General features: G+C 44.0%; 5 protein-coding genes across 6 annotated transcripts in view; 4 read left to right on the plus strand and 1 right to left on the minus strand.

Annotated features, from left to right (window-relative positions):
• LOC125507298 (histidine-containing phosphotransfer protein 2-like) overlaps positions 1-1,187 on the plus strand; it is a 2,381-nt gene extending 1,194 nt beyond the window's left edge. The window contains exon 4 of the mRNA XM_048671923.1: positions 1,174-1,187. Coding sequence (XP_048527880.1) covers positions 1,174-1,187 — 14 coding nt within the window. The remainder of the gene's footprint in view (positions 1-1,173) is intronic.
• A 3,818-nt stretch (positions 1,188-5,005) lies between these two features.
• On the minus strand, positions 5,006-6,267 carry LOC125556576 (probable ubiquitin carboxyl-terminal hydrolase creB). Its single transcript, XM_048719281.1, has 3 exons — positions 5,691-6,267; positions 5,512-5,589; positions 5,006-5,288 (listed from the first exon to the last, which is right to left on the minus strand). Exons 1-3 carry the CDS (start codon positions 6,102-6,104, stop codon positions 5,157-5,159), a joined length of 624 nt encoding a protein of 207 aa, XP_048575238.1. The 5' UTR covers positions 6,105-6,267; the 3' UTR covers positions 5,006-5,156.
• Positions 6,268-26,771: 20,504 nt separating this feature from the next.
• On the plus strand, positions 26,772-30,055 carry LOC125510365 (SRSF protein kinase 1-like). Its single transcript, XM_048675512.1, has 4 exons — positions 26,772-27,192; positions 27,635-28,423; positions 29,358-29,405; positions 29,486-30,055. Exons 1-4 carry the CDS (start codon positions 26,983-26,985, stop codon positions 29,714-29,716), a joined length of 1,278 nt encoding a protein of 425 aa, XP_048531469.1. The 5' UTR covers positions 26,772-26,982; the 3' UTR covers positions 29,717-30,055.
• A 3,821-nt stretch (positions 30,056-33,876) lies between these two features.
• Positions 33,877-43,397, plus strand: LOC125510366 (DNA mismatch repair protein MLH3-like). Of its 2 annotated transcripts, XM_048675514.1 has the most exons (25): positions 33,877-34,194; positions 34,633-34,767; positions 34,989-35,040; positions 35,124-35,171; positions 36,096-36,253; positions 36,351-36,408; positions 36,600-36,657; positions 36,764-36,856; positions 36,940-37,105; positions 37,192-37,207; positions 37,305-37,528; positions 38,092-38,170; positions 38,279-38,320; positions 38,418-39,866; positions 39,946-40,039; positions 40,121-40,223; positions 40,327-40,527; positions 40,862-40,906; positions 40,982-41,035; positions 41,165-41,271; positions 41,526-41,574; positions 42,174-42,233; positions 42,575-42,647; positions 42,764-42,849; positions 42,988-43,397. In XM_048675514.1, exons 2-25 carry the CDS (start codon positions 34,642-34,644, stop codon positions 43,183-43,185), a joined length of 3,639 nt encoding a protein of 1,212 aa, XP_048531471.1. In that variant the 5' UTR covers positions 33,877-34,194; positions 34,633-34,641; the 3' UTR covers positions 43,186-43,397. The 2 variants fall into 2 exon arrangements, 1 of the variants encoding a protein (XP_048531471.1); XR_007284565.1 differs by lacking the exons at positions 42,174-42,233; positions 42,575-42,647; positions 42,764-42,849; positions 42,988-43,397 and having other exon boundaries at positions 40,982-41,003.
• A 1,498-nt stretch (positions 43,398-44,895) lies between these two features.
• LOC125510367 (Fanconi anemia group J protein homolog) lies at positions 44,896-54,592 on the plus strand. Its single transcript, XM_048675515.1, has 28 exons — positions 44,896-45,345; positions 45,451-45,514; positions 45,680-45,755; positions 46,006-46,070; positions 46,154-46,198; positions 46,295-46,395; positions 46,504-46,645; positions 46,825-46,886; positions 46,988-47,067; positions 47,182-47,252; positions 48,269-48,356; positions 48,525-48,597; positions 48,670-48,762; positions 48,954-49,062; positions 49,451-49,544; positions 50,242-50,325; positions 50,426-50,582; positions 50,673-50,860; positions 51,001-51,045; positions 51,206-51,234; positions 51,314-51,435; positions 51,519-51,566; positions 51,716-51,840; positions 51,913-52,451; positions 52,539-53,475; positions 53,555-53,608; positions 53,709-53,855; positions 54,115-54,592. The coding sequence occupies exons 1-28, from the start codon at positions 44,973-44,975 to the stop codon at positions 54,178-54,180; spliced, it is 4,077 nt and encodes a 1,358-aa protein (XP_048531472.1). The 5' UTR covers positions 44,896-44,972; the 3' UTR covers positions 54,181-54,592.
• The last annotated feature ends 16,314 nt before the right edge of the window (positions 54,593-70,906 follow it).

The following is a 70,906-nucleotide window of genomic DNA, read 5'->3' on the forward strand; positions in this document are numbered from 1 at the left end:
TTTTCGAAATGTTTGGCTATGTTTTCTTCCTTGGGTGTAGCGTGGTCAAATGATATTCGAGGTCGGTCGTGCACTATTACGGCAGCACGTTCCTAGCAATCGGTGAAGCCGTCGGGATCTCTGTCTGCAACCTCGCTAGTGCTACTCCGAGTGTGTGGGCGCTGTGGAGATGCTTCAGTCCGCCAGAATGGAGCTACCCCTGCAGCTACTTGCAAGTGGACGGCAAGCTTCACCTCGTTGGCACTGTGCTTGAGAATAACACCCGCCACACACCTGGGTCTACATGTGCGATGTCTTCGCCAAGAAACGGATGTGGTCTAGAGTGATGGATGTTGGCCATCGGACATTGTTCAAATATCTTCATGTCAGGCAATGGTGGAGTAAGCATTGCAGGGCTCATGATGAATTCTGTATACTTCTCCGAACATCTGGATGGCCGTCAAGAGGATCCAGATCATAAGTTGGAGATATTCGACATAGGCACGCCGGAGTTGTTATCTTATAAGAAAAAGGTCCAGGGTTTTTCGAGGCTCTTTGTTGGATTCAGCCAAAACCAAATCTATGGATGCTTGGCACGTACATCTCTGTCTTGTTAATTATTTGATGTTGTTTTTTGTCATATTTCCATCGGTGGGGCTATTATATTCTAGAAATCAGACCGTCTGTCTCACTATTCCATGTCAGTTTTCATTGAAACTAGCTAGGATATTCCGCTAATCATGATGCATGCGCTTGGTTCATTATTGTCAAGGGGGGCGAAAATATATTAGATGTCATACTTTGTGGATAGATCTTAGTCAATCAATGGTCAAAGTGGTGAAAGAATTAAGATGCCATATATATGGTCGTTATGATTTTGCAACCTCTAGATAGGGTTTATAGATTATGAAAACCCCAAGCATGTGATGTTCATGATAACGGGTAACGACAAAAGGGGAAATATGTCATACTCAGAGGATATGATGGCCGTCAGGAGGATCCAGACCATAAGTTGGAGATATTCGACATAGCCAATGGCATGTCGGAGTTGTTCTCTTCTAAGAAAAAGGCCCAGGGTTCTTCGGGTTCCTGGATTCAGCCCAAACCAAATCTATGGTGACAAGGTACGTACATATCTGTCCTGTTATTATTTGATGTTGTTTTTTGTTGTATCTTGATCTGTGGCGCTATTAGATTCTAGAAATTAGATTGTCTATCTCACTATTCCATGCCAGTTTTCGTTGTAACTAGGCTTTACATATTCTGCAAAATATTGATGTACGTGTTCGCCACAAATATTATATGTCATATTTTGTGGATCGGGCAATAGTCGATCAATGGTCAAAGTGAGGACAAAATTAAGACCCTGCAACCTCTAGATAAGGTTTATAGCTTATGAAAGAAAACCAGCGTATATCATTTTCATGATGACGGGTAGCGTCAAAAAGGGTCGAAATTTCATACTCGGTGGTTATGTCGTTTCCGATTTTCAACGGCAGTGGTAGTTAGCCCACTTAATTTTAGAACTAATGGTATTTGTCTAGTTACCAAATCCATGGTTTCCTAGGTCTAGCGGGTTTTCATGCTCTGCTAGAAATTTCAACCCTCCTGGTTGGCAAGAACGACAATCATGTATGGCAAGTTGGGAAACACATTTGGAAAACCCATCATTATTTCGTTTTGAAATTTAGATTGTGAATCATATGTGAACACTTACTCCACTCATGTTGTGTTTGTGTCATCTTGATTTTAAATGGCATAGGAATCACAAATATCAAGTTTGTGATCATACATGGGTAACAACAATAGGTTAGATTTGTGTCAACTATTGCATAGACCGTTATATGCTTTGCAACGATACTTACTTACATCATTTTATTTCTCTGGTTCTAGCTATATCTAGGGTTTGCCTGGTCTGCTAGGTATCTCAATTATTTTAGGTTCATCGTTATAAGTGACATCTGAAAAGTTATGTATGTGATGTCTGTGGGAAAGCCATTATTTTATTTCAAACAAGGATGGTAGGACCTTTCATCATACCCTTGAGGATGTAGCGTATCTACAATATAGATAACAAAATGACAAAAGAAAAGACTGAAGCATGAAACTGAGCACTTTAAAGTGGGCGGTTGAGAAAGTGGCAGCATTGCGCCTCAGCTCACAGGGTTTCAAATATTTGGATTCACTCTGCGTGCATAACTAATTACTTTGTCTGTGCTGCAGCGCGGCAAACATGCTAGTGCAGGTGGCGCATGATTTCTTCAACGGGATGAAAGGTTGGACACCGTCTGTTCCTAGGTTGGCCTGATGCTACTGCTGGTGAGAAGATGCTGAGAGGTGGATGAGTTGGAGTTCTTTACTTTGATTTGGTGAGGTTTCAGTTAGTGTTTCGTTTTGTTTCAAGCAGTTCTGGTTTTAAAGAAAGGAAGAACAACAATTGGGAGTGTTCTGTGTGTTAATATTTTACCTTCATCAGGGTTGCTCTGTGTTTTAGCAATTGTTGCCTTTTAGTACATTTTTTGTTCTGATCCTTCATGGTCTTGAAATTATTTTGGATATTGTTGTGTAAATTTTTCTACGGTCAGATCTATTGTCATTGTCCTTGTATTTTGCAGCGGCATTGTTCGTTGTGCATGCAGTTCACCTGCCAACATAGTTTGACTCTTCAACAGGGCATTTTCCATTTTTAGTTTTTTTTTATCATCCATGGCAGTTGCATATGTGTCCTACACTCCACACCCAGCGTACTAATTTGCATTCCTTACAGGATGCAACAAGTGTATTTTTACTGTTATGAGGACCATGGAATTTTCCCTGTTTGTTTATATGGTTTTCCCGTCTAGTGGCCAATTTAGCTGGTAGTAGGATGCACCCTTGGTCATATTCAATTGTCACATGAACCACATGTGTTGTGTGCTTGCCTCACTGAACTCTCTTAACTTGAGAATTTGTGTTCTATTTCCTCTCTTCTCTCAACTAGTGCGCATCTATATGATGAACAATGAACATGTGTATTAATTCTAGCTATTCCTTTTCACTTTTAAAACTTCAACATGTGTATTCTTCTTCTCAATGATCATTAAACAAGTTGACAGAAGATGCATTCGGAAATATTTCTGCAAACTTGATCAATGTTCAAAACATACATGAAAGATTGTAACATCAGTATAGTTCATTCTTGTACCTAGTAAAATTTAGCAAATCTTATCACAGAGTGAAAACAATGTCAAAATTAAAGTTCATGAACATTTTTTTTCAATTTCATGAATAGTTTTTCAATTCACAAACATTTTTTTAATCTGCGAACATTTCTGAATTTCATGAACTTTTTCTAAATATGCAAACACCTTCTCAAATTAGTGAACACTTTCCGAATCTATGAAAATTTACGAATCCGGAGATCTTTTGAATCCATGAACATTTTTTGAGTGAATGATCATATTTTGAATTTGTGAACAATTTCTGAATCTGCGAACTTATTTTGAGTGTTGCAACAATTTTTGAATCAGCAAACAGTTTTTATTTCATGAATATTTATTGAATTCATAACCATTTTAAGTTTCAGGATTTTTTTGAATTAACAAAATATTTTTCAAATCCATGAACATTTTTTAATGTTACGAACATTTTTTTAAATGTCGCAAACTTTTTTTGAGTCCATGAAAATTTATTTGCATCTGACAACAGTCTTCAAATCCGTGAGTAATTTTGGATTCCACAAACAAATATTAATATCATGAACATTTTTTAATGCGTGAATAATTGTTCAATATGTGTATTAAAAAAGTTTAGTGTATATTAAAAAATCAGTTTGTATTCAAAAATATGTTTATCATGTATTAATAAATGTTCTGTGGGTATATGTAAAAAAGTTTATCTTATATAAAAAAAGTTCACCGTATATTAAAAAAATTATGTAATGTATATTAGAAAAATCTTTAGTGTGTATTCCGAACATATTCATCATATAATAAAGAAAAGGAAAAGGAAACAAAATAAAGGAAAGAAAAGAAAAGCCCACAGTGCTAGCTGGTGAATGTGCACTTGCTTGTTGGCGCCTAGTCGATGGAGCAGACCCATGTAAGAGGGCATCTGAGTGCTGTCTATTTTAGTGCTCGCTATAAGCGACACACAACACTGCCCACACTTTGACGCTTAATGTGTGTGTGTGTGTGGGTGGGGGGGGATTAATTAAGAGGTACCCCTTGGAGGGCTCCATAGATGTCATTTTCTTTGTTTACTAGCGTGCAACTGATGTGTCTAGCATCCGCCACACCTCGCACGCATGGCACACCGGGGTTTATTTAGGATTTTTTTTTTGGCTTTCTGATTTTGCTTGGTTTTTAGGGAAGCGGTGCTTTCCCCGAGAAGCACACATACTTGTGCTTTTCTGGTTTTGGTTTTTTTTTTGCTTGTAGTTTTTCTCTTGCTTTTTTTTGTTTTTGTTTTTTTCATCCCTTTAGTCATAACTTTATCAAAATGTATTAACATGTGATCCAGTTTTAAAGATTTCAATGCGAGAAATTCAATGGTTCAAGAGATAAAAAGTTTTGAGAACATGAATTTAAGAAGAAGAAAAACTTTCAGATTACGACAAGTGGACACGTCAACACCAGAAGGTGGGAGTGACCTTTACAAAGAGTGTCTCTTAATTAATAACTTTGCTTAAGGTGTCACATAGGAGAAAGTCTCCATTCTCGGTTGCGATTTAACCACAAGAAGTACCTCTTAATTAGTGATTTCGCTTAATGCGTCATATAGGGGGAAATCCCCGGCGATTTGGGCACTAGGCCTATCATCAGCGGGCTGCGCTGTGCGGGCGTGCAAGTTAGCTAGTTGGGCCTAGAAGCAACAAGCAAGGCCCAAGAATTATCAATTTGCCCGGGCAAATCACGGCAAGCTCGCCGGCGAGTGAGCCCGCCGGGTCGCCAGGTACTGGCCCCGCCTTCCTGCTTCTCAGGAAATTCGTATACTCCAGACACACAATCATTCTTCCCAGCAGAAGAGGAAATCAAGCGTAGACGAGTGACAGTGATTCATCCAAGTTGTCTATGCTGAACATTCACAGGCATCACGTATCATGTATGGACGCACGCAAGCAGACACTACCAAACAAGCCATTTGATTTCATTGGGAGGCCTTGTGCAGAAACAGTTTGGAACAGGCAAAGAAAGGGATCAAGCGCTGCTGCTTTCCGTCGCTGCTGCGGCGGCGGTCGTTTCCCTTGCCGGCGTCGCCAGCAGTTCCTGATCGGAGAGGCATGGTCCAGATTCTTCCTCTAGTAATGTTGAAGCCACTGTGACCGGACCCTGAACCATGTGAATGGAGTTTCGAATCAAAAGAAAAAAGCATTTCGTCCAGGCAAATAATAATAAAGTACAGGATCCTGATTTCTCAACGAACTTGAGCATGTGAGATTCAGTTCAGGCACATTTTGTTTCTCGACGAATTTAAGCATGTACTCCGTATTAGATTCAGACACATTTTGCCGATCGGTGATGTGAAAATAGAAACGAGGAGCAGAGCATTTACCGGAGGATCTGAAGACGCGGTCCCCTGTTTCCTCTTCCTCTCCTCCCTGGATCTCAGCGATTCCACCGGAACGTACACCTGCCACCGCCCGTCATGATCAGCAGCATCCCCACAGAGCTTGAGAAACGAGCGCCTTCAGGAACATCTACCAAGCGGAATCGAAAGAGACGGGACCGTACCTCGGGCATCCCGATGAGGCGCATCAGCTCCGCGACGACCCGGCGCTGCTCGTCCGCGCGGCGCTCCCACTCCCGCATCTCCCGCCGCAGCGCCTCGTCGGCCTCCGCCAGCGCCCTCTCCGTGACCTGCCGCGCGGCCCGCAGGCGGCCCCGCCGCTCCCGCGCCTTCTCCAGCTCCTCCGCCAGCGACACCTCCTTCTCCCTCACCACCGCCGCCGCCGCCCTCCTCTCGGCCTCGTCCCGGCTCGCATACGACCTCACCGACGGTGGCGACGCAGCAGCCGCCCGCGCCTTCGCCTTCGCCTTCGATTTGGCGGCACCGCCGCCGCCCAAGGACGGGGAGGCGGCCGCGTTGCCGTCCCGCGGCTGCAGCGGGACCCGCCGCGCGCCCCCGGACCTGGCCTCCGACGCCATCGGAGTGGAGGAGGATCCCCGCTCGCGTCGTGAATGGATGATTGCTTGATTGATTGCCGTGAGGAGGCGTTGATTTGGGGATTTCGCGAGCGGTTTGGGGGGTTCGAATTTGAAGGGTTGGGAGAGTGGGTTCAGAGTAACAACGGCTAGTAACTCTGGATGGACGGGTTTGCCCGTGGGGAACGTGGGGGCGCAGGCAAGACGGCCGAGGGCAGTCTCGGCCTTGCCTGGTCGTCATTTGGATGGCTTTCGGCGCTGAGACGGACACACGCATGATGACGATGCTCTTTTGCGGGGTTCTCGGGGAACGCTTGCCGGATGACGTGCTGCTGGCGCTCGGTATCTTTTCCTTTTACGAATGGAAGGAAGATCTATATTTTCAGAGATTTCAATACGGACTACTCCCTCCATTCCGAATTACTTGTCTTGGATTTGTTTAGATACGGATGTATCTAGACTTATTTTAGTGCTAGATATATCTGTATCTAGACAAATCTAAGACAAATAATTCGGAACGGAGGGACTACATACAAAGCAAACTGAATGAATTTGCATCTGAATGTAGCCTGTATTAAAATCTTTAAAATTGCTTATATTTAGAAACGGGGGGAGTGGTATGAAAATAACAGTTTACAAAGTCGGTGAGCAGATGGCAGGACCTAGCCAGAACCTGTGAAGATATCGTCCAAGAGAAAAGTGTCGGTTCCGGCGTAATTGCACCCTGGACCCCACGTTGTACGTAGTGCCACACGTCAGAGCAACAAGTCGCCATAATGCCTCGCCGATCTACGTCTCTGACTGCTACATCTAGTCGGGAACCCCACAGGCAACCTAGAAAGTGCCTCAAGGAAGAAACGGCATCATTGCTTCGTTGCATCTGATCCTCAACCCTACGATCTTCCCTAGTGTTCAAGGAGGAAAACCTTGAAGGAGGTGACACCACCCTATTTTTGGCCAAACAATTGCAATTTCTTCATGCACGCTACAACTAAACATTTTGACTTTGCCCTCTATCCACCTGTCTTGTTGACTCTCCTCGTCGACAACCAACGTCTCACCCTCCTCGTTCTTATACAAGGAATGGCGGAAATACAAATAAGATGCAACGGCCTTACACCTCACCTAGGATCAATGTATTGCCTTCTTCTACATGATAGAGCAGAATGCTATGTGCTCTCTTCCTTTCCACACATCTCACTAATAACTCTCATGCTGAAATTCTTACCCGACAAATTACGCAAAATGATTGCAGCTAAAACCTATTGCTTAAATCATTTTGGACCCCCCCCCCCTCGTTCTTATACAAGGAATGGCGGAAATACAAATAAGATGCAACGGCCTTACACCTCACCTAGGATCAACGTATTGCCTTCTTCTACATGATAGAGCAGAATGCTATGTGCTCTCTTCCTTTCCGCACATCTCACTAATAACTCTCATGCTGAAATTCTTACCCAACAAATTACGCAAAATGATTGCAGCTAAAACCTATTGCTTAAATCATTTTGGACCCCCCCCCCCTCGTTCTTATACAAGGAATGGCGGAAATACAAATAAGATGCAACGGCCTTACACCTCACCTAGGATCAATGTATTGCCTTCTTCTACATGATAGAGCAGAATGCTATGTGCTCTCTTCCTTTCCGCACATCTCACTAATAACTCTCATGCTGAAATTCTTACCCGACAAATTACGCAAAATGATTGCAGCTAAAACCTATTGCTTAAATCATTTTGGAACCCCCCCCCCCTTCCCACCTCCAAAAATGGATGGTAGCATGTTGATTGAGCATATAGATGATTAAAAGGAAATCCATTCCCATGTATAAATACGATGAGTCCCGTGCTTTTCTCTCACATTTCACGTTGACCAATTTACACCTCAAGCCAAGCCAAAGCAAGCTCACTGTTTCAGCACCATCGACACACAGATACTTGGTAAGTGATGAACACTATAGTAATATAGCAATAGTATGTATATGTAGTTTCGCCATGGAGACACCAAGTGTGTTAGTCAGACGCACCTCCTCGGTTACTAGTAGGATAAAAATCAAAATCAAAATAAAAAACTAAAGTGAACATGTAGAAAGATAGTAGAAAGAAGTTTAAAAACATAACAAAATAAAAATAAAAAGTAAAGTGAACATGTAGAAAGATAGTAGAAAGAAAGAAATTTAGAAACATAACAAAATGAAAATAAAAAGTAAAGTGAACATGTAGAAAGATAGTAGAAAGAAAGAAATTTAAAAACATAACAAAAAGAAAAGAAAGAGACTACTGGGCCGGGCCAAATGGCGATCCCCTTCACATAGACGACGCGTCACGCTCCCGGACTTGTAGAGCCCATGGCCTGTCAGGCCAGTGCGCGCACACGTGCCCACGACCGCCACCTGGCAGCCCCCCGCAAAAAAAAAAAGAAGACCACCACCTGGCAGCCCGAGGCTGCGCCGGCCCACCCAGGCGCACTACTACACTGCACCAACTGCAACCCACTTGTCTCAGAAAAAGATTCTCAAAAAAAAAAACTGCAACCCACTAGCAACTGACACATTCCACTCAGCACTATAGGGGATTTCTCAAAAAAAAAAACTCAGCACTGTAGGGAAAAAGAGACAAAGTCCACTCTAATCGAACAAAATGTAAGGAATACTGACACAAGACACATTCTGGCGTGGGAGAGAAAAAGAAAAACAAGTGCAGAGCGAAGGAGGGAGATTTCCAGCGGGAGCTTAGCTACCACGGAGGGAGGTAGGTATAGTATACGTTTAGAACTCGAGTGTATAGATGTTGTACGCAACGGTGCCTACGGCAGCACAGGAAGAAGAGAACGCGTACGTCTTGGAACTAAAAAAATGTTTTGGTTCGAAGAAGCGTTCTTCTCCGGTGACGGATCTGATCGTGGCTTTTGCCCCGTGGGTTCACACCTACGATTAAACCGGCCCGCCGATGAGAGTCGCTAGGCTCTACGGTCTTTTTTTACATGGTATATACAATCACACATACACATACACATACTCCCTCTGTTTTAATTTAGTACTCTGCATGGGTCCGAATAACTGCCACACGTATGGCATGGACGGGAACCCGCCCGCACGACCACGTCCACGCGCACAAAAGTACGGCCCGCACGTCTGGTGTGTGGCAACCTCGCCCGCACTGCCCCGTCCGGGCCAGACGACCCGCTGCCCGCACGACCCAGTCGTTCCCGGCCTCCGATCCATCCCCTCTCTCGTCTGCCGCCATCGTCCCCCACCTCTCGAACCCCGACCTCCATCGCCGGCCATCTCTGGTTGCCATGGCAACCAGGGCAGATCCGTAGGGCGCTCCCACCGCAAACCACACCCCAACCCTCCCCACCCCCAGCCCCCCACTCCAACCCAGCCCTCCAGAGACGATCATCTAAAACCAGGTGAAATCTCCCGATCTCATCCTTCTCATCCTTAAGGCTGAAAATCTCCCAATCTTGTACTGGGTCCATGCTATAGGGGTAGAACACTGCATGATTCAGTGTATATTCGCAATTGCCAGGCAGAATACACCAGATCTGCCATGTACTACGTTTGAGATTAACTTAAGTTCATAGTTTAATTGACGCAAGTAGTTGGGTATGAAATGGATGAGTAGGAATCCCTAAAAAAGGGCAGGAAGGACAATTTTTGGAATGAAGGGGTGGGAAAAATTATTGCCACTTGTGTATAACGACAGTTGCCACCTTTCGTTGTCAGTAGCTGCCACCTATTTTGACCTGTTGCTTGCCATCCCTATCTTCTATGTGCAAGTAGCAGAAGAATACAATTCTTGTGGATTGTTGATGCCTTCTTATTCATCCAGTGATTGAGAACACATCGGAAAGAAGCGAGACACGGAAAGAATGAATCACGGAGATGGCGCTGATGCTTGGGGTTCTCAAAGACCAGAAACGCCCCTTTGGGATGCATCAGAGTACAGTCAACTCATCTCTGCAGGGCCATTGCTGCCACTACTAGAACAGTATGCAGGCGTAGGTATGATGCGTGATAACAAAAGAAGAGAACAGTTGCCATCTTCGCAACGATGAAGATGACATTCTACGTATGTCATACACTGTCATTTTTTCGCAGGTTCTTATTACCAAAACACTCTTAGGGGGGCCCCGTGGCAAGTTCAGTCACAAGGCGCTAACACTGACAAATGTACGGGCAGCCAACTTCAACTAGCTAGTATGGCTAATCAAGGTAATGCAAAACGAAAAAAGAGCACATACTGCTGTGGACATGAAAAATGAACATGCAAAAAAACTGGCAAAAGGACTCACGAGTTATCGGGTGAAAATGCAGAGCCTTCATGCAGCACGTGGCATCAGGCAGCACCCATGTACCTGCCATCGACGTCATACACAGGTGAGTCCATAAAAAAGTGAAGTTGCGGATGCTCAATTAGCAGAAGGAGCATAGTTGACAACTACAATTGCCATGACTGGACATCTACAATTGCTATGAATTAAAAACTAAACTTGTCATCCCTGGACAACTGTTGTTGCCATCCCTGGACACCTGCAATTGCCATGGAGGAACAACTGCAGTTGCCATGCCAGTGCAACTACATTTGCCATGCCATGGCAACTGCAGTTGCCATGAAGGAACAACTGCGGTTGCCATACCGATGCAACTATAGTTGCCATGCCGGTAAAACTGCAGTTGCCACATCAGGGGCAACTGCAGTTGCCGTGCTAGCACAAACTGCATTTTCCATGAATTGACCAACCACTACTATGCTTACAGGTTATTACGCTGGTGGTAACCCGGCAAACGTCTCGTGGCAAGCTTCACAAATTGCAGGTGGAGCATGTCATTATGGTGTCACAGACCACACAAGATGGTCAAATGCAGCACAATAAGGTAAGGAAAAAAACTGAACCACAAAAAACAGCGCTACATTTTTTATTTGTAGGCAAAACAATAGCTGCCATGTTACAGTAGTTGCCATGACTGGACAGCTACAACTGCCATACATGTCCACGCGCAGACTCACGGCTTGCTGTTTGAAATGATGTCATGCCAAATCACTCGAAGATGGTGTGATCCGTTGCGATACACATGTTATCCAAACAAAAATCTTACTCTCGTACTTGTTTTTTCTATTACAGGGCCTACAACTACACTGAACAGCGGCGCGGGGACATCTACTGCGGGGAGCTCTGAGCGCACGGAAGACGCGTTCCACCAGCCAGCAGACAATCATGTCACAAACAATTTCGAGTCAGAGTCGGGAATGGCAATCATTCCAGCAATGCCGACAAGCACCCCTTTGAACACAAGCACTGGCAACACTTAAGTAGATGCAACTGCCGCCGATACTGAAGTGAATGATGAAACTGACGACGACGCACAAGGGGATGAAGATGGTGGGCAATCAGAGATCGTGGTACCTCAGCCACCATACATTGGGCAGAGATTTGAATCATTCGAAGAAGCAAAGGAATACTACCAGACATATGCAAAGTTCCATGGATTTGCGGTCAACACCGAGTACCATAGGAAAATTAAGAAAACTAACGAGTACAGCAGAGGTGAGATGAGGTGCCACAAGGCACGGAGGAACAAGAAGGGGAAAGGTGTTGCGCCTGTCGTTCCGGAACGAAAGAGAGGTATCATTCTCAAGACTGAGTGCCCTGTCCGGTGTAAGCTAAACGTGGATGGAGCACAGTGGGTGGTCAATGAATATTTTGACGAGCACAACCACCAACTCATAAAGAAGTTCGACCTGGTAAAATTTCTGACCGCCCACAGAGGGTTCACCCCCGTCGAAAGGCAATTCGTAAAGCTGCTACATGATTGTAACGTCGGTCCATCAAGAATGGTACAGATACTATCTCTCATCCACAGCAAAAAGGGGACTCTGAGTAGCCTGCCGTACATACCAGCTGACGTCACAAACCTACAGGCCAAGTACCGTAGAGAGAGCAAGTTGGCAGACATAGAGGCCACAATGGCCTACTTTGATGAGAAAGCGAAGGAAGATCCAGATTTCTTCTACAGGATAAGGTTGGACGATGAGGACCGTGTCAGGAACATGTATTTGGTGGATGGTGCTGCAAGGAGAGCCTACAAACATTTCCGAGATTGCATTTCATTCGACGCGACGTACCTCACCAATATGTACAAGATGCCATGCACTCCATTCATAGGAATAAATAACCACAATCAGTCATTGCAGTTCGGCTGCGGGCTCGTCCGGAATGAAGACACGGATGGGTACGTTTGGCTGTTCAAGACCTTCTTGGAGTGCATGGATGGACTTGCTCCGATGAACATAATAACAGACCAAGATTTCAGCATGCGTGCAGGCATAGAGGAGGTCTTTCCGTTGGCAGTGCACAGGCACTGCAGGTGGCACATTATAAAGAAGGCTGAGGATACGCTAGGACCGTTCTTTGCTGACCGTCCAGAGCTGCACAAGGCATTCGAGCTGTGCGTGGACCACAGCTTGACGGTGGAGGAGTTTGAAAGGAGCTGGATGGCCATGACTGAAACACATCAAGTCCAAGACAACGAGACTCTTGTTAGCCTGTGGGAGAAGCGAATGTACTGGGTGCCGGCCTACTTCATGCAGTGCTTCTTCCCCTTTCTGCAGACTACGCAGCACAGCGAGGGGTTCAATGCTGTTTTGAAGCGGTACATCAGCCCTGGCAACTCATTGCTACAGTTTGCCAAGCAGTACACAGCTTTGCAACAAAAAATTCTGGGATCTGAGCTACAGCAAGAAGCGACCACGACACTAAAGCAGCCAAAATTGCTAACGTATTTACCGATAGAGAGGCAAATGAGCAAGATATACACCAACAAGATCTTTAACAAGTAAGTCAGTTGCGTTACAGTCTTATTTGCAGAAAAAGCACCAAGTCAGTAGTTGCCTTATAGAGTGCAATGCAGTTGCCATGATATGCAGTTTCCATGTTTAATGAAATACTGTTTGCCATGCTTACTCAGCTGCAAGTTGCCATGTTCAATGAAAATTCTGTTTTGCCATGCTTACTCGGGTGCATTTTCCTTGTTGAATGAAGTGCAGTTGCCATGTTTAATGCACTGTGCTTCCATTGGGGCATGTTGGCATGCAAATGCCAATGTCAACTGGAAAAATGTTATATTGGCGACACATATGCTGAAATGCAGTTGCCATGTTTAATAAAATGCATCTGCCATGTTTGTTGAAATGCAATTGCCATGTTTACTCAACTGTAGATGCCATGTTTAAATAAAAGGGCAGTTGCCATGTTTTATGCAATGTGCTTCCATTGGGAAATATTGGTGTGGAAAAATGACGATGTCCAGTTGAAAATGTACTACAGTTGCCATGTCTAGTGCACTACAGTTGCCATGTCTAGTGTACTGCATTTGCCATGTCTAGTGTACTGCATTTGCCATGTTCAACGTACTATATTTGTCATGTTCAATGAACTATGTTTGCCATGTTCAAACAAAATGTATTTCTATTTCCATGACAACATAAGGTGGTACAAGAAAAGAGCGCACGATAGTTTAACAGAAAACACACAAAACTTGCAGATTCCAGGAAGAAATAAAGCGTGCCAGCATGTTCACGGCTTTCCAGGTGGACGAACATACGTTCAAGGTGTGTTCTATTTTGGGCATGTCAGATTCAGAACCTGAAGACCCAGACAAAGGAAGGAACTACTTCGTCAAAGCCTCGATAGGCGAAGGCGAGTACTACTGCCAATGCTGCAAGTTCGAACGGGACGGTGTTGTGTGCTGTCACATACTAAAAGTAATGGACATGAACGCTGTGACACGGATGCCCCGCCATTTCATAAGGCGGCGATGGACTTGGGACGCTGACGACGCGTTGGCACCGCAGACAACACATGCAGTTCTGGCTGTGCATGACGAGAGACCTGAGTCAACCATGGAAGCCGTGAGGCACGTTGTGCTGACAAAGAACTATGCTGAGCTAATTGATGAAGCGTGCAAGAGTGATGAGACAACGAGAGTCGCAGAAAAACATAGGAAGGCACTGAAAAGAGAGCTTGATGAGATCAAGATGAGGAAAGCTGAGGAAGCCTTACACCGGTTCCCCCGCACATCAAGTGTGCCTTCATCCACGGGGCCATCATCTGAAAACTCGGGGATAGGATCTGGAACAGCAAGCACACAGACCCAGGTCAGGAACCCACCTCGTTCCATCACAAAGGGTCGTCCAAGAGAGATAAGGTACAAATCAGGATTAGAGATCCAAGCAAAACACAAGAAAACGAAGAAAGGGGCGGGCAATCCATGAGCAAAAATTGGGGCGATGTGACATGGTCCTTGTGGACATTTTGTTTTGTACCCTAGATGATGAGAATTTTTTAAAAAAAATTGGGAGAATGACTCTTGAGGGGCATCAGAAGTGGAAGGAAAATTCATTGAATGGATAAATGCAGTTGCCATGTTATGGGTACTTAATCTGCCATGTTATGTGTAGTTAATCTGCCATGTTATGTGTAGTTAGTCTGCCATGCTATTTTATACTAAATATGCCATGCTATTTTATACTAAATATGTCATGCTATTTTATACTAAATATGCCATGCTAGTTGTACTGGATCTGCCATTTTAGTTGTACTGGATCTGTCATGTTAGTTGTACTGTATCTGCCATGTTAATTATGCTGGATCTGCCATGTTGTTTGTACTGTATCTGCCATGTTAGCTGTACTGAAAATATGCCATGGTGTTTGTAATGACTCTGCATGGCATATATTTCCATGACAATACGACGCGGTTTAGAGACACATAGTGTGTTGTGTGCAATGTATGGGAAACAAGTTGGAAAAAGCGTAACGTGCATAAACCGCAGCAAAGGTTGTGGCTACATGATCAACCTACCCATACTAGCCGGTGCAGTTAGCGATGAAAAAGAAGAAGCAAAACAGCCAAAATGAAAAACGACGATGACTTTCACTACCCATGTCTGATGAACTACATTTGCCATCTTTTTTAAAAACATCGTAGACGCATTCGAAACAGCAAACCGGTGCTAGAAACGATGAAACCATTGTAATAATGATAAACATAAAAACATATCTGTTGTAACGCCTAAAATAGGTTCACGTCCACACATATATTACAGAAACTATTCAAATGTCGCTCACACACCACCACTACATAGTAGGCTACGCGGGGTTGCAGTCATAACATAGCACACAAACATAGTTTTCGACGAGAACAAAGAGATAGTACCTTACATTCCTCGGCAACAGAATGTAAGGTATGCGTCCGGTGTGTAACGCCACGTGATCACTTGTACTTCTTGATGACTTTCTTGACAGCTTCTTCCACGAACTCGCGTGCTCCGGACCGCTTGTTGAAATCTTCATTCGTCAACCAATTCCATGTGTAGATTTTCCGGAGCTCAACGACCGTTGCAGTTGTGATAGCGGGGACAATTCTGCCTTCCCACTTTGCAAAGTATTCCAACGCGTGAAAGCCACAGTCCGTCCTGCACGAGGAAAAGAGTCAGGTGAACACGCAAAAAGGACAGACGTAACAAAGATAGACTTCAATTCAGATGTGACAACAAAAGAGGGGTTGGATTGATGTAAATGGCACATGAAGGAAGGAAGAAATTACGTGTTCCCTTGCTTCGCAGTCGCCACATACTCAGTCGGGAAATGCCTGATCTGGACCTTTGAATGTTCGTAGTGACGGTTCCATGTCTCTTTGAGGTTGTTAATGAAGAATTCGGCATGCGTAGTAAGGTCTGCATCAGCTTCCGAACGGATTGAATCAAGCACCTCAAAACGTTGGTTCTTCAGGTCAAGACAAATTGCATAGTGGTGACCACACTTGTCGTGTGGGTCATGTGGTGCAAGCTCCTGGAACATGGGGAACATGACCTGCATTTAAAAGTGAAGAAATGAGAAGCATAGTTCACATAAAGAATAGCAGAGGGACAAAAAAATTAGAATCACGTAGAATGTTTGGTTATGGGTGGGGGTAGTTGAAAGAAAGTTGTCGTCCATGTATGAACAAAATGTGCTGTGTATTTTACTATCAAGTTGCCACATAGTTTGCACGGGATGCAAAAATCAAGAAGTCAATGTGCACGGCAGTTGTTGCCACATGAAAACATCTGCCACATAAACACAAGTGCAAATGATGGCAAAAAACCACACCATGTGAAAAAACAGTGCAGACAGGGAAGGAGTACTCACATATTTCTTCAGTGTGAGCTTGAATTCACCGTGTTGAGCAAAATTCTTCCTCAGGATTTTGTGGTGGAAGTCACCATCCCATATTTTGCAGGTCACACTGTAATGCATGATTATCTTGTCGGCACACACATCGGTGTGATTGTTGATGTAGTCGATCCCGCATGCAACTACATTCGTCGACATTTTACCATTTGGCCTCACGGACTCGGCAAGATCACCCAGGTCGACGTACGTCGCTCCGCATTGAATGACTTTGGTTCTGTCCAAACATGAGCTGTATGAAAACGATATAACATGGAAGAATCATGCCTACTAAGTAAAAAAAATATGAAAGAACTAAAACGTAAGCGGATCGTGTATAGAAAGTACGAAGAAGATGAATGGTAAAAAAGGAGCAAAGCAAAATGAGAGATTATGGGGTGTGGTCATTTACGCTTTCAGCCCTTCATGTGCTTGCTGCTGGCCCTCGCACTTCCAAACCGCTTGACGATATCGTACAGCTGGGTCTGTTCCTTAGTGTCCCTGAATTCGGGCTCGTAGTCTTCCGCGGGAGGTGGGTGAACTACCCTCTGCTGCCTCACAAAACCAGGAGTGGCACTCCTAATGGTATCCTCAGATACCGTATCTGCAGGCACGTTGGAACTTCATTGCCCTTGCCCTCGTGAGGACCTCCTCTGCAGTGCTGCCTCCTCAATCATGCGGTAAGCTTCGGCAAGTGACGGTGAAATCTCCTCAGGGGTGGCTGCAATGATAAAAAAAGTGGGTTAGGATACCTAGAAAATAAAAAACAGATGGATTGTGAGAAGATAGGGTGCATGATGTGAGATGTAGGTAGAAAAGGTGGGGCAGTTGCCATGTGTAGTCCAACTACAGTGGCCATGTCATAGCAACTACAATTGCCATGTAGTTGCACTGTAGTTGCCATCTAGTTGGACTGTAGTTGCCATGTCACAGCAACTACAATTGCCATGTTGTGTCAACTCCACTTGCCATGTGATTGCCGTATGAAAAAATGCAGCATGGAAATAAAAAATGCAGGTGACATGGTGTGGCAAATCCAGTTGCCATGTGTAATGCACTGTATTTGCCATGTGACAGCAACTACAGTTGCCATGTTGAATCAACTTCAGTTGCCACGTGGTTGCCCAAATGTCAAATGCAGCATGGCAGCAAAAAAAATGTAGGTGACATGGTGCATCAAATCCAGTTGCCATGTCATCACATGTCAGTTGCCATCACAAGTGAGAACCCCCCAAAAAATATGATTGGGACAAAAGTCAAACTACAAAGATGTATACAATAAAAATCATAAGGACATGACAAGTGTACCTTGCACAATCGGCTCTGCGAACTTGACAGCCTTCCTACCCTCGACCATTGGCTGCGCCATCATTGCGGGCATGCCTCCTGGGAAAGCAAAGGCAACTAGCATAGGATCTTGCACCACCGGTTGATCTTGACTGATGCCAAGGCTGAAGCTCGGTGGGGTAAAGGCCATTGGGTGCCTCTCATTCCTACTGGCCGGACCACGAATGACTTGCGGGGCAGAATCCAAGGGTGAAAGATCGACAAACATATCTGAATCGGCCGCTACAGAATGATCGGCCTTATTTGTAGGGCGGGGCGTGTTGTCAGCGGTATCAGCCGCAGCTTTCATGACAATCTTCTTGTTTGGGCTGTAGGGGACACCGACATTGACTGGGAGCCTGGAAGTGCGCAGATTTATGCTGGGGATTTCCACTACGGGTAAAGGCGCAGTCTGCTCCGGGTGTTCACCTGCGTCACTCGTGCCCGGCTTGACACCTGCATCAGTTGTGCTCCGATCTTCCGGTTTCTCCATCACATTGCTTTTGGCAGGTGGCGGGAACAGTGTGGACGCAGGAACATAACCAGACTCGTCTCTCCTGCTCCTAGCTACAGCCGGTGCGTTGGGTATGTCTGTTGGTTGCTTGCGGGGGCTACGACGCCTAGGTGGAAGACCAGCACGCGAAACAGTCGCCTTAGCAGTATCTGCACCGATAGGAGCTGGAGCTGTTGTGCCAGGACTCTCACCTGTAGATGGCATATCCTTGTGAACTGCCGCCTCAGCCGCTTCTATCATGGACACAGGAGTGCCACCACGCACGCGCTTGGAATCAGTGTCAGATGAGCGAAAATCTTCCTTGCTTAGGTTCGTCTCGGGAGCGTCCACTTCAACGCTTGCTGATGGGGTGGCATGGCTCACAGCAGCATCCTTCATTGCGAGAAGAGTTGGCAATATTTTAGCTGTCCTGGCAGATACCGACTCGTCACTCCCCGATGTACGGATGCCTGTTGTTCTAGCCTGTACATCTGCAGCCAGCGGAGATGGTCGGCCACTTGCATCAGAGTTGGTGGGAGCGGTCAATGGTGCAGTAGCAGTATTGTCGCCTGGTGCCTCATGTACATCTGAGTTGCCCCCTGTTGACAACTTTGAATGCAGGCGTTCGAGCGGGTACTTACTGATATGCTTGGCCCCGCGCGTAGTAGTCTCCTTCACCCTGCAAAAAAAAGCACATGAAAAAAGTACTAAAAAATGAACAAAAATATGTTTGCCTTAAAAAAATGAAAAACAAGTGGAAAAGCTGGTAGTTGCCATGTAAGGGGAACGTGAGTTGCCATGTGTCATAATTAGCAGTTGCCATCCAGCAGCAGTTGCCATGTTAGCAAACTTGAAGAATGATAAAAATGTCTGATCTGCCATGAATGCAATTTCAAACCTAGGTGTGGGATGAGCTCACAAGCCAACGGTAAAGATGGCAGTTGCCATTAGGTACATTAAAGTTACCATTTGGCCTAGATTCCAGTTGCCATGTAAAAAACAATAGGAGTTGCCATACACTTAAAAAGGAAGGAAAAAATCATTTAGAAAACAGCAGTTGCCACGTGGGGGGCGATGACAGAAGAGAATGTGACAAGCTAAACGGATGCATTGGAAAATCAAGAAAATATAGCGCTATGTCAATGAAAGCGGATGAAAAACCCTACTTCTTGACTGCCTTCCTCAGGTCTGGCAACACGACAGGATCCCCGGTGTTGGTCGTCGTCATGCGAGGAGATGACCTGGTGGAAGGGGTGTCACCGGCAACGAGGGCGCCTTTGTTTAATCGAGCAGAAACACAGGTTGGCATTGGCGCATGTTTCTTCGTAACTGCTCGTCCACCAGCTGTCGGCTCGCTGCACGTATGAGATGGAGGGAAAAAAGGTGGCAATTGTCAGACAGCAAACTCGTTGCCGTGCTTGACAAAAACAAGTGCAAAAAAAGGATGAGTCTGTTCGAAGAAAATAGACAAAGCAAAAAACTAAAATAAAAGTCGAACCTCTTCCTGGCAGCTACTGGGTCGGTCCTAGACCTCTTGCCAGCAGAACCCTGCCCAACACCCTCTGGAGCCCTCCCCCTCTTTGATGGCAAAACCCCCTCGCCTCTCGCAGTCGTATGTTGTTTGATTTTCTCCGGTTGGGGGACATCTGTTGCATCCTTGCCCTTGTTACCACCTGCGCGAACTTCATCATGTTCATCATCATCGGTGTCCTCTTGCACATTCTCCATGACATCATCGTCATCCTTGCTGAGACTAGCATCTCCACCTAGTTCATCTTGTGTGTCAGCAGGCTCTTGGGAACTGTTGTAGTCATACCGGCCACGGCAACCGGTTGGCCGGTGTGTACGTTCTGGGACAAATGAAGTGAACTGCCTCGCAACCGCGTCGCTGTCAGAGCCACTGAGGGACGTCCACCCCTCAACCAACTTCCCGAGCAAGCCGGTCATTCCAGATGCAAACTGCCCTATTAGATGTTCAACATGTGCCCTCGCCTGTGCACGAAACAAAGAAGCATTAATGACCACCCGTATTGCAATCACTTGCACGACATCAAAAAATACTCCACGGCAAACCATAGATGTAGATCTTTTGATTACCTCGGCAGGGCAAGACGGAGCTGAGTGCACGTCCATCCACTTTCCAAAGTTTTGAGGCCCCCAAACACGCTGTAGTCTATAGCATGCTTGGCCATCAGCTGGAAAGAACAAAAAAAAAGAAAAGAAAAAAGCTAGGACATAAGAGAGAGAATGTAAGTTTAAGCACGAATGAAAAGAGTTGCCATGTGGAATGAGACATGGATACAGTATTCAGACAGCCATGGATAACAAAGGTAGTCATCTCTTATGACCCACAGACGGTTGCCTCATGCCAATTTGTAGGCATGCCGTGTGGGCAAAGAAACCAGAACTAACCTGCAGTTTTCCATATGTGGTGTCAGTAGCCTTGTCTGCGGCAAGTACAGCCTTGACAGCGTTGATAGTCCACGCAGAAACAGCAAACTTGTGCGCGGGCGGCGGGCCTCCTGTCCCAGTGAAATCCATGATGGACAGATCAAGACAGTCGACGTACATGAGCTGATGCAAAACAATTTTAAAAAGAAAGAAATATCAGTTGCCATCATGGGTACTGTGTGGAGGAAAATAGGATAATATATGTTCCCATGATAATCAAGTTGAGGTGCATGAAAGAAGAGAAGAAAAAGAAGAAGATGCCATCTACATGTGCTAATTGCCATCATAGTGTGATAATAGTTGCCATGTTGTTATGATGGCAGTTGCCATCATAGTATGATGACAGTTGCCATACTATTGATGGGAGTTGCCATATTGTCATTATGCCAGTTGCCATATTGTCATTATGGCAGTTGTCATCTTGATATGATCAGGTTGCCATCTTGTTATGATCAGATTGTCATGCATGAATAAAAGTGTGTTAAAAAACAGTGTTCACGGAAAGAACTGGTAAAAGAAATACCATTAAATGCAGTCGACAGCCCTTTTGGTACATCTTGCTTGAGAATGCATCGTGCAGGAAGTCGGCAATAAACTTACACCAATTCATGTTCTTCACATTTTCCAGATCCGCCTGCACCACACAAAATTTCAAGACAAAAAAGGTTGCCGCATCAGAAATCAAATGGAAAAAAACATCAGAAAACGCTGGTAGTCACTAGCTTTACACATGACATCGGAGCCAAAAAGATCAAAGGAAAATAAAGTAGTAAAGATGGATCATTCACCAGGATGGGGAAGCATTTGTTGCTTGGGCGAAGAGAGGTGGTCGGTGCGAAAACAGCTGAGATGAGGTACATGAGTAGCTTCATCTTGAAAACATCTCCATGCGTCGTCATGGCCTGCAGCGAATCTGCCACTGCAGACGTGTTCGGCATGGATTCCGACCCAGGAAACAAACGGGGGAACAACGCTTCCTCGATCTCATTGTTGACCTCGTACGGGACTTTGATATGTCCACGAGGCACACCCAAAGTGCAGAACACGGATTCCTCGTTCAACGGTAGTCTTCCACGTCCCAGAATCACGAATTCCCTAGAGGCGGGGTCGTAGATCTCACCAAGCCAGTCGCATACAGGGTTGACAAGGTTCGTGCACCGGACATCCATCATAGACTGCATACCCATCTCAGCAGCAGCCCCCTTCTGATCGTCGGTGAATTTGTCAGTCAACGCAGTCAGTCGTTCTTGGGAGGCTCTGTTGCGAATACGTTTCTTCTTCTACAAAAAAACAGACAAAAAGTGATCAGTTGTTGCCATGTTTTGCAATGTCATGAAATTTTAGTTCGCGTCAGACGACTGCAAGCTCGAGGTGTCAACCATTAACATAAAGCAGGAGGAAGGGGGGATGTGTGAACATTTACCTCATCACCCTCTTTTCTCCGTCCAGCTGCTCGATTATGCTGTGGTGGATCCATGAAATCATCATCATCGTTTTGATGATCGCCACGAGCCATTCTGCTGAGATAGGAACAGACCAAATTGTCATGGTGGAAATGTAAATGCAAGAGGTAAGCAGTTGCCACCTAACAGAAAATGTCTACTAGTGAATGCAGAAAAAAATAACATGAATACAAATGCACCCCTCCTATGATTGTCGAAAACATAAACGTGGCAAGTAAGCACGTTGGTTGCATTATCAAGTAAAAAAAGTGTACATATGGTAAATGCACTTGAAAACAAAAAATGTTGAAGTTGCCATGTTAGCCTAAGATAGTACGATAGAAAGTCACAGAATCCTCCACACCACAAAAACTAAGATGTGGCAGCTCACACACTGTCCTAAAAATACACCAATCAAATGCCACTTGTTCGGCGGCGGAAATGTGCTAGGGTGAAATTGCCGTGCTGAAATGCAACACATACTACAACAAATCGATGAAACCACATCTAATCAAGAACCTGAAAATTGCCACAGTGTGATCAGATATCACAAAGTCGTTGTGGCAAAAAACATTGCGCCTACAGTACAATGAATTTGCCATATTGTACTGATTGTGGCATGGCAACAAACATGATGTGGTCAGTCAAAAACTTGCCACATGCAAAGCATATGTATGGCATCTGACACAGTTGATATGCAAATTTGGTTACCACATTATGCAGCCAATTTGCCACACTGTCTTATCTGCAGAATGACAACAGACAGTGTGTTCACATTCTATTTGCCACATGAATATATTATCCAAGTGGCAACAGGCACACTTGATGTGCACATTAGTTGCCGTCCAGTGCAGTTGGCTCCTGAAACTGCATTGACTACCGATTGTGGCAACTATCACAGTGTGGTAACTATCACAAATCATTCAGAAAAATTAGATGCCACAATGAAAAATCATGTTTGTGGCTACTATCACAGTAATTCAGCAAATTTAGTTACCACATGGAAGAGCGTGTGTGTGGCAACTATCACAGTCATTCAATAAAAATAGTTGTCCCATGCGAAAGCTTATATGTGGCAACTAACACAGTCATTTCAATAATTTGTTGCCGCAAGGGGAAACACGTTTATGGCAACTATCACATTTGTTCAGGGAGTTAGTTGCCACACAATCATGATAGTTAATGAAACTATCAAGTTCGCCTCATACTACAGTTTCAAAACCCAACTAACTAGATCTACGGTTCAATGGCAACTACCGCGACTTCAAATTCACCCTCAAAATTCTCCCACGAACTGACTGCAGACACAAATTCGAACCAATGCGCATCAAACAAACCGGGAGACACCTGCCCAATCCATAGGCAAGACTAGTGCGTGCCTCCGAACAGGGATAACCACACCGACGATGCCGCCGCCGCGGCCGCGACAAAACTGCCCAGTGCCACCAAAAACGGCTAGCAGACGACTTCGGCGCCGGCGGGAACGCCGACACATCGCCGAATCACCTGAATCTCTACGAATCTCAATCGAGGAATCGAACAGGGAGGGAAGGGGGGGGGAAATGCAGGAAGGGATTGCGAGAGTTGCAGCGAGCATTACCTTCAACCCGCAGGCGCTCCGGCGAGCACCACCGACGGCCGCGAACACCGTCGATTCTTCCGCCTCCGCCGTCGCCTTCTCCCCTCGTCTTCTCCTCCAATGGTTTGAAATGCGAGTGGGTTGTGCCAGTAACTGCGGTGCGGGTGAGTAAATGGAACCGTGAGGGAGAGGGGGCAGAGGTGTGCGACGTGTTTGACGTCAACCGCGGTCGGAGCGTGGCGTGTGGGCGCATAGCAGTTCCACCGCACGCCTCCGAGTGGCAACCGCTGACCGCGGGATGGCAACCAACGTGCGGGCGAACTGACTCGCACACCGCACACGCGCCTCGTCCTACGTGGCGCAGAAAACCGGCCGGTTTGTTCCAAGATTCGTGCACAAAGTTGCCAACGGAGATGCTTGCGTGTGGTCGGGATGGTGAACGCCCACACGTATGGGCGTTAACATTTCCGCTCTGCATATTAGAGTTGACTCAAGTCAAACTTCGTAAAGTCTGGCCAAGTTTATAATAAAAAATACAAACATTTACCATAACAAATCTATATGATGTAAAAGTACATTCAATAATGAATCTAATGATATTGATTTTTTATTATATATGTTAATTTTTTATCTACATACTTTGTCAAAGTTTATAAAGTTTGACTTTAACCAAAGCTAATACAGGGAGTACATACACTCACCTCTTTTTTTTGGAGGGGGGGGGATCGGTGTGCTCCCCTCTATAAACCTACCCATCTGAGCTACGCATCAGTTCGCACAATACCGTGAAGTTTGGGAGGCAAAGTTGTACTACTTCTTTTTAAGGTGAGAATTGCCTCCGTGTTTTCATTTACTAGGTCATACTACAACTCTAGGTCGTTAGATGCTAATACAGTAATGCACATTTCGTCGGCTCCTCTTCTAACAAAAAGCTAGGGTTCCTCTGCCTCCCTAGTGGCCCTAGGGACATGGGTCACGGTGGATCCTAGCCCTTGCCAGCAGGAGAGTTTCGTTTTTAGATATTTTTTTAGTTTTGTTAGGGTTTGTATCCTACTCAGGAAGGCGAGGCGTCGTCGACAGCTCCGTGAAGATGGAATAAGCTTCATCCCGCCTAACCTCGTTAATGTGGTGCGTCTAACATCGTCCGATGGCGTATGGAGGTGTGTCTTCGGCGAATCTCGCGAGATTATGTTGGTGGTTTTCTTTGGTGGATCTACTTGGATTTGGTATTCGTTCATCTACACTCATATGTCTTCGAGATAGATCCTTCCGATCTACGCGTCTCTTTGTCAGTGGCGGTTGCCGTTCTGGTGTGTTGGGCATATGAGGCCTTGGCACGGCGACTTTTCGACTGTCTATTACACCAAGTGTTGCGCGGCTCCGGCGAGGGAGGGATGTTGACGGCAGCACGCCTTTGCTTTGCTTTAGTGTTTGTAGTCGTCGCTACATGGTCTATGAATTTGGTTGTAATTTTTATTATTTCTGCTGTTCATTGTACTGCCATGATTGAAAAATGAATAGATTGGAAGTTTTCCCGACAAAAAAAGGTATGCATCCGTACATGCAGATCCAACGACTCATAGCCCCATACTTGTTCTACATACGACTTGCCATTCTATATTTATGGTTCTTCGTTTTGTCGCGGGTAAAATGCAGAGACATTTAAATTCATCTTTTTAGAGAAAATATAAATGAGTATGAAATCTTTGAAACAGCAATGGAAATAGGAAATCTCAAATACATTTAGAGGAAATATAAATGATATGAAATACTGAAAACAAAACAGATAACATCAAATATTTTCAAAGGCAATGTAAACGATTACGAAATACCGTAAACGAAAACAGAATATAAAACACCGCACATTTGTGGAGGAAACATAAATAAGTACAAAATATCAGAAACAAAAACAAAAACATCGCCGAATATTTATAGAGGAAACATAAGTGAGTATGAAAATATCGAAATTAAATGGAAAACATATAACACCGAATATTTTCAGATAAAAAGATAAATGGTACGAAAATATCAGTAAATGAAAACGTAAAACTATAATGTCAAAATTTTTAGAGGAACATGAATGAGTATGAAATGTTAGAAATAAAAATGGAAATCGATAACATCAAATATTTTTAGAGGAACGTAAATGAGTACGGAATTTTTTAGTGGGACATAACTGAGTACGAAATATTAGAAAGAAAACATAAAACGATAACGCCAAATATTTTTAGAGGAAGATAAATGAGTATGAAATATTAGAAACAAATACGGAAATCGATAACGTAAAATATTTTTAGAGGAACGTAAATGAGTATGAAATGTTAGAAACAAATAGGGAAATCGATAACGTCAAATACTTTTAGGGGAACGTAAATGAGTACGTGATATTAGAATAAAAAGAAATCGATAACGACGTATATTATTAGTGGAAACATAAATTAGTACGAAATATATGAAACAAAAACGGACACAAGTAACGCCGAAAGTAAATTTGGATCGAATTGAAAGTAGTACAGATATAGAAGCAAGTATTTGTAGGAGAAGGAAAAAACTTTTTTTTTCGAAAAGGAGAAGAGAAAACTAAAACGTGATGAAAAGAAAAACACGCCAAAACCAACAAACCAGGTTTTCTTTTTCGTGCGCCCGTATGGCTGAAAATGATCTCACACGAGGATCACATAGTTCAGTGGCTTTGAATCCTTTTCCGCTATGAATCAGTGTTGCATTGTTCACATGAAAGTTTTGTGTTCCCGCCTCCGTACCATTTTCATCCTACTTCTTGTGCATGAGTCCACACAAAATTACGTTGTGAATAATTAAAAAGTTGTAAAAAAAAGCAGTGATTTTTTTGTGAGAAAAAAACCGTGATTAAATCATGATTACAGAGAGGGAATTGGGCTCCAAAAATGTGATTTAAGGGGTGCTTTGGTTTGACCGTGGGTTTTATGTGCCGATTGATTGGTCCAAAATGAGCACTTTACTATTTTGATGACCTGTGATGAATTAGCAATCAAAACAATCAATTAATCCATGCATGGATATGTATGGAGAAATGCATGGATATGTATGGAGAAATGCATGGATATGTATGGACAATGGAGTAACGCAATAGTATAAAGCAGTGCCACGGGGAGCCCCTCCGTCCACTCCAGACTCCACCGGAGGCAGGCAGCTGGTGGTGTGGTGGTGGGGTGCCGGAACGGTCACTTTTCTCCCTCCGCCCCCCACCCAACAAAACTAATTCCACTCCACCAGGAAAATCCCCAGCCAAACCAAATCAAACCGAACCCGGCCTCCTCCCTGTCCCTAGTCCCCCCCGCCCGCCTGCGCCCCCCTTTCGAATCCGGAGGAGCTCGCCGGCCGGCGGATCGGCCGATGGCGGCGTTCGGCGGCAACGGGTACTGCTACTCGTCGGGGTCGGAGGACGAGGAGGAGGAGGAGGAGGGGGCCGAGGGGTACCGGAAGGGCGGCTACCACGCCGCGCGCCCCGGGGACCGCTTCGCCGGCGGCAGGTTCGTCGCGCAGCGGAAGCTCGGCTGGGGCAACTTCTCCACCGTCTGGCTCGCCTACGACACCCTCCTCAGCGTACGCCCGCCCGCCCCCCCTCCCCTCATCTTGGTTCTGTTTCTTCTTCCTGCTCTGTTTTCTTCGCCCGCCCTTCTCGGCGTGCTCGCTCATGGCGCGGCCGTCGCCGTCGGGGGATTCCCATCGGCCGCTATTGGATTCCGCCAACTCCGGCGGGGGCCGTTCGCCGCAACCCAAAACGATGCGCTTTGCCCCTTTTACCCATGTTCCATTGCTTTGGCTCTGTTCAAATTCGGGCCGGCAGAACTCTGCACCGATCTTTGTCTTCTTTTTTTTGCCAAATTCGTGATCTCTGTTGCAAAGATTACAGGTTTATTCTCTGATATGTGCAAACTGGGACCAAAACTAATATTTACCGTCCTCCATCGGTAATGGAACTCTGTATTTTACGGTTTGTGCACGACATGTTATTAACTGGATACGGCCATTGCAAAACCTGCAGAGATTCGTGGCGCTCAAGATCCAGAAGAGCGCGAGGGACTACGCGCACGCCGCGCTCCACGAGATCGAGCTGCTGTCCGCGGCGGCCAAGGGCGACCCCACCAATTCCAAGTGCGTCATCCAGCTGCTGGACCATTTCAAGCACGCCGGCCCCAACGGCAAGCACATTTGCCTGGTCACCGAGTTCCTCGGCGACAGCCTGCTGCGGCTCATACGGTACAACCGGAATAAGGGCATCGGGCTGAGCAGGGTGAGGGAGATTTGCCGGTCGGTGCTGACCGGCCTCGATTACATGCACCGAGAGCTCGGCATTATCCACACCGATTTGAAGCCGGAGAATGTCCTCCTAGTGTCGACGATAAACCCGTCCAAGGACCCGGTGCGCTCGAGGCTCACCCCGATTCTCAAGAGGCCAGAGGGGAATCAGTACCGCACGCCATCCATCAGTTTCAGCGAGAAGATGCTTAAGACGCGGGCGAGGCGCGCCGTGGCGAAGATTCTGCAGAGGCGGGTGTCGCTCGGTGGGTTCACGGCAGACATGGTTAAGGAGAGAAGCCTGGATGGCATTAGTATGAAGTGCAAGATTGTCGATTTCGGGAATGCCTGCTGGGCTGATCAGCAGGGTGATGGTGTGATACAGACAAGGCAGTATAGGGCACCCGAGGTTATCATCGGTTCTGGGTATTCTTATTCTGCTGATATGTGGTCGTTCGCTTGTATGGCGTTTGAGCTTGCCACCGGTGACATGCTGTTTGCTCCCAACACTTGCCAAGGTTGCAGTGAAGATGAGGTAAAAAAAACATAATTTTCGTGTCGCTTCTTTCAGCACTTTTTTGCTTATACTAGTAGCATTAGCAATGATGGTTTTATCATATATTCTTGCTTACTAGTATATGGGTTTTCTAACATTAGTCAAAGTGTCAAAACTAGTCCATTTTCCTTATGCCGAGGCTGCGGACATCACCCTATTTTTGTGTATTCCTGCTGTTGTTATGTTGGTCGATTGAGTCATGGCAATTGATAAACTACACTATAAAAAGTAGACGCTTTGGATCATGTGCCACTTTAAAATTCAAAAGAAGATGCAACCAACCTGACAGCACCAACCTAGCAACTGAAATATTTAAATGAAATGTGAACTGATATTGCGAGGGCTGCGTTCCCAGGAATTGCGATTTGAGCACTTTTCTGCTAGTACTAGCATGCTTTTTTGGTTTCTTTTTGTTTATTATGACCCTGCAAAGCAACCCCCATTGTACAAACTGAAGCCATAGAAACAATTTGATGTTCAGTTACCAACCATCATAGGACTGGTGTACAATAGAAGTGCATCTTAATGTGGTATACCGGTACAGATCTAAGTGTGCTGTTCTGGTTGTCCGCTTTTCTGTTATTCTTGCCAGATGTAATACACTGGCACAAAACAAAGTACCGAGTACCGACAATGACAGATTGTTCCGTAGCCAGTGATTATCAGCTAAAAGATTTGTTATACTCTTACCTGCTGGACTGTCCTCTAAAGCGGATCACACACCTTACCTATGTAAGATTGTCAAATCTGACAGATATAGTACTTATTAACTGTCAAATGGACAGATATAGTACTCATTAAGCAATCAACTTCAGATGTTGACTCTTAGCTGCAAAGTCTACAGTGGTGGCATCACATCCAAGTGTTGTTATCTCACCAACCAACCAACTCATCTCTCTATGACTCTTTGCAGGATCACCTAGCTCTGATGATGGAAACTCTGGGAAAGATGCCTAAGAAGGTCCCTACAATATCTTGTAACTCCCTTTGTCATGTTGTCTAATCCCAAATGCCGTATCTAATCCTGCCGTTGTCTTTCAGATTGCCACCTCAGGCACCCGTTCCAAGGATTACTTCAACCGGTACGGAGACCTGAAGAGGGTCAAAAGAATGAGGTTCTGGCCCCTCGAGCGCGTGCTAGTCGAGAGGTACAATTTCACCGAGCCGGACGCCAAAGGGCTTGCCGACTTCCTCCGCCCGATTCTCGATTTTGATCCGGAGAACAGGCCGACCGCCGCCGAGTGCCTGAAGCACGCATGGCTCAACAACTGATTCAACCAAACCACCAAGTAATAACATCAGAAGCAGCCTAACAGACAATAGCTTTACAGAGGAGGCCGAGTGTTAGACATCAGCTCCGGCGAGCACTGATTTCGACATGGCTCGATGAACCATCTGCAGCGGTAACCGATGATCCGGGTTCTTTTTTTTAATCTTCGTGGCATCATCGTCGTCATGATCGTGTGTTTTTGGTGTAGGGAGTGGGCTAGTGGGTGTGTTGTGGCCTTGTGGGTGCAGAAGCTGATGTAGTAGTTGTGGTGTTTATTTATTCTGCATGTGAGGTGGTGTAAGAAGATGTTTGGTGGTAGTGTGATCTGGCCTTCAGCTTTATTTTAGCTTTCCGTTTGCTGGTTGAGTAGGAAGGAGCAAGTGCGATGCGCTGACATGCTGCGGTGCAGTGTGGTTCAATTCTTGCTTGCTGTGCGCTGGAAAGCTGGGTTTTACATGTTGCTGGGTTCAGAAGAAGCAGACACCGTGCTGCCTGCCTGTGCCTTGCCTCTTGTAGCAGATTGCTTCACGCTGCTGCTCAGCAGTGATTCCAGCTGCGGCCCCTACTGTTTACATAAGTACAGTGGTTAGAGAATCTCCAACGAGTCCCATAAATAAGTTCACCTAAAAGTGGTTTTAGCATCAACGAGTCCCATAAAAAAGGAAAATGTTAATCTGACATCAGATTTTTAAGCATGGTAAATCGAACGGTTTTCATGGCAAATCGCGTAGCATGACAAATCTCTTCGACAGGCATGGCAAATCCTAGCAAAAAAAACGTTAGATTTGCCATTTTTAAAAATCTGGCATCAGATTTATAGCAGGGTCCTGAAAAAGTTCCTCTGAAAGTGGTTTTATGGGGTGTTCGTATAACTTAGGGGTGGTTTGCTTGTACAACTCGCTTGTGTAGTTTAGCTGTCAAGGTTAAAATTGCACATTACCTTTTTTTTGCGTGTGTAAATTGCACATTACAAATTGGGTAATGTTATTTGGTGGACATTCGCTGGGGTGCATGGCAAAATGAACGTTTTTCCGTGACATATATTTATGTGTTGGCATGGCATTTTTTCGGACGGACAAGGCAATTTTCGGAGCAAGATCCTTTATTTGCCGGTATTTGTCATGTGATTTTGAAGAAATTGCCATGTCGTTTCGAAGAATTTGCCATAAAAAATGTTCACAATTGCCATATGGTTCATATATTTTCATAACAAAATCGAACATTTGCTGTCTATTGGGGTCCTACAAATTTGGATGTACACAAAATATTAAAAAAAATGAACAACAGATTCTCAACAGCATGTCATCTGTCATTCCACTAAGTTTGACATGGTCTACTTGAGTCACACAATTAACCAGCCCAACTATTCCAATAGGTCTTCATGCTTTGATCGGTCACTGCAATTGGATCAATGTTACACTCTGTCATGTCATAGCCAATGCGTTATCCTCATCTGTGTAGAAGCTGCCCCCCCCCCCCCCCCACCTCTTCGTTGTCTTCCGTTGTCTTCGAAGCAACATCAACTTGATCATCGCCACCCTGAAATGAAGCGGACAAAGACATATCGCGTATGCCTACTGCCTCGGTCATCGCATCCATGTATGATTGTTGATTGCATTATCACATTGTATAGAATATTGAGCAATGCAAATTATGATTGTGAAATGTACAATAAACAAGCAATTTTAACAAACGAGTAATACAAAAAAAATTACTTGTCATCCGCTTCGTCATACACCTCATTGGCGTTGTACATGTCAAAGTCCTCATCGACCTTGGAGTAGGCGGACATGGCCAACGACATGTGCATGAAGGACTTTTGCATCATTGTGTGGTAGATAGGGGTGAAGATCGGTAGCATGGGCGGCGACACGGATGAATGACCAACCATGGCCGCAACCGTTGTCGTCTTCTTCGGTGTCTGTGGCTTCGTAGCTAGTGAGGTAGGTCGGTCGGGGGGGGGGGGGGGGGGGGGGGGGGGGGGGGGCGGGGGGAGCGGAGCCACTTGGCCAATGTATCTCCTAGGCCAGGCCAGTAGTGGCACAACGCCAACCGCTGGAAGCAGGGTGCTTAGCAATGCACCACCAAATGACGGCAACAATGTTGGATTAGAGGCAACATTGGCAGTGGTCATCTGCGTCGGCATCGCGGCAGCGAAAAACAAAGAAGCACATGGAAGTCCACGCATGAGATAGGAGTTCTTTGGCACCAAATCTAGGGGAATGTTTACAGGAAGGATAAACTCTCCCTACATGGAGGGGAAATTGGGCAGATTATACGAGGTTCCCTTTTTTGTTTACGGGAACCGTCAGAGCACTTTTTTGGGCCAACTCCCACTAAACCACAAATTTTCACAGGAAAGGGGATGCTATTGGATTATTGCTTTTCCAAGGACTTGCTTCCCTAAATGATTTCTCGCATGAAAAAGAATGTTCGTGCGCACAAATTATTACCTGAAAACAAGTTGCAAAAAAATAATTTTGTTGTACATTGTCTATGGTAATGACTAGTGGTCATATTCGCATCTTGCTTCTCTTTTACTATTTGTAGTAGTGTTGCTTGTGTGCTCTTGATACATTGTATTCATGATATATGATAAGATTATGTTTTGTTATATCCTTCTTGTACGCCTACCTTCTTCTTCTCCGTATGGGGCGACCTCCTCTCCCTTCCTACCTTGGCTACCTCTATTCTTCTCCATCATTGCTCCCATCCTCTTGTCCACCAATTTGCAGTTGGAGTGAATCTTTCTTGTTTGTCCGCCCATTTGTTGGCATGCCATGTATGCACTTTCCTCGTCATCGACTTGTCTACGCAAGCGATTGTCGACCATTGGTGTTGACCCATTCCCTACCAGGCCACCACACTTCCATATCCCCATTGCCGGTGCCACCACCTCACTCTTGCTGCCATGGACGCCACCTCTAATATATCTTCGAGATGAGCTGAAGGAACGGGAAAACCTCATGCAAAAACTTAATGAAACTAAACCTAGCCCTTGTTGCGGTCATTGCTTTCAAAGATGCGCGATTAGAAATTAGGGGGGCGGGGGGGGGGGGAATTCTTGATGTAAAAGCCAATAGGGGCTCCTCCCCTACTAGTCTAGCTTTTTTAGAGACAGAAGAGCTAAGCAGTGTTACACAAAAGAATAGCATGGGCACGAGAATTCTTGATGTAAAAGCCAATAGGGGCTCCTCCCCTACTAGTCTAGCTTTTTTAGAGACAGAAGAGCTAAGCAGTGTTACACAAAAGAATAGCATGGGCACGAGAATTCTTGATGTAAAAGCCAATAGGGGCTCCTCCCCTACTAGTCTAGCTTTTTTAGAGACAGAAGAGCTAAGCAGTGTTACACAAAAGAATAGCATGGGCACGAGAATTCTTGATGTAAAAGCCAATAGGGGCTCCTCCCCTACTAGTCTAGCTTTTTTAGAGACAGAAGAGCTAAGCAGTGTTACACAAAAGAATAGCATGGGCACGACAACATGGGTTCAAGGTATGTTTGGTTCATATCTAGCTTTGCAAAAACTAGCCTTAGGTAATTGTGTGTAACAAAACATATTGTCATTTTCTGTTGGAATATATGAGTCATGGACCATATGAAATTCAAAATCGTGGCAACAGGTTGCCATTTTTTTTGGAATATATGGGTCATGGATCATCTGAAATTCCAAAGCGTGGCAAAGTACATCGAAAATGATTTCATCCATTTTTTGTCTGAACAAACTATTGGCCTATCATTTTTTAGGGTTCTACCATTCTTTTGTTTAGTTCATACTAGTTAATGTGTACGTGCAATGCACGTTAATTTGGAAGTATATTAAGTGCATGCCGATATTAAATAGGATATTAGTTGCGTGTTATTATGTGATTAGCACTATATTTGGCATGAAATTAACTGCACGTTAAACATGTTGAACGCTCAACATTGAAGCAGTATAGGTCGTTGAATTGACATGATTTGATGGCTGAGATTAATTGAATCTGCCTCTTTAGATCTTTTTATACTGGTGTGGATATAGATATAGATACTGTATATTATAGGCCTATCCTGCACTAAATTGGACTTGTTAGACCGTGCAGGGCCTCTGGGCCCGATAAAAGAGGCCCTGCAAGGCCCAACACGGCTTGCAAATTTCACCCCAACCCCCCTCCCAAACAGAAAATTAACAATTCCCCCCCTCCTCTCTCCCACCACCGACTGCCCGCGCCATTCCTCTCCCTCTTCAGCTCCACCGGCGGCGAGCCCCCGTCCTATCCCCCCGGCCCCCGCGAAGCAGCCGCGAGCGCTTTATCCGCCGGCCCGCCCTCTCCGCGGCCGAAGGGCTCCCGCCGCGCCGCGGCCTTCCTCTCCTCCTCGGCCGCCGCCCGCCGCCACCCCGGCCCCCGTCGGACGCGTCACCGGAATCGCCGTTCCCGCTCCAGCCTCGGCGCTCCCCCGCCATCCCAACGCTGCCCACGATTTCGGCCATTGGGTTCTCAGGTACGGCCACTTCTCCGTCCACGACTGGTTAAACCCTAACGAACCTCCAAAAAACTCGGGCGCACCCCATCTAGATCCGCCTTTTGTAAGAGTAGGACGTGATGGTTTGCTCGTCCAATGTGCTCGCGAGTTGGGGCTGGCGTAGTGGCGTTCTGAGTTGCAGCCTAGATAATCTGTTCCCTTATGTTCCAAAAAAAAGAGAAAAAGAAAAACAATCTGTTCCTTACCATGTTGGTTGGTTGGCTACATGCACATTTTGCCTCAATGATAGAACTGCATCTGTAATCTCACATCGTGATCAGTCCTCACCTGATGAAAAGTAGCATATCGACAAGTTAGTTAGTTATCTGAAGTTTCTGGAATAGTTTTCGGACACTGCCTGCTTCGATACATTTCAGTCTTTACCGTTGGCTGATCTAAGTTCTTTTTTTTTACCAGAACACGTCGATGCAGAGCATAAAACGCTTGCCCAAAAGCGTCCACAGCTCCTTGCGCTCAAGCATTATCTTGTCTGACCTCCCAAGGGTTGTCGAGGAGTTGGTATATAATAGCATCGATGCAAATGCCAGAAAGGTATGCCTTTCAAATGTAGGAGAATAGAAAAGAATCTCTATATGCTGTCCTGAATAGGTTTCCTTTGATTTGAACATAAATGCAAAACAGTCCACAGTTCGGCTTGTATTTTCTATATTGGGTATTGCTTTTTTACTTTCACATTCAAAAAGGGTAAATGATCTACATTGGTATTCTCAGCATCATGTATTGGCATTTTTATACGCCTGTACCTATTTCAGATCGACGTTTCAGTAAATGTCAGAGCATGTTATGTTAAAGTGGAAGATGATGGTATGTGCTTGCATTACGTTTTGAACTTTCTTATCACTGGGATTTGCTTCTGAAAAACTTGTTTTTTGTTGTACTTATTGCAGGTTGTGGTATTGCTCGAGATGAATTGGTTCTATTAGGAGAAAAATATGGTAAGTTAGATTTTTTTGTTTGTTTGTATTTATAAGCTTGCCTTTTCCTAACTCAGCAGTACTATTTGCTTTATCTTAAAAATTGCATCGTTGCAACTGATCCTTGCACAGTGAATCATATCTTTTGGGGGCTCATTTGAATTCATGGACATCAGAATGAGATTTTTCTCATACAGAAATGACTGCTTGATTTGCTTCGAAAAGCCATTCTGTGATAGTTGACCTCGATGATTGATATTCAAAGGGGATATGCTTATTCTACCCTGAATTCTTATTGTTACTTGCATAAGGCTATAAATTGACGACTGATAAATGACCAAGGGTGCTTTATTTTCACTAGAAGGGCATGCAAATATATTTAATCATCAGTAGGTACATACAGATTCCAAGATAACATACTTACATACATTTATTTCATCACTCGTTGGTCGTGACATGTTAGTTGCATTAGTACCTCCAGCTGGCTGATTTTTTATCTTGTTTTCTTCTCTCACTGTTCAACTCAATTTAGTTTATATCCTGTCATCATCGTTGGATTGGATTCTTTTGGTTGTTAATAAGTAGGAACTCCTTTGATGGAACTAGGAACCCCTCCTTTGATTGAAACTAGGAATCCCTTCTTTGGTGGAACTAGGAACCCCTTCTTCTTTGATGGAACTAGGAACCCTTCCTTCTTTGATGGAACTTGGAACCCCTTCTTCTTTGGTGGAACTAGGAACCCCTTATTCTTTGACGGAACTAGGAACCCCCCTTTCTTTGACGGAACTAAGGAACCGCTTTTTTCAGATTCAATTAATTATCTTGTTTGTCATTTGTTAAGTAGAGGCTCACCACCTTGTGCAAGTATCTAAAGAAAGAACTACTCAATGCTATTCAGTGGATTTCAGTGTGCTAATGATGTATAACCTCCTTCTGCCATCACAGCAACATCCAAGTTTCCTGATGTCATGGGTGATGCGGAATCTAGTTCTAGAAGTTTTGGATTAAATGGTGAAGCGCTCGCATCACTTTCTGATATCTCTGTGGTTGAAGTCAGGACGAAGGCTCGTGGGAGGCCAAATTCGTACTGCAAGATAATAAAGGCACCGCTTACACACTATACCCATTTACTGTTGTGCATACTCTTGACCTATTCATGTATAATGTATCTGAATGTCTTGTCCTGTGGCAACTGCACAGGGATCCAAATGCTCACATTTAGGAATAGATGACCAGAGGGAAGCTGTTGGTACAACAGGTACTTGTTTGATATTTTTCTTGAATAAAAGCAGAGTGGCTGTTATGCATGCTACACATGTTCACCAAGTTAGGCACACTATAATACACAATGCATGTGAAGAATGAGATGCTGTCATTTTTCTCTAGTCATGTGTGCTATATTTTTGTCATGTTCTTGGCGAACTTATCAGAGAAGTTTCATCTTTGTAGTTGTTGCTCGGGAGCTTTTTTATAACCAGCCTGTGCGGAGAAAACAAATGCAATCTGGGTATATTTGACCTTTATTTATTGTTCACATGTACATGTTTCTCTGATTTCACAGCTTTGTATGATAAATAATTTGAGTAATGATTTCTAAATGTAATATTTTGTAGTCATAAAAGAGAACTGCACAATGTGAAGAAGTGTGTCCTGCGAATTGCACTTATTCATCCACAGCTTTCAGTCAGACTTCTTGACACTGACAGGTAGAGGTATTCTACCATGCTATACTAGGCATTTTAGTCTTACCTACATATTTACAATTTACATGTCTTTTCTACAAATGCAGCGAAGATCAGTTGCTATACACAGTTCCTTCATCATCCCCTTTGCCTCTTATATCAGACAGTTTTGGAAATGATGTCTCCAGTTGCCTTCATGAAATATCTACCTCACATCAAAGCTGGGCTCTTTCAGGGCACATCTCTGGACCAACAAATGTGTTCTGTAATAAGGTAATGTCATTTCTGTGTATTCCGAGCTGTTCAAACTGAAGTTTTGACAAATTTTCTTTAGCAAAGTGCACTTTTTTCCATTTCAGGATTTCCAGTACTTGTGTATCCTACAGTCCTATTCGGCAATTATTCGTTATCTACTTTCCTTTACCATTTTTCAAATACTTGAGTTGGAGACATCATCCTTTACTTCTCAAAGATATCAACTCAAGATTCGTCAGTAGAAGCCCAATCCATAATATTCTGAATAGTCTGGCAGCTAGTTTCCAGTCTTCTATTACAAGGACGATTGAAGAAACCGATATTCAGAGCCGAAAGAGGCAGAAGACTAATGTCTACCCTGCATTTTTGCTGAACTTCTTCTGCCCTAGATCTAGCTATGATCTACATTTTGAGCCTTCAAAGACTATTGTGGAATTCAAGGTGATTCAACGTATATGTGTGCTTTTGAGTTCTGATTTTCCCATTTTTTCTAGGAAAGGTTGATTTTTACTACTTGTATGGATATTACACACACTTTGTTTTTATTCAAAATTGGACAAGCACACTTCGTGTCTCTGGCATCCTATATATCAAAGTAAGTGATCCTATTTAAATTCACATGCAAGCCATCCACATCATCAAGCGCATGTAACACTTCCACTTTCCACTACATGCAAGCCCTCCACATCATCATTTTTTATTTTTTCAGCAACAAATAATTGAACTTGAATGTCACAAGGCAATATAACATGCATCCACCCTCTATTTGCCTCTAGGTTTGCCGCCTGTCATATGGTGAGAATGTGGTGCAATATTATTCTCATATGTATATTCTAATTTTATTTTGATAATTTCATTGCTATTAATTTCCGCAGCAACTTGGGGGGGGGGGGGTTATCTAGTGTAAGAAATAAGACGTTGATGTCTTTTATGTTTTCCATTTTCAGCTGAATTTACTCTCTCATAGCTTAATTTTAATATTTCCTTCTTTTCTTACTGTTCAGGATTGGCAAAGTATCTTGTTTTTCTTTGAACAAACTATCACAAACTACTGGAAGAAGCATGTACCACAATCATCAAAAGGTTAGAGGCTAAGATCTTCATTTGCCTTGTAATGTCTTAAAACTGAATAATTTTGGAGAAGTTCTTGGTATGAATGGATTTGTAACTGTTACCCTTTCCTACTGGCAGGCAAAGCTATTGATGATACCTGTGTTCCTCTGAAAAGTGATGGTTAGTGACTTCTGGTGAACATATTTTACTTCTTTGATTCTCATTTGTTTTTCTTTGTTGTGACCTTTCTTCACGTGTTGTGGTGTTGTGGCTGCAGTGAAGTTGAATAGGGCCTTCCTAAAGCATCAAAATGTACAGAACAAGGAAGATGATGCTGATTTACAGGATCACACTCCACGTAAGAGTTCAGTCAGAGAAAGCAATTTTGGTACAGGTGCAGCAACAGCTCCTAAAGACCTGGACTACTTTTCTTTTGATATGAAACCATCCCCATGGCATGTCTGTTATCCAGATCGAATCAGCGATGCATCTGAACACTCTGACAATGTTGCTAGGAACGATCTTACACATTTTCCTAAAAGGGTCAGTTATCAGTGGTTGGAGGATGGTTCCTCCGAGCTAGAAGACTGTAGTCTTTCAGGTGCTAACCCAACTGTTTGGAAAAAGCGACGGATGGAAGGTATATTCCATGGGCATGCATATTCCTGTGAAGTTGGAAATTTTGAAGATGTGCAAACTGAAGGCCTTTCAGCTGATAACCAAGAGTCTGAGATAATGGGTCCAGAAATTGATCTCCAAGAACCTTGCTTTGGGGTTGTCAATAGACCCAACAGAATTACCTGTGATTTTATGCATAATGAAACTAATATAAATGGAAACATGTCTGGCTGTGATGGATTATATACTGAATTTGATAGATTCGATGATGATTGCCTACTCAATGAAGTCACAGAGACAATGGGTGATATTTCTTGCCCTGAGATGCCCCACTTCAGTGATGAATTCTACCATGAAGGTTGTAGTACCCCCATTATCTTGAAAAGGTGCAGTACAAGAAAGCAGTTGGGGACTGCAGCAGGATATGTTGACGGCCTTGAAACTAATGCAATTGCTCAGATGAACTTCCCTGATATCCGTGCAACGTGGGAAAGTGACGTCATGGATATGTCCTCCATCAAAGATAACCATCTTCATTTATCTCATTCATTCTTGTTACCTGATACACCTAGCAGTCAAAGTCATGCAAGGACTGGCTTGGAATTGCAGAGGAGATCAAGTAAAAGGTTTGCTTCTTGGAACTGTGAAAATATGGACAGTGATTTTAGATCTACTTGGGACAGATTCACCAGTAATTCGTCAAGAATATGTGAAGGATCTAAACATTTCAATAACTTAGATGATGAACCTCAGTCACCGAATTACCTCAATCATGTCGATCAGTTTGTTTCTGAAGATGATGAGATACCGTGGAAATCAAAAATCAGTGCACCATTGTCACACATTATTTCTCCCGAGAAAAGTACCAACGGTTACCAGTTGAATGGCTCTTCTTCCCACCTGGCAAACAACAGTGTGCCTATTAAAGATCTACCTAATCAAGACAATTTTGGATGCGACAGGAGATCCAGGTTTTCCAAGGGTAGATCTAGGAGCTGTTCTGCCCCACCATTTTACAAAGGCAAACGAAAATTCCCTGGATTAAATCATCCTCAGACTAAATTGACAGCAGACGGTGATAAAGATATCCCCATTAAGGACTCAGAAGGTTATTCTTCTTGCAACCTTTGCCATCCTTGTGTATTGTGTTGTCAGTGCTAACTTTGTACTGTTCGAATTGAATGTAGAAACTGCACCTGCACCAGAGAATATCTCAAATATGAGTGCAACCCAGCCTATTCCTGAGACTTGCAGCAGTGAATTTTGTGGCCTAAATTTCAGGTATTCTGCTATTGCCCGCATTTACGTAATGCTGAAAAAGTCCTTGAGCCTGTTACTGAACGCTTCTCTCATTTGGGTCAGCTTGAAGGGAAACGTGAAAATGCATGAAGAGACATGTTCTGATGGGCTTGAAAATTTTACTGCTCAAATAACTAAATGGCGGGATGACTCTGACCAGCATACAGTTGAGCATGCATTAAAGTTTGAGATACTCACATATATGGACTTGAATATGGCCCAGTTACTGTGCACTAATTCTATGCTTACTATTTTATCTCCTTGTGTAGGCTTTGGAGTCGCCACATATTCCTTCCGCATGCTACGACGATATACTTAACATTTCTTCTGGGCCTTTACATCTCTCTTCTAGCTCGCTAGTTCCTGAGTGTATTGATAAAAATTGCTTTGAGGAGGCAAGAGTTTTGTTGCAGCTGGATAAGAAATTTATTCCCGTCATATCTGGGGAAATGCTACTCCTTGTTGATCAGGTTTGTAGCTTATTACTTGATAAACAGCATTCCTGGCAAATGAAATATTTTTAGTAGTATATCTATTTATTGTTTCTTTGCAGTAATAATAATTAGCGAATGTTCATGAAGTGGATCCTTGACTTCATCATGCTTGATCGCAGTTTTTTTTGTTGTTGAGGTTTTTGGATATATGTCCAATATCAGAAAGTATTCCTATTATATCGCGATAGTGAATTCTGAAGCATGCATTCCCTATGTTCGTGTAATTTCGAAAGTAGACAATGCATGTATGATGGCAGAAAATATTTTCTGAGATATTTAGAAAGTCATGTCCTATCTTACTCCTGTGCAGCATGCAGCTGATGAAAGGATACGTTTGGAGGAGCTCCGTAGCAAGGTTGTTAATGGTAAACTTACCAGGGAACAACTTTTAAATAGGGCTTTTCATCTTACATGTTGATTGGATTTTCAGGTTTTATCAGATGAAGACCGAGGTATCACTTACTTGGACTCAGAGAAGGAAATGGTACCTCATGTTCTTATATTTGTCATCTGCTGCGTTGTGTTAATATAACACGTGTGGACATGCGCGAATGTTGTAGTGTTATAAACTGAGTTTTTGATAGCTAATGCTAAGACTTCCATGTGGTGCCAGGCTCTCCCTGAGGCTGGATTTCAATTGTTCCAGAAGTATGCTGAGCAGATTCAGAAATGGGGCTGGATTATCAACAATTCCAGCACTTCCTCTCATTCATTCAAAAAGTATGTGTTTGATTACCATCTGGTCTTATTTTTTTATCGGTTTTGTCTTATAAGCTATATTTTTCATGAAATTGTTTCACACGTTTCTGTTTGTTCATTTTAGTTTTCCAGTCCCCTTTCAGTACTTAACGCATCTCCTTTTCTTTTTTAACAACTTGAGATTTGACTGTAGTTTTCTTTAGATTTTGCAATTTTGTTAGCACTTACAGAATCCTTCTGTTGATACTAAGATATACCATTTACTTTATACTCAGGAACATGAACATTCTGAGGAAACAAGGCCGTGTAGTTACCCTTGCTGCTGTAAGCAACCTTTTCTATCATCTATATCCATTCAACGCGTTTGTAATATTGCTGTTCCTACATATGTTACTTCAATCTTCTACCGGGTTAGGAGTCCTATTGGTTTGTACTATTGCTGAGATCCGTTTATTTCATAGGTAAATGGTTATGTTATAAAACCCCAAAAGTTCGTTTGATCTTCACCTTGAAATTGTGCATAGATTGATAATTACTGTATGAATGGAAAGAGAAGTTAACCTCAGGTTTCTCAAAAGTTTGAAAATAACAGACAAGCTTCAGAAAGTGTTCTACACAATGTTTCCTTGTAATAATATTCAGGCCATATCTTTATGAGATTCATATCACCATGTCTCTTGGAAAGAATCAATCATGTAAGGGATAATTGTTCTTCTTGAGTTGAATAATTTGCAATATCTATTGTGTGTTGTGGTATTGATAGCCCCTGATGTCTTAGGTTATCGTTATCTGCACTTTTGTCTTGTTACCTATTAGAAGTGGAATTGTTCGTTTGTCATCAATTTGACAAATATCTGGTGAAATTTTCTCAGCAAAAACTGCATTATAGTATTTTCGCGTGCTAATGGTCATCTACACCACAGGTTCCATGTATTTTGGGTGTTGATTTGACAGGAAAAGATCTTACGGACTTTATTCAGCAGGTGATCCATACACTTCCTTTTAAGTTCTTCTCATTCATTTAATACATTTAGGACTATGCAAGTCAAACTTTTCGAACGTAGGTTGCTTTTCAGCCTTTTCTTGACACCCTATTTGTACACCAGTAGATGGCTGGTGCTCTCACGTTTGAAAAATGCCAGTCAGGAAGTAGTAACCTGCGGGCATGGCTTCTGAAGTATCATGTAAATTGAGCTCATGAGTGAATTAGGCGAAAATTTGAATCAACGTGCCATTTGCAATGAAAAGAACTGCACCGATTTCACCCACCTGCATGTGTGATTTTGTCACAGCAACTTCACTTACCCGTTGATATTCTCTGTAGCTTGATGAGAGCGACGGGTCATCGTCTATCCCTGCAGCAGTTCTCCGTATTCTTAATTACAAAGCTTGCAGAGGTAAACATTTCATCCCTCATGTTAGTACGCGGAACCTTTTCCTCAAGCATCTTCTGTAATCTGTACCTTCGCTGTAAGCATCATGTCGATACTCACCCTTTGGTTTACAACTGCAGGGGCAATCATGTTTGGCGATCCCTTGCTACCGTCAGAGTGCTCTCTGATCATTGAAGAGCTGAAAGCGACGTCCCTGTGCTTCCAGGTAAACACAAGACAGAAGAATCTCTGGTTCCTTTTTTTTCTGTCGCCACCCAATGATATAGTTTGCGAAGATGTCAGTGAAGATGGGAGCTTCCTTTTGTTCTTCCATAGATGAAATGGAAATACATTTCTCGTGCAGTGTGCTCACGGGCGTCCGACCACCGTGCCCATCGTGAACGTGGCGTCCCTCCGCCGCCACTTGGCAAGGCTGGGAGCGCCGAGCGGGAGGAGCGAGGCGGAGGAGCCCTGGCATGGCCTGTCGCAGCACGAAGCCAGCCTCGAGCGCGCCCGGACCCGCCTCAGACAGCTGAGGAGGCTGCGGCGTGGCACCCTGTAGGATGTAGAGGTAGGGAGACAAGGTAAATAGCCCTCCAGAAATAGTGTGATTTGTATTGTAGGGGGAGGGGGCGACACTGTAAAGTAGCCCCGCGCGCATTCGTTTCTGCCGTAGAGATGATAAAGCAAGCATCAACCAGTCTGCTTGTCGAGAGCAGTCAGTCATTTTCATGTAAATACAATATTAACCGAGCAATAAAATATGGTACAGTACGGAAGCGGATTAGGAGCACTCGGGTGCTCCACCCCCCTATATTCAAAAATAATTCAATAATTCAAAAAAAGCCAAAAAAATCTTGGATATATTTTTGAATCAAATATGACTAGGTATTGTACTCATATAAAATGTTTGGCCAAGGAATAATTCTCGTTGACTTCAGGGCAAAAAATAAATAAATTTATGATGACAATATAGCATGAATAGTATTTGTATCTAGCATTTTTTGGGAAATCTTTGACCCCAGATACAATAAAAGTCATTTCCTATTTAAATCTTTTTATACGAGTGCAATACCTGGTCATGTTTGATTCCATAAAAAGATTCGATTTTTTTGACTTTTTTGAATTACTAAATTATTTTTGTATATAGGGGGGCGTAGCACCCGAGAGCTTTTATGCATTTTCGGGTACAGTATTCACTTTCTTTGTGCAACCGTTTTGTTTCACTCTGGCTCTGCTGAAGCGAGATGCACATACTAATGAAGGATTGCAAGCATACATTATGCGGGGTGATGTCCCCAGCCAATATTACTTCACTGGTCACTCGTTCCTAGTGGTGAGTGCCTATTGCGGTCTTCAAAGCCTGATATAACGAGAGCCTTGACAGGTGTCCCTTTTCTTAACTGCTAGTTGAGTGCATTTTTCAAGGCTTGGCGGGCGACGTACAGTCAACAAAGATGACGGCTAGTATGGTTTTCAATGTGTTATCAGAGATGCTCTTTGGGTTTCTTTTCTTTCATGAAGAAAATATATGTTCGGTGCCGTGGTTGTTTGTTCCGCATCACGGTTGATTGCGATAATCCCATTAGATATCAACCCGATTTTCACATTATTGGATTACCCTTTTTCTTTTCTTATTTCATTATGTTTTAGCACGTTGTGTTATTTTCTCCTCTAGGGCAGTGTGCTGTAGTAGCATCTACTTCCTCCGTTGCTAATATAAATCTTTTTAAAGATTCTAATATGGACTATATGCGAAGCAAGATGAATGAATCTAAACTCTAAAATACGTTTATATACATCCATATGTAGCGTTTATTGAAATCTTTAAAAAGTCTTATATTTAGAAACGGAGGAAGTATGTGACAACCTTACTACGCTTGATATGATATAGAGTACTACTCCCTCCGCCCCATAACGGAGGGAGTATTTGTTTAGCAAGCAGATCGACCATCGATCAAATAATAATCACCAAATAATGTATTTTTCTATTACTTTAGTATGCCTTTACTTATAGTGACATTTATAACAGATCCGGTGTTTTTTCCAAGAAAATTATAGCCTTATATTTTTTGAGTCGAATTATAGCCTTATATAATGTGAAAAGAAAAAATGAAAAAAAAAGCTGTGCCCAAACGAGGCAATCTTCGGCCCATGAGCTTCGTGTACGAAATGGAGGATAACAACGTCGCTGTGGTGAGTCAGCCCACGAGGACGGCCCATCTCTCTCCCGGGCTGGCGTCGTCTCGTATCGTAATATTGGCAGCCGCGCGGAGACATGTCGGAGGCTGCCATTCCATTTCCGTTCCCCCCCAAATCCTCCCGCCCAATCTCCCCGCCGGCGGGACGATGGGCGCCGCCCACGACGACGACGACGGCGACTTCGCCGCCACCCCGGCGCCCACGCCCGCGCCCGCGCCCGCGCGCGGGGTGTACCAGGTGAGCGGCGTGCCGGTGGAGTTCCCCTACAAGCCGTACGGCACGCAGCTGGCCTTCATGGGCCGCGTCATCGCCACGCTCGACCGCGGCCGCCGCCAGGGCCGCTCCCACGCGCTCCTCGAGTCGCCCACCGGCACCGGCAAGTCGCTCTCCCTCCTCTGCGCCGCGCTCGCCTGGCAGCGCCACTACCCGTTCCGCGCGCCCCCCGCCCCCGCCGCCCCCGACCCCCTCCTCCACGGCGGCGGCTTCGTCCCCGACGACACCCAGCAGCAGCCCACTCCCGGTACGCCCCTTCCCCCCTTTCGTCCTCTGCTTCGCCGGTTCTTGGATCGAGGACCCGCTGCTGCTCGTTCTTGACTTGGTGCGTGTCGCGGTTCTTGATGTTCAGGCATCCCGGAGAAGGCGGCGGCGGCGGCCAAGAAGAAGAACGCGCCGACCATCTACTACGCCACGTAAGATCTGCCCTCCCCTGAACTGAACCGATGGGACAATCTTGCCGGCCAGGTTTCTTGGCTGCTTGTCTGAATCGATGAGATGAATCCTGATTGATTTCATTCCCCATCGAAAAATCCTGATCAGTTTCTTGGTTCCGTTGTCTGTCTGTCTGTCTGCTGCAGGAGGACGCACTCTCAGATCACTCAGGTGGTCCGGGAGCTGCGCAAGACCTCGTACCGAGTGCGCATGGCCATCTTGGTACTACCTAATGTTCCCATCTCAGTGCACTTCTTGCCTCTTTTTCTTTTTGTCAGTTAGAAAAGGAAATCCATTATCCGACCAATGTTAAGTAGCAGTGGCACAAATGACGCCAAGCCATGTGTTCAATCATCATGTGGTAGTGTGTGTTGTTTAAGCCGTAATCCCCAGGAGCCACATTTATGTGGGGCTCCAATGTTCTGAAGTTAAACTGCATGTAGTTTGACCAGCCAGTGATCATGCAATGCAGGCCTCAAGGAAGCACTATTGCGTCAACAAGACCGCATGCATGGCTGACTCAATTGACGAGGAATGGTAACATACAAGACACATTTCTTTACTAATTGTTTGGGTTCTTCATTGTGAACCATGTAGTGAGTCCTTTTCTCCCTCATCAGCAAGAGGCTCCTAGACGACAAAGTTCAAGGATGCCCAGAATTCAAGTGAGTTTTCCTAGCTTCTTTCGTGTAAAAACATATTTAACCTTGATCACGTTTCCCCCTTTCCCTACTAATGCGAGGAGAAACATGTATTGGCAGGAATGCACAGAAACTGAGTCGTCATCCATCCCTTCAGACCGGTGGCTCCTATGAAGTTCACGATATTGAGGATCTTCTTAAGGTTGGAAGACAAGTCAAAGGTTTGTCTATCTCTTTGGTTACATAGATTTTCCCCTGAGGGATACATTATGCCACCACTGGATGCTGAAATCTATTGTCTTGCCACCTTTCTTTTTGGTTATCTGCAGGATGTCCATATTTTGCTGCGCAAACCATGGCAGAAGCAGCTCAACTGGTTTTCTGCCCATATAACTACCTAATTAGTCCAATTGTCAGGAGAGCAATGGACATTAATATCGCTGGCTCAATCGTTATTCTCGATGAAGCGCAGTAAGTCCAGACTCATGATTCTTTTTCAGTGTCAATCAATGGTTTCCTTAGATAAGCTAGCAATATATTTCTTGTGGTTCCTAATCAGTTATCACTCGGAAGTTTTCTCTTCAGAGCAGTTTTAATAACAAAACGGTGAATTCCAGCTGTTATCCTTATTTCAAGTCCTTGCCTTGCAGCAACATAGAAGACATAGCACGTGATTCTGGAAGTGTTGATGTTGATGAAGAATCACTTAACAGTAAGATGATCATCACTGTTCTGTTAAAGCTCATCGTTCAGAAAACATATCCTCCTGTTACAACCCATGCTAAGCTAAACTTATTTATTTCTGTGATCAAGGTCTCAAGGAAGAACTAGCAAAGTTAGCCACTGATCAGGCTGTTGGAAAGATATACCAACCCTTGCATGACATCATTGAGGTACATTTATGAGAAGAGAAGAATTCATAATCCTGTTGTTCCCCATTAATAAAGGAAGAATACACCCCTAGTAGCAATGCTGGTGTCAGGGATTAAGCTCTAGTACTTATGCAGGGGCTTAGCACTTGGATTTCTGCTCAGGAGGGTGATCCACGAGATAACGAATTTGACCATCCTCCTTCATTGTACGTACTATGGAATCTTGTGTTGTTTCTTACCTGATTTATCTATCTAATGTTTGCCATGAGGTACCAGTATCAGGATCTATATAGAGGTACCGACCTTTTCCATTGGTTGATTTACTAGGGGCAAGATTGACATTGTAAAAAAATATCTCTGAATTCATCCAGCTTTGCCATCCCTAGATGGAAAAAGTGCAAATTATCACACTGTCATTGTTGCCGTCCTTCGCTTCTCCATCTCCGCGACCAAATAAAACCTAAGGTTTGGGAATAAATATGTGCTAGTAAACAGTTGGGGCTGGAACACATTCATGTAAAAAGGTAACAATTGATAGTCTTACTCAGCTCAGAATCGAGGTTGCAAGCGCTAAATATGCACTAGAAAAATAAAAGCCAAAAAAAGTGTCTTTGCCATGTAATTTGCTGTTCCTGCTAAGACAAACAATTTAGTGTTCACTTGAAAAATAGTTAGAAGTATATCCCTGTATTGGCGTTTTGAATATTTTAAGTGTCCCTATCTGTATTGCCCCGATACCGACACATATCTGTATCCGTGCCGCACAGCCGATGGAATGTTAAACCAAAGATTGTGTTGGCGTTTGGCATGGATTTGCTGTGATATGTAAAGTTGGAAGAGCTCCTCAGACTTTCAGAAGTTATTCATGATTGCTTCGCGCTGAGATGTTAGGATTTTATGGACCACTGAAACATGACCAGTTGCTTCTATGGTGCTGTGTCATTAGTGCAAATAACTTGGTACTGCACATGGAATCACATTAGGCACTAAAGCATCTCAGATTTTTTTTCCTGTTATTAGATACTTGTCTACTTATTTCCAGTACAAATTTCAAGCATACTAAATCCAAAAATCATCCATTAATATTTTAAAAACATTGGATTCTATCTTGTTAATTAATTTCCACTTGTACAATTCACTAGAATAACTACATGCTTGCAATAAAGGACGAAAGTAAGCATTTTCCTTGCATCCAGTTGATATAACCTTTTGTAATCCTCAGTTGGACTGGTGAAAATGCTGTGAAGGAACTCCAGAATGCTGGTATTACTCCTGCATACTTCCCGATATTGCAGGAATGTGCGACGAAGGTGCTTCCCAGTTCAAGTTTCAAAATGCAGTTACTCCAGAGTAGTAGATTATATTCACTAGTTTAATGTAGCTCTGGAACATTTTCTCTGTAATATTTCTTTCTGTGGCATGTGGCTGTCAAGACTGTCAACATGCACCTTGATTCTTGATATTGCCTCTTGTTTTAGGCAGTTAAGGCTGCTTCGGATACTGAGTCAGAGGGAGACCACTTAACTGGTCATGGTGCTATGACACTGGAGAGTAAGCAACACCTTGTTCCCCATTAATCTTCAGTAAATTTAATAACCTAATAATACCATGAATTTTTTTCAGGTCTATTCTCCTCATTGAGTCACTTTTTTGGTAGGAATGGGCGCCATTTGTATGATTACCAACTTGCTATCCAACGGTTTGCTCACAGAGAAGGTAGCCATGCTTACTTCCTTATAATATGTTTTCCTAATGATGTGGAAGGGGAGAACATTTTATCAAGAGAAAATTGGCTCTTGGACACTGTACATGAGATTCAGATGCTCTTTAAATTACAAATCTGGTTGCTTGATCAACTTTCAAGTCATTGACAGTCTCATTACATATTTGAATCACATCATTTGCAGGCACTTCTGCCTTTGGAGTGAGAAATGTGATGAGTTTGTGGTGCCTCAATCCTGCTGTTGTTTTTCAAGACATTGCAGATCTAACCCATTCAGTAATATTGACATCTGGGTAAGTTTCCACGTTGACGTTTCTCTTCTCAAAATGTTAGGTAAGTGTTTTAGTTTACGGTAGCAGCATATGGCTTCGATGAATTGAAAAAAAAAACAGAAAAGAAAGCAAGTGTATGTACATGTAATGTATAACTAGTAAATATGGTAAATTTATGTATGGCACATACTTGCTAGCTGGAATTTGGCCGAGCACAGGGCTTTCAGCCTTATGGATGTGCGAACAGGCTTTTCACCGCCATGTAGGCACATGACCAGCTGACATATAATTGTTCCAAACTAAATAACTGGTTATCCACTTCTGGAGTTTTCCAAAATAGCCCACAGTTTCTGTGCAATATCAGATCAACAGATAATATATAGCTGGCTCTTAACATATATCTCTGCAGCACACTCTCTCCAATGGGCTCCTTTGCATCTGAACTCGGTGTACAGTTTGATGCTTGCATGGAAGCTCCTCACGTAATCGATGCTGATTCTCAGGTGTGTCTCCTGCAAGTAGGTTGTGCTACAAAATACCTGCATAGCCAAATGGCAATAGTTTTTACTAACTATTGGGTATGAAGTTAAGGAAAGTGGAACCATACTAGTTTCCCCTATCCCCACTCCAGATTTTTTTCTGTTCCACACAACGTTAGCTGGTAAAATGTGAAACATGATTCCTTCTTTCTGCAAATTTGGTCATTTTGCCCCATTGTAATGGAAATAAATATTCAGTTAAATGTTATCATAGATTCCCAAGCTTTATCCGATATTTTGACTGAAAAAGTGTGCAATATGATAAATTGCAAGGCAATGTAATAAAAAGTTGTCTAATTTAAACTATTTGAAAGCTAAACATTTTGAGCTAACTGACATGGCTTGATTTTACTGTACATGCCCAATCCTCTTATATCTAACCAATTAGAATAATGGTTAAGCTAGTTTTGTCAGGTTTCAGGATTTTTTTTGCTAGTCCTAACTGATCATCATTTCTCACCAATTGAAATACAGTGCTGTCCTGGACCAGGCAGCATAGAAATGCTTTGGCCTGATGAACTCTAAGCTTCTTACCCTTTAATTCACTCGTGACCTGGATAAGATATGGAGCTTGCATGCATAGTAGAGATATCATCATAGATTGTTTATGCCAAGCAATCACTTTATGCGATTTCTCAGCCTATGTTGTATGGTGATGCAGGTTTTTGCTAGTGTACTGTCATCTGGCCCAACAACACATCGATTGAATGCCAGCTATAAAACTGCAGATGCATATTCTTTCCAGGTAACTAGTCATTGTTTTTTTTTTGTGGGTAGTCATTGTTTTTTTATGTGCTAACATAAATCCTTTTCTCCAAAAATTTAATGCTCTCATTTTTATATAGGATGAACTTGGAGCTTCAATAGAAGAAATATGCAGAATAGTGCCTGGTGGTGCTCTAGTGTTTTTTCCTAGCTATAAGCTGTTGGACAAATTGAAAGTGCGCTGGTCTCAGACTGGTCAGTGGGCACGATTGAATGCTCGAAAACCGGTGTTTGTTGGTAAGATTTATGCTGCTTCAGAAACTCTAAAAGACACACTTTACATTTATGTTTCCTGCTTGTTGCTTATCTGAGATTTGTTTGTTTCAGAGCCTAGAGGTAGTACTGAGGAACTCGAGCCTGTCCTAAATGGATACTATAATGCAATCCTTGGTAAGGTTCCTCTTAAGAAAGGCAGAGGTGGTGCAAAACAAATTGTGAAGAATCGAGTGAGAAAGAATTCATCACAGGAATCTGCTAAAGGAGGAGCTGCTTTTCTTGCAGTTTGCCGTGGCAAGGTGCTAATTCTATCCATTTACATGCACACAACCATAAATGCATATGTACACATGCATAAGCCCCAATTTGAAAGTCTTGGTGCTGCGTGTTTATCAGCAGCCATTAGCTTATGTTTTGTCGCTGCTGATTTTTATTTCAGGTATCTGAAGGAATTGACTTCTCTGATGACAATGCTAGGGTTGTTGTATCCTTTATTTTCATTGTTATATGCCTTAAAGAGCTCAGTGTCAAATTCTGCACTACTATCCAGTAGCATGATTGGTAATAGCGAACTGTCTAACGTTTTTAGCTGCCGCACCTGTATGCTTTTGATGCCCAGCAATTTTTCTTGACTAAGACATTAGGTCATTGTTGGCATTCCGTTCCCAAATATGTAAGTATCTTTTTTCTTCTTCTAGACATAAGTGCAGTTCCTTTGCTGTGTTTATTTCTGACGTTAATTCATGCATCAGAAATGATGTCCAAGTAAAGCTGAAAAAGAAATATAATGATTCCTACAAATCATCAAAGAATCTTTTGAGTGGGAGTGAATGGTACTGTCACCAAGCATTTCGTGCTCTGAATCAAGCTGCTGGTATGATACTACTTTATCTGTTGAAGATCATTTGTTGTAATTAAGATGTTTAAAATGGCTAATTACTATAATTATTTTTCTAGGTCGATGTATTCGGCATAAATTTGACTACGGAGGCATAATTTTGATTGGTATGTTACTCAATTCTCACTCCCAAATGTTTCATGGCTTGACAGAAAGTTGGTTCTTATAGTTTTTCTATTTGATTGATTTGTATTCCATTGGATACAATAAGCTGTTCTTGATTCAAAATTACTTATGATCACTGTTGTTATTACAGATGAGCGATATCAGGAAGAGAGAAACCTTCTACACATTTCAAAATGGCTTAAAAACTCAATTAAGCATTATGGTAGCTTCCAGGAGACAATGGATAAGATGGAGAAGTTTTTTCAGAAGGCTGAGGTACTGATATTATTATGCATTTGATATTCTAAATGTGGATGCACTATCTAAAATAAATGGTGATCTTTTCAGGAACATATTAAGATCAAACGTCAAGAAATGTCCACTAAGGATAAGTTGGATGACGATCTACTTACATCACACGGTGATAAAAGAAAGTTGCATTGGCCAGAACCAAATTTCTCAAAACACTCAGTACTGCAAAGTAATCTGAAGGGTAAGTTGGATGACAATCTACTTACATCACATGGTGATAAAAGAATTCTGCCTTGGCCAAAACCAGATTTCTCAAAGCACTCAGTACAGCAAAGTAATCAGAAGGTAAAGAACAAACATGGCAGTCTGAAGGTTTCAAACATTGATGTTGTGGGAGTAGACCATGAAAATTATGGCAGGCCTTGTACATCATCCGAAGCATGCCAGGTCTCTTCAAAATCTTCTGACTTCACAAAGAAAAAAAGCTCCCCTGTACCAGGAAGTCTTTCAACAGCATGCCAACTTCCTCCATCGCATAAAATTCAGAATAATTTGGAAGACGAATCAGACATTGGGGGAAATCATGCAGTCGATATAAATGTTATCGACTTGGAAATTTGCGATTCTATGTCTGGGTAATCTATCATCATTCAGGCATGTTTGTTCCTGAGAATTGTGATGTAATTCAATTCTCATTTACTTAACCTTGCTATTGTTTGCAGGCATGCAAAGTTAACAATCTTCACTCCACCAGAAGACAGGTCGCAAGAGCCTACTCTTGTGGAAAGAACCTCTGCTAAGGATCCAGTTGCTAGCCCCAGCATTCATTCTGAGGTAAATACATCCGCAGCGATGGACAATGGTGAAGATCAGGTCATAGGCGTGTCTGCTTCGCTCTCAACAGCTAACAGAAACCAATCTTGCGTGTCAACATCAGCGGGTACTCCTGAAAGAACAGCCAATAGAGGTTATCATTTGGATCATGAATCTTCAATAGACAGAAGCGTAAATTCTCAGTACCAGAAAAGGAGAAGGTTTAATATACCAGTGAGCTGTTGTACTGGCACAGAGCATTCTAATCCTTCTAATCCTTCAAGCACATCTTTCTGCAATACTGATTGTGCTGTTAGCATGGCGTCCCGAGATCTGAAGAGAACTGATGGTCTGTGTTGTGAAAGTCTGAACATGTCCAGGTGTGAAAATTTCAAGCTTGAAAGAAGTCACAAGGCGGCAGAGTTTGCATCAAATAAATCTGCAGGAACAAAGCTTGATATTCGTTGCACCACATGCAAAACGCCACTTGGATTACAGAAGGATGGCTTTCTTGTTTCATGTTCATTGGCATCGCCCTCAAAATTGTACTTGACATGTCTTTTGAGACATGGGCTATCAACTGTTGGCTTCGCAGAAGATCTTATGTCATCGCCACCAGCTGTGGTAAATGTTCTTGTATGTGAAGCTTCTTCACTCAATCAAGGGATCCTTAGCAAATTCTGCAGTGAAGGTTCTGCTCATCAGTCCGGTGTTTGGTCTGAGAAGGATGGATGTGTATACAAGCCAGTAACATGTCCTTTCTGTCCTCGTGAAAATTCTTTTGCCACGGTGCTCGGAGCGCAAGTTCTTGCAGCTGATGCTTCAAATCTGGAATCATTAAACAAGGTACTTTCCACATTTTGATGCATCTTTTGATTTAGTACTATTTCCACATGATTCTAATTGTCCCTCTCTTCAAACGAAGGTGCTCCTGTTTGCTGATTGTTTGGATCTCAAGCATGAACCATCAAATGAACAGGTACGTGGTTTTCCTTCCCAGACCTGTATCCCTTCAGTCATATCGCTGACATAGTAATAAGCTAACAAAAGAAAATACTGTTCTATTTTTCCATATCAAGGTTGCAAGAGATCATACAGTTGCTAGTAATCCCATGGGGACAGATGCTAGTAAACCCATGTCACCCCCACCGGTGATCGATCTTGAGAGTTTTGCTTATAAACCAGTGAAGAAGGAACCTGTGTCACTAAGCACACGGAGGTCCAAGGTTAGTCACCAGTTGCGGTGTCTTACCTATTAATTACACTTTGCTTATGCTCAATTTCCTGTTATTCCAAATGCTGCCATGTTCAGCATAATTTTGGTCTTGCTTCTTTGTATTAGATTTTTCAAATGAATGGCCAACCTCTAAGATAGCTAACCACATGGCACTCCCAGAAGATTGCTGATAGTTTACTGGTAGCTAAACAATCCCAGTTCTAGACATAGTGATCAACTTTTTTTTTTTGGGGGTACTCTATGAGCAGCTTAGGTTACCTAGCACGAACAGATCCACAAAACCACAACTGGTGCATAACGTGGAGGACTCATAGGATGGATTCGGGCTCGTTCATTGGCGAACTAGGAAGAATTTGTGCCTTAGCAGTCAGCACTACTGGCACACATCATCCTGGAAGAAGATGCTAACTCAGCTGTGGGCTAGATGAGTTGGAGGGAGATGAGATTTTTCATTGAGGTCGATGCATGTTGTAAATACAGAGCCATATGAGCATTAGCAACTTTTGCTGTGCTGTGCGTATTGTAATTGTAAATCTTAGGAAGGGCGACTGAACTTGGAACACTTCCACTGTATCGATGCAGACTTTTGATTTTATGTGTACTCAAAACAACAATGACGTAAATACACAAAATTTCCAGTGTCTGTATTTATAAGGATTGCTATCCTCTCTGTAGTCAGTGGGTTGTTGATAGTTTTAATTCAACCAAAGCTGAGTTCTGTAGGCCCCTGCTCCATGCTATTCTGGAGAGATCACAATTGACAAGCATCATATACACTTTTTTTAGTGCCTATTATTGATGAATTTTTTTAAGCTAGCTCTTGCCCGCCTTAATCCTTAACTTAAAATGTTACGAGGTTTGATTGTGTTTTGCTGCAATAAAAAGGACATGAGGTTTTGATTGTACTGCCGCAGTTCCACTAAATTGGTTGTTGTAGCACTGTTACTCACATAAGGTTGATAGACATACAGATTCTCCAACTTGATACTACATTGATCATTGTACTTATGTTCGTACATATTTGAATCGTAGCACAAATCTTGCCTTTAAAAGACCCCACTGCCTTTCCATTCTTATCATATCCACACACACTAGAAGTTTGGCGCCCACAAAAACAACAATTACTGCTTATAATGACAGACGAGGGGTGGTAAAGATATCAACCACATATACAAATGTTTGGAGTTGGAGGCATTGGGATATCCTTACGCTTTCCATTTCAAATGGAATCTGGTTACCAGTGTGATTGATGCATGATGATAACACTTGAATCCACATCTTGGTACACTTGATCTAGACTGTTCAAAGATAATTGATTGCGGACATCTACAGCATACTGTAGGATAGCAACATGCCGAGTGCAGATTGTTAGACAGTGTTTGACCAGTCATGCTTACCATATTTTTTCTTGGGGCTTGTGTCTCTATGTTTATAAGGATTACTATCCTCCCTTGATCCAATGGGGGTGGATACTTAATTTTGATTAAATATTAGAATGCTTAATGCTGAGTTTCTGCAGGCCCCCGCTCCATGTTATTCCAAAGATCATATAAACCACGTGTATTGATTGGACTTGTCCGTGCTTTTGTTTTTCGTATGATCCTTGGAGCTGCTACACATAAGGATTCCAAAGTAAAACATGACACATGAGGTGTTAATTGGGTTCTACCAACAAATTAGGTGGCACTAGCACTGTTACACATATAAGGCTGACAGATATGCAGATTCCACAGTTTGATACTACACAACTAATTGATCATTGCATCATACACTTACATATTTCAACCGTCCTTCCGTCCAAGCACAATCAAAACAATATAATCCATAGAAATCACCTGGATAGCTCCATGACAACGGATCGGTTGCTGATATCTATGACATGTTGTATTAGAGGAACATGTCCAGCGTAGAATGTCAGTATCACACCATCTGGGTTCTGGGCAAAACGAAAAATGGTACTCCCTCCAATCGAAATTAATTGTAGTACTCCCTCCAATCGAAATTAATAGTACTAAAGTTGTACTAAAACTGCGATAATTAATATGGATCAGAGGGAGTAGTATAGTAAAATATACATGTGTGAACTGGAAGAACCAAATGTAAATTTAACACTCATGTTCGGTACATAGCCTACTTTACCATCTCAAACATAAAACTATTTCATATTCTACCCTCTGTTGTCAGAATCAGCTCAAATAATGCCCCAATGTGGTTTTGCCGCAATTTCGTGGTGTGATGATATGCACTCCCTCCCATTCACAAAACTCATATGTATATTTGTGTCGAGAAATTTCTGGAATGTTTATTTTTGGGCTATTATGTACTGTATGTACTAACGACAATATAAGCTAGCGGTCAATGGTCATACATCTTAAATACCATATCAATAATAGAAACATCACTTATTCGTGAACTTGGATTATAATTAAGGAGTTTGCAGGTTCTTAGGTTGCTATGAAAGTTGCATTCAACCATCGAGCAACTAACAAAAAAGCTAGCTGTAGTCATTTGAGTGCTAAAAATTCAAACTTCCGAATTTAATTCTCCATTGGCTAGCACATCATTGCCCATGCATCACTGTACAACTGAGCCTAGCACATCCATATGCAGTAGTAGAGAAGCAGACTTTACAGGAGGTTATCGTACATAAGTGAACCCAACACATCCATATGAACAAAAATATAGAACACTCTTGCTGCCACTGACAGGTGGGTCCACCCAGAAATCCTAACCCCACCCGTTCACCATGAGTCCATGGCACATGGGTTAGGAAATACTCACATCACTCATCAAATCGGCAGATAAGAAGCCTCGTAGTCACTGGGATATCGAAAGGTCCATGGCAAGGCAGCATGCAACAAGGCCTCACTCACGATGCTCACCACTCCCACCTTAAGTCGCCTTGATCCCAAGCTTCTCCTAGTTCATGCCGCTCCCACAAAAAGAACAAGAAAAAACCTCCACGTCAGTCGTACCTACTTAGGTGGGATTTGTTTGGGTGGTCCATTAGCCAGAACAATCAAGCAAGGAGATACTTCAGGAGTAAGAGGTATTTGGTAATATTTATGTCCTACAGCACAGGAACTTTCAGAAGTCCAGATGGATGCCATTACATCCAGAGGAAGAACCGCATGGCGAAGTAGACGCGCTAGAATGGCCTGAAGTAGGTAAGTAGATTTCTCATGGCCACACAAATCCCGAATGCCACCTGTAATATTCGTATCAAGTGGGACAGTCCATGGTTGCAAGTTGCAAGCAGCGTCCGGCATAAATTGGCTCCTTGTGTTGAACTTTCCCCTAGCCAAAGAGAGTGTTGCTGTTGCTTGATGTCAGTACATGTTGTACGATTTGCAGGCGGTTTTCTAGTATTTTGGGCTCGCCAGCTTGATGGCCCCTAGAAATAGTGGAACATTTCACCCGAACAACCCAGTCATTTGATGCACCAATTTCCAGAGCGATCGTGATGAGTGACCGGATCACTCCAAGAAAAACTCTCACCCACCTCGCTTTTAAAAGGCCAATGTGCAAGAACTCAAACAAATCCCTGATCTCGTATACGTATGCGATATCCCCAAAGGCCGGAGCCCTTACCCCATGTGCAAGAACTCAAAAAAAATGTGTTCTAGACACACCTTTAGTCAAAGTTTAGAGAATATTGTGGGAAATATCTGGACCGAAAACTTAAAATCATATGTATATTGATGTTGAGAAATTTATGGAATGTTTATTTCTGGGCTATTATGTATATACTAACGACAATATAAGATAGAGGCCATACATCTAAAAGACCGTATCAATAATAGAAATACCACTTATTTGTGAACTTGGATTATATTAAGCAGTTTGCAAGCTTCTTAGGTAGCTATGAAAGTTGCATTAAACCAACAAGTAATTAAAAAACCATAGATGTACCCATTCGAGTGCTAAAAATTCAAACTTCCGAATTTAGTTGTCCATTGGCCAGCGCATCATTGCCCATACATCACTGTAGATCTGAGCCTAGCACATTCATATGTAGTAGTACAGAAGCAGACTTTACAGGCGGTTATCGTACATAAGTGAACCCAACACGTCCATATGAAGAAAAATATAGAACACTCACGCCGCCAATGACAGGTGGATCCACCCAGAAATCCTAACCCCACCTGTTCACCATGAGTCCATGGCACATGGGCTAGGAAATACTCATATCGCTCATCAAATCGGCAGATAAGAAGCCTCGTGGTCACTAGGATATGGAAAGGTCCATGGCAAGACAGCATGCAACAAGGCCTCATGCACGACGATCACCACTCCAACCTTAAAGTCGCCTTGATCCCAAGCCTCTCCTAGCTCATGTCATTCCCACAAAAAGAACAAGCAAAAATCACCACCGCAGTCGTACCTACTTACATGAGATTTGTTTGGGTGGTCCATTAGCTAGAAAAATCAAGCAAGGAAATACTTTAGGAGTAAGAGGTATCCGGTAATATTTATGTCCTATCACGCAGGAACTTTCAGAAGTCCAGATGAATGCCATTACATCCAGCGGAAGAGCCCCATGGCGAAGTAAACGCGCTGTAATGGCCTGAAGTGGATTGAACTGAATGAAACTAGAGCTAGGGCGAAATAATTAGGAGACGGAACACTGGACCAGAAGAAAACGGAGATCATGGAAGAGTAGTTGCGGCCCAATAAATTAATACCTTGCCCAATCTCTGTTTCAATCTCCGTATTGATCGCTGGATAGAACAACGTTAGTCGGCTTAATTTTGTAATAGCACGAGTGTGACATTTAATTTCTTAACCTACATCATACATGCCCCTGTCCAAACATGATGAGGTCACGTTGGGAAATTCTTGGACGTTGTGTGATTCATGGAGCCGCTAGTCTCACATCTACCTTCTTTGAAGATCTTCTTAAAAGTTCAACCTACTCAATAAGACAAGTAGATAGTTACACAATAATCTAGAGTTATAATAAGCTGTTGTATAATGTATCCGGAACAAAAGCTGCCAAGTGCTACTTTGTACACGTAGATAGTATACACTAAAAGTTATAAAAAAAATGGAAAAGGAAACATGTACTTAGAGAAACTCCATTAGATCCCGTATCCCTAAAAAGACTACCGTTTAATGAAAGTTGGGGCAAAAAAGGCCTTCAACAGTTCGTGTAAACTCGTTTACGTGATCTCGTACAATCATCTCCTTCATCCTACAAGTTTACGGGAAGATAGCCATTCCTCTATAATTTGACGAGTAAAAAACCGTCTAAAAGTTCATCATGAGCACCCTACGCCACCCCGTGCTGGCTGCCATACAACCACCGCCACCCTATGTGCCACCCTCATACGGCCGCCCCATGTCGTCGTCGTGCTGCCGCCTGCACGCGCGGGCCACCGCCTCTCCGTGCTGCCGCCGCCTCCATGCCCGTACACTGCCTCGCTACCGCCACATTGGGGCGCCGATGCACCACTGTGCTGCCGCCTTGCACCGCACCTCGCCGTTCACCGTCACACATGTCAATGACATGCGGTCCCTACACCATTAGTTAGGTTTGTTTAACTAAAAATAAAATAAAATATTTTATGGAAAGAGGTTTACAGGAACCGAGAAAAGTTGATGTCTGAGAACTACCTGTAAACTATGAGGTCATCCCGTAAAAACCACTTTTACGGAAGATTTTTATAGGAGCTATTGGAGTTGCTCTTAACCCATGTTAATCAGCTTCTTTACCAATTAATTATCCTCATATAATATTCCACTGCTACACATCATATATATTTGTTATGTGTACATATATGTAATTTTTTCATTGCGAGGATGGATGCATATCACTTCGCTGGCTGAGAAAAGTGATCAAGATTCAACAAATCTCATACAATTTAAAGATAGACAATCTCTTCTTATCCAAACTTAGCCATGTTATTTCCAAGATATATGACCTAACATTATTCAACACCGGATATCCAGGTACATGAATGAGGCCTACATAATGTGCTCCCATTCACACCACATCCCTCCTACTTACATCACACACACCATTACCATGTGAAAGCACTCCTAGCTCACGGGTAGGTTCATCCACAATCTTACACAAAAACAATTAAAGAAGGGGCAAACTCATTTGAAGATCTCATTTTTTCATTGGTAGTAGTGGTGAAGGCTCTCTGTCCACTAATGAAATGCAACAAGCAGTGTAATGAATGTGATGAAGATGTCAACTAAATGCATTTGATCGGAGTGGGAGGTATTGGGAAATTCTCCAGCGTAGGGATGTGGACCGCGTCCAGCTTGCTATCTACACTTCACATGGGAAAAACTATAAAAGTCACGACAAGAGGACAACAATGTGGAGAGTTGAGCAAGACCAGCATTGCACAGTGCTATAGGAAAACTAGTTCTGGTGTAGACTGTTGTCCAGTTCTAGCTAGCCACTGATCAACGTCTAGGCCTTGGTCAATTGGGAGGAGAACTTGCCAAAGAATACTGGCATCACAGCTGAGTGAGAGTGAGCTGCCCTGTTGAAATACAATCCCGTTTCTATCCACCCACAGAGCCTACATAGGAGCTGATTTGCTGGATTTGATCACTCGCTTGCTGCAAGTCCATAGTTTGTGCGGCTCAGCTTCAGCGAAGTTCGCTTGCTTGTACTCATGCAGCTATAGGAGACGCTCGGTCACACCATATGTGGTGGTGTTCAGCCCCGACAGATCGGAGATGCGGTAGTAGCAGTGCGCGTCATCAGGGTCACCGACATTGTCGAACTGCTCGGAGTCACAGGGCGGCGGTGCCGCGAAGTCCACCCCCTGCTTGGAGTCTGCAGCGTGGCAGCATCCGCTGCCATGGCAGCCGAGCCAGGAGGGTTGGGTGTAGGGGAGCATCTCTCCTAAGATAGCAGAGTGTTTTCCCGTGGCTTTAGTGCTGCCAATGTACGCCGTGTAGTCGACGATGGACATACCCCTGCCATGCTCCTCTTCTGTTACCCCACTCCAGCTTGCATCCTAAATACTACATATTAAGATTTTTAGGCATAGTTGTAAGAAAGCTCATTTCAGAACTAACTTAATAGACCAAACCAGTGTTGTGTAATAGTGAAAAGTTCTCCAGTAATTAGCTAAGTTTAGAAATTAGCATATATGGAGTTGTGGAAAACAAAATGAATACAATATGCAATTTGCTTTAGAAGTACTAATAGTCTAATACACACATATTCAGTAGTACGAAAAGGGGTTGATAAATCAAAACATACATGAGGGCAGTCACACAAGAATTAGAGATCACTCGGGGAATTCAAGGCAGCTAGAAGCAGTGGAGAAGTGCTAAACCAGAATCGGATAGTGTATGCATGTGCATGAATCTCAATGTCTCACACAAGAAATGAATGAAGCCAGGTAACAATATTTTTTTTATCTACGCCAATATGCTATTGTGTTCGAGTGAGCATGCATATCATACGAAGAGAAGACCAAAAATAATGCTGTCATCCAAAGAATAAGGTTCTAATTAAGCAAAGAGTCTTGTCGATGTGCTAAAAGATGTTAAGACAATGAAAGAACAAAATGTGGATGATCAGAGGGAACTTTGATGACATGATGAGACCGAGCATGAGATAAATGTTATAGTAACTTTTTATGGACAACGAACCATGTGCGAAAGCATCTAGAAACATGGCGATGCACTGTACACAAAAATTACATTGCCACCACCCAGTGGCGAATCCAGGATGAAAATGGAGGATGGGCTCAAAGTTAACGTCAAAAAAACAAAACATTGGTTTGAAGAAAAAAACTCCGTCATGTAATTCCTTTCTCCAAATGTTGAGATTTTCCCATATTACTACTGGAAACATGTACTCCTAGTATTTAATAGAATTTTCAGTTTTTTTAAATATATTAATTTTTGATCAAAATTTTGAATCTGCTCAGCTAAATAGCCATAATTTCCTAGTCCATTGTCAACCTTCCGAGAATACTACTAGAAAATGTAGTATTTACTGGTTTTTTTGAACCAAATTTTGTATATGCTTAGAGCATCTTCAGTCGGACCAGGCAATTTCGGGCCCTCAAACACCCCCGGACGCGTCCGCGGGCACTGGCCATTCAATCCTCATATTTCATCGTTCATATCCACGTATCTGATATCTGATCCTATATTCATACTAAACGATGCAGTGTTGATCAAAACTATGTAGATCATAGTCGGACATAGAAACAGACATACAAATGCACAATCCGTTAACCAAAAGATCACAGACGGATCTGTGTGCAGGACGGGAGGGGCCAGAGCCAGCAGGGGAGAGGCGGGCTGCCGGAGCTCGACATGGTAGTCGGAGTCGTCGAACTGGATCAAATCGAAGAAATCGGGGGAGGGGAAGAAGAGACGGGGCGAGAGTGGAGTGAGGTAGGGTTTTCGGATTGGGGAAATTTGTGGGGATGGAGTGTGCTCATGGTGGGCTGGGCTGACGTGTCGGACGCGCCCGGGCCGTCCCATATCCGCCTTATATTTAGGATGGATATGAGGGGGCACCGAACGACCCAGGCGTTTGAGGCCCGTTTGAGGCGCCCGGCTGTAGATGCTCTTAGCTAAATAGCCATAATCTCCTAGTCCATTTGTCCAAATGTGCTCAAATATTTCCACAATACTATTGAAAAGTTTGAAAACATGTAGTTTTACTGTATTATTTTTGGATTCTTTGAAACGAGTCTAGCCGTCTTTTGTGAAAAAATGGACTGCACTTCTGTTCGCTCAGGGGGGAAATGCTGCGCTGCTACTGTTCGCAATGGCCTATGGGCATTTAGCAGTTGGGTTTTTGCCGTATTGGGCTGCTGGGCTGAGATGAAATGTAGTAGTAAAAATAAAACGTTTTTATAAGGGTAGGCTAGAGCCTGTTCAAGCCTAGCTACTGGACTCGCCACTGCCACCACCAACAATAGTGATGATGAAGGAGAAAGTGAACACAAAGTTTAAGTTCCATCAATATCTTTGATTTAACTTGGTAGAAAAACTCAAGGGACGAGTACAGAAATGTAAGACACGCCATATATTAGTTATAAAAGCTAATAGTACCATTTAGCATGGCGGGCCACAAACTGTTCATTTTTCGTTGTCACACGCCAACGCTTACCAATAACTTAAACACATAACACAAGAAGGTTATGTGTTTAGGTTACCATGGCACATGGGTTCAGAATACGCCATAGCCGCCCACCTCCGCGCGCCCCTATCTTAATGCACCCGCACTACTTACCATGGCACATGGGTTCAGAATCGCCCGCTGATAATTGCATCGGTACATCAGCCTTGACGGCACCAGGACTGACAGATCCATTGATACCTGCCTCGCGCACGTGCTCTTCAGCCCCCGCCTTTAAAATGACACAACGATCCTTGGTCTCTTTTAGTTTGCCCACATCACTCACCTCGCACAAAACACAAGATCAATCGTACGGTTGGGAATGATGGTCAGAAGACCTCATTGGGAACCAGTTAGTTTGTTGGCCGGAACTGGAGGCCATGCACAGTTTAGGATTAGGAGGCATGATGGAATATTTCCGTGTTGTTGGGTAATATAGAAGAAGTGGGTGATTCGCCGGCCGTCCAACCGCAGAAAACTTTCCGAGGCCTCTATACTTAGCTAAAGGATAACTAACGTACATTTTGTACTGGCTGAAAGGTTGCCTTCGTTATCGGTGTGTGGTTGAGTTGGGGGGCGAGACAGATTTTCATGAAAACTGATGCATGACTTAAATATACAGCGATGCATGCATCGGATGAGTTTCCCTGGTGTGTGCAAGACATGTAAATAATACTCCTTCGTCTAGGTGTGTAAATCACCTTAGAAAAATCAAATAGTCTCAAAATACATAGGCGTGGTGCATTAACTCTCACATTGTTTCTTGTTTTTTGACATAAATAAAGGAATCAACAAATAAAAGATGTATGACGTGTATGCTTTTAATGACTTAAGACTATCAAACATGACATGCAATGGTTAGTTCATTGCATGCAATGATATTAATTAGCAAATAAACATTAAGTTTTCTCGTTTTCCTCTTCACCTCGATTGCGGCGCACAACCTAAGATGGCTTATTCACCTAGACGAAGGGAGTAGAGAGAAAAAGAAAAGTATATTTTATTCAAGCCTTTCCAAGCGCTACCTCTTCAGAAACCTATGTGCCACCGCTCCCTGCCGGCGAGACCATGAGTCCCCTCGTCTTCCGTCTGCCACACTAATGGTGAAAAGCCAGTGAGTGCAACTCAATTTCCCAAGGACCAGTGTGTAATTTTTAATATCAGTAAGGATTGCCATCATGTCAACTTTTATATATGGCCTTTGGCCTTTGTGCGGAAAAAAAGTCATAAATGATAAGAAGGGCATATCCATGGGAAAATGTAAATACTCAAATATTCTAATTGCTCTATATTTATAAGGATGGATATGTTTTTCCTTTCATTTTGGAGATTGATAGTTTTGATACAACATCTCAATGTTAAGAAGTGAGCTCTGTCGTCTAGGGAACGATCGTACACTAGGCCCCGGACAGAGCCTTCGATGAGTTTCTCAAAACCATCCTCGACTGCACCCCTGGCCTTGCGTTTGCAGTAGAGAAGCTGTCGATTGTGGACGCGGAAACCAGAGTTGCCCGAGATCATGAGTAGGTCGCTGGATTTGAGAGGCAAGGACGTGCGAAAGCGGAAGGAGATCTGATTGGGTTCGCGATTCGCGCAGTGCGCCTCCAGCTCTTGGACGCTGGAGACATACTTCATCTCCATGGGGAGTGGATCAGGCGCGGGATCCATCTGAGAACACGAGCCTCTTTGGGACGATGAGTAAGAAGCCGATGCGGTCTCCCAACTTGTGTTCTCAATCTAATGGCGAGCGGGCAGGAAGGAGGAGCACGTCGCCGATCGGCAGCCCTAATCGCAGTACGGCGCTAATCACAGGATAACCACGTCAGTCGTCACGTCCGCGAACGGGGGACAAACGGGCTTTCTCCTGGGCTTTTCTTTTTCTCTTCTTCAGATTTTAAATTTGAGTAGGAGGCCCAAGTACGTGTAATCACATGGTAACGTTGATACAATCTTGTGGTTTGACTGTTTGAGGACTTTTGCTCAAAAAAGAAAAAGAAGACTGTTTGAGGACTTTTGCTCAAAAAAGAAGAAGAAGACTGTTTGAGGACTTTCTCAAAAAAGACTGTCCGGTCTGTCTGACATTTGGGCTCTGAGTCATTCTTACTTGTTGAATATATGTGTTGTGCATATCTGTGTATTAGCACCTTCTAATTTCCTTGTATAGTTGAGGTCATGGCATACCTTTGTACTTCCTCCGTCCGGAAATACCTGTCATCAAAATGGATAAAAAAGATGTATGAAGACGTATTTTAATTCTAGATACATCTCTTTCTATCCATTTTAATGACAAGTATTTTTGGACGAAAGGAATATATCATATATACGTGTGTTTGCACCTGAGTAATATATTATGCAATTCTTATATCATACATGATATCAGTTTTTTAGGTTACGACATCGCTTTCGCCTTGCCACCTTGCCGCACGTCGCCTCCGCGCCGCCGCCGCGGCCACCGCCCGCGCGCCCGCTGCCTAAACCTAGCCGCGTCGCGCCGGACGTACTGCTGCTACCTCCATCTAGCTAGTTTGCACATACTGCTGCTGCCTCCATCTAGCTAGCTTGCACGTACTCTGCAGCCTCGTTCCCGATCCCATCGCTCGTCGCTAGCCGCCTCGCCTGCTCGTCTCTTTCCAGCTCGCCCGCTCGTCTGCTTTACTGCTCATCTGCGCGTCCCGCCAAACCCACCCGTTCGCCGACACCAACTCTCTCGTCGTCAACGACATCTGCAACCTTAACATCTATGAACGGGTTCTGGTTCGTTTCTCCCAGACGGACTCCTCCTACTACGCGTGGAAGACGTACTTCTCTCTCGTATTTTAGGAGTACCACCTCATTGACCATGTAGATGGCTTCGTCGACTCCAGCCTCGTCCCCGACTTCCAACTGTCGATGCCATGCTCATCCGATGGTTCTTCCTCACCATCTCGCCAGACCTGTTTCAGATGGTCGTGCAGGACGGTGATGACACCCACGCCGTGTGGACCAAGCTGAACGGGCTCTTCACCGACAATCGTCTTCAACATCGTGTTTTTTTGCAGCAAGAGTTTCTTGGGTGCCATCAGGACAACTCCTCCGTCGACGACTATTCTCGCCGCCTCAAGACTCTCGCTGACGAGCTCCGCGACATTGGCACGAAGATCGATGATGACCTCCTCCTCAGCACGCTCACCGCCGGGCTCAACGAGGACTTCGGCAACACCGTGACGAACCTCACTCTCATCCCGAGCCCTCCTTCGCCAAGTTCGTTGCGCACCTCCGGCTGCTGGAGCGGCGGATGAAGCAGGTGAAGGCGCGGGCCATCCACACCGCCCTTGCCGCCGGCACCACCCGCGGCGGGCCCCCGCCGCCCCCCGCAGCGCCATCAGGTGCCCTACCCGGCGCCACCGCCACCGTACCCGACACCATACGGGCCTCTCGCCCCTCCCGCCGATAGGCGCCGCGAGGGCCAGCGCGACGGTCAGCAGCAGGGCGCCGGCGCGCCTCGTCAGCAGCAGTACCAGCAGCTCCAGGTGCCTCCTTTGTGGACCTCCTGCTACAACCCTTGGACCGGTGTCGTTCATGCATACACCATGCCGGTCCCACAAGCCCCTGCACCGACCCTCCCCGTGCCATGATCGCCGGCGCATCAGGCGTACTACGCGGCTCCGCAGCCCTATGGAGGGTACCCACTGCCACAACTGAGCGGCAGTTACGGCTACCCGATGGCACCCCCGTCCCCCTCGCCGGCCCTGCCGCCAGCGCCTTGGGATCCGGCGCTCCTCGCAGCGCCGCACACCGCCCCTACGCCGAACAACTACACTAGCGGCGGCGATTGGTACATGGACACCGGGGCCACGGCTCACATGTTTGCTCATCTTGATAATCTTGCCTCCTTCACTTCCGTCACCACCGACCGCCGCATCATTGTCGGCGACGGTTCCACACTTCCTATCACACACATGTCTGGCACACTTCTTTTCCTTCTAATTCAATGCCTTTATCTTTGTCTAACATACTTGTGTCTCCTCATCTTATTAAGAATCTTATTTCCGTTCGTTATTTTACTCGTGAAAATCCTGTCACTGTTGAATTTGACGAGCTTGGTTTTTGTGTTAAGGACGCTCGAACTAGGATGGTACTCCACCGATGTGACAACCCCGACGAGCTTTATCCGGTGCATTCACCTTCATCCACCACCACCGCGCCGATTGCTCTCTCTGCTGGCGTCGATCTCTGGCATGCTCGTTTGGGTCATCGCAACCCCGTCACACTTCGTCATATTCTTAGGAGTTTCAGTTTCAGTTGTAATAAGATCGAGGATCACACTTGTCATGTCTGTCGTGTCGGCAAACATGTTCGCCTCCCGTTTAATAACTCCACCACCATTGCTTCTTTTCCCTTTCAATTGATTCATAGTGATGTGTGGACCTCTCCGGTTCCTAGTAATTCGGGCTACTTATATTATGGTGGCTGCTAGGCGTCATCCGCCTATTAATATCGCAATTAGCATCCTGCAAAACTGCCGTTGGATTTAATTATGCGCGGGCGTCGGATTGAATCCACATGTACACCCTCCCGACCAGTTCTTGTTGTCGTTACCTACGTTGCTCAACCGTTTCGTGGAAGCATAATCCCTACCTCCTCTGCACCCGCCCGACGCCAGGGTGATAACCCACAAGTATAGGGGACCGCAACAGTTTTCGAGGGTAGAGTATTCAATCCAAATTTATTGATTCGACACAAGAGGAGCCAAAGAATATTCTCAAGTATTAGCAGCTGAGTTGTCAATTCAGCCACACCTGGAAACTTAATATCTGCAGCAAAGTATTTAGTAGCAAAGTAATATGATAATAGCGGTAACGGCAGCAAAAGTAATAGTTTGGTTTTATAGTGATTGTAACAGTAGCAATGGAAAAGTAAATAAGCGAAGAACAATATGTGGAAAGCTCGTAGGAAATGGATCAGTGATGGATAATTATGTCAGATGCGATTCCTCATGCAATAGTTATAACATAGGGTGACACAGAACTAGCTCCAGTTCATCAATGTAATGTAGGCATGTATTCCGAATATAGTCATACATGCTTATGGAAAAGAACTTGCACGACATGTTTTGTCCTACCCTCCCGTGGCAGCGGGTGAAGGAAATATGCCCTAGAGGCAATAATAAAGTTATTATCTATTTCCTTATATCATGATAAATGTTTATTATTCATGCTAGAATTGTATTAACCGGAAACTTAGTACATGTGTGAATACATAGACAAATAGAGTGTCACTAGTTTGCCTCTACTTGACTAGCTCGTTGAATCAATGATGGTTATGTTTCCTAACCATAGACATGAGTTGTCATTTTCTTAACGGGATCACATCATTAGAGAATGATGTGATTGACTTGACCCATCCGTTAGCTTAGCACGATGATCGTTTAGTTTGTTGCTATTGCTTTCTCCATAACTACACATATTTCTATGACTATGAGATCGTGCAACTCCCGAATACCGGAGAAACACTTTGTGTGCTACCAAACGTCACAATGTAACTGGGTGATTATAAAGGTGCTCTACAGGTGTCTCTGATGGTACTTGTTGAGTTGGCATAGATCGAGATTACGATTTGTCACTCCGATTGTTGGAGAGGTATCTCTGGGCCCTCTCGGTAATGCACATCACTATAAGCCTTGCAAGCAATGTAACTAATGAGTTAATTGTGGGATGATGCATTACGGAACAAGTAAAGAGACTTGCCGGTAACGAGATTGAACTAGGTATTGAGATACCGACGATCAAATCTCGGGCAAGTAACATACCGATGACAAAGGGAACAACATATGTTGTTATGCGATTTAACCGATAAAGATCTTCGTAGAATATGTAGGAACCAATATGAGCATCCAGGTTCCGCTATTGGTTATTGACCGGAGATGAGTCTCGGTCATGTCTACATAGTTCTCGAACCCGTAGGGTCCGCACGCTTAACGTTCGATGACGATCGGTATTATGAGTTTATGTGTTTTGATGTACCGAAGGTAGTTCAGAGTCCCGGATGAGATCGGGGACATGACGAGGAGTCTCGAAATGGTCAAGTCGTAAAGATCGATATATTGGACGACTATATTCGGACATCGGAAAGGTTCCGAGTGATTCGGGTATTTTTCAAAGTACCGAAGAGTTACGAGAATTCGTCGAGGAGTATATGGGCCTTATTAGGCTTTAGGGGAAAGAGAGAGAGGAGGCTGCGCGTGCCCCAAGGCCTAGTACAAATTTGACTAGGGGGAGGGGCAGCGCCCCCTCCTTCCTTCTCTTCTCTTTCCCTTTCCTTCTCTCCTACTCCTACTACATGGAGGGGGGGGGGGAATCCTACTCCCGGTGGGAGTAGGACTCCCCAGGGCGCGCCATAGGAGGGTCGACCCTCCCCCACTCCTTTATATACGTGGCCAGGGGGCACCCGTTAGACACACAAGTTGATCATTGATCCCTTAGCCGTGTGCGGTGCCCCCTGTTGGAAATATGCCCTAGAGGCAATAATAAATTGATTATTATTATATTTCCTTGTTCATGATAATCGTTTATTATCCATGCTAGAATTGTATTGATAGGAAACTCAGATACATGTGTGGATACATAGACAACACCATGTCCCTAGTAAGCCTCTAGTTGACTAGCTCGTTGATCAATAGATGGTTACGGTTTCCTGACCATGGACATTGGATGTCATTGATAACGGGATCACATCATTAGGAGAATGATGTGATGGACAAGACCCAATCCTAAGCATAGCACTAGATCGTGTAGTTCGTATGCTAAAGCTTTTCTAATGTCAAGTATCATTTCCTTAGACCATGAGATTGTGCAACTCCCGGATACCGTAGGAATACTTTGGGTGTGCCAAACGTCACAACGTAACTGGGTGGATATAAAGGTACACTACAGGTATCTCCGAAAGTGTCTATTGGGTTGGCACGAATCGAGACTGGGATTTGTCACTCCGTGTGACGGAGAGGTATCTCTGGGCCCACTCGGTAGGACATCATCATAATGTGCACAATGTGATCAAGGAGTTGATCACGGGATGATGTGTTATGGAACGAGTAAAGAGACTTGCCGGTAACGAGATTGAACAAGGTATCGGGATACCGACGATCGAATCTCGGGCAAGTATCGTACCGATAGACAAAGGGAATTGTATACGGGATTGATTAAGTCCTTGACATCGTGGTTCATCCAATGAGATCATCGTGGAGCATGTGGGAACCAACATGGGTATCCAGATCCCGCTGTTGGTTATTGACCGGAGAACGTCTCGGTCATGTCTGCATGATTCCCGAACCCGTAGGGTCTACACACTTAAGGTTCGATGACGCTAGGGTTATAAAGGAAGTTTGTATGTGGTTACCGAATGTTGTTCGGAGTCCCGGATGAGATCCCGAATGTCACGAGGAGTTCCGGAATGGTCCGGAGGTAAAGATTTATATATGGGAAGTCCTGTTTTGGTCACCGGAAAAGTTTCGGATGTTATCGGTAATGTACCGGGACCACCGAAGGGGTCCGGGGGTCCACCGGGGGGGGGGCATGGGCCCCAGAGGCATACATGGGCCAAGTGTGAGAAGGCACCAGCCCCTAGGTGGGCTAGGGCGCCTCCCACCATGGCCCATGCGCCTAGAAGGGGAGAGGGGGCAAACCCTAAGGGCAGATGGGCCCTAAGGCCCATGCTCCCTGTGCCTCCCTCTCCTCCCCCTTGGCCGCCTCCCTCAGATGGGATCTGGGGCTGCCGCACCCTCCCCTTCCCCTATATATACTTGAGGCCTAGGGGCAGCCCAACACGCGCGATTTGATCTCTCTTTGGTGCAGCCCTACCTCTCTCCTCCTCCTCTCCCGTGGTGCTTGGCGAAGCCCTTCAGGATTGCCATGCTCCTCCACCACCACCACGCCGTTGTGCTGCTGCTG

Source organism: Triticum urartu, chromosome 5, assembly GCF_003073215.2.
Source record: "Triticum urartu cultivar G1812 chromosome 5, Tu2.1, whole genome shotgun sequence".
Lineage (NCBI taxonomy): Eukaryota > Viridiplantae > Streptophyta > Magnoliopsida > Poales > Poaceae > Triticum > Triticum urartu.

Excerpts from the sequence above, each read along its gene's own strand:
- LOC125510365 (XM_048675512.1), top strand. The coding sequence starts at position 26,983 with ATGGCGGCGTTCGGCGGCAACGGGTACTGCTACTCGTCGGGGTCGGAG. Across the intron at positions 27,193-27,634 it reads CCTACGACACCCTCCTCAGC|AGATTCGTGGCGCTCAAGAT; the intron begins GTACGCCCGCCC and ends CAAAACCTGCAG. Across the intron at positions 28,424-29,357 it reads AAGGTTGCAGTGAAGATGAG|GATCACCTAGCTCTGATGAT; the intron begins GTAAAAAAAACA and ends GACTCTTTGCAG.
- LOC125510367 (XM_048675515.1), top strand. The coding sequence starts at position 44,973 with ATGGGCGCCGCCCACGACGACGACGACGGCGACTTCGCCGCCACCCCG. Across the intron at positions 46,887-46,987 it reads TGATGAAGAATCACTTAACA|GTCTCAAGGAAGAACTAGCA; the intron begins GTAAGATGATCA and ends TCTGTGATCAAG. Across the intron at positions 48,598-48,669 it reads TGGTGCTATGACACTGGAGA|GTCTATTCTCCTCATTGAGT; the intron begins GTAAGCAACACC and ends AATTTTTTTCAG.
- LOC125556576 (XM_048719281.1), bottom strand. The coding sequence starts at position 6,104 with ATGGCGTCGGAGGCCAGGTCCGGGGGCGCGCGGCGGGTCCCGCTGCAG. Across the intron at positions 5,590-5,690 it reads GCCTCATCGGGATGCCCGAG|GTGTACGTTCCGGTGGAATC; the intron begins GTACGGTCCCGT and ends GGGCGGTGGCAG. Across the intron at positions 5,289-5,511 it reads CCGCGTCTTCAGATCCTCCG|GGTCCGGTCACAGTGGCTTC; the intron begins GTAAATGCTCTG and ends CACATGGTTCAG.
- LOC125510366 (XM_048675514.1), top strand. The coding sequence starts at position 34,642 with ATGCAGAGCATAAAACGCTTGCCCAAAAGCGTCCACAGCTCCTTGCGC. Across the intron at positions 36,658-36,763 it reads AGAAAACAAATGCAATCTGG|TCATAAAAGAGAACTGCACA; the intron begins GTATATTTGACC and ends AATATTTTGTAG. Across the intron at positions 40,224-40,326 it reads ATGACTCTGACCAGCATACA|GCTTTGGAGTCGCCACATAT; the intron begins GTTGAGCATGCA and ends CTCCTTGTGTAG.